The following is a 72,089-nucleotide window of genomic DNA, read 5'->3' as shown; positions in this document are numbered from 1 at the left end:
AGCTGCAGTGATGGTGCAGAAAAACGGAAAACACAGAAATGCTGATCAATTAGAGCAGAGTGGGCTTCTTTGGAAAGGGAGAACTTAAAGAGACAGGCACTAAAACAGGCCGATTCAGAGAGAGGGTGAACAAAGAGACTTTCAGACAGACAATAGAGCCCGACTGATATGGGATTTTTGAGACCGATGCTGATACTGATTTTAGAGAGAGAAATTCATCAATAAACGATATGCTGGCTGATATAGTCATTTTTTGAGTTGGAATGAAAAAATACCTTTTTATGTGGATTTTGCACAGATTTTTCACCACTTTGCAAAAGTACCCAAAGAGCTACTTTATCAAACTTAACATTGTTATACAGTATTCAACATTATTCAATGTATTACATTGTCAGCCAATTGTATAAATTTAAAGAAATAGCTAGATAAACATAATTATTGTTAAATTTGAGTTAATTGCGGACTATTTAAAAAAAAAAGAAAAGAATATAATAAATAATATCTTACACTATTTCTAATTCGGGCCTTTGATAGGCCAATATAATATGTCATATGTGTTGATATATGTGCTGGGCTCTAACAGATGGTATGAGCTATTTTTGAACATTACATGTTCTAGTAGAAACATATAAGTATAAACCTGGAAATAAATATAATATGTCCCATTTAATTGTCCCATAAAAATGTGCAATTGTTAAGGGAAGACTGATCCAAGATGTTTTTTATCTGGTTTATTATTAAATGAATTCTAGTGATTCTAACATAACATAAACATGGATCTCCATCCTGTCACTTACATTTCGTGTAGCAGTCTGTCCCCACTTCTGGAGCCCATCCTTCTCAGGTTCTCTGTGTCCTGTGCACAGCACTTTAAATGACTACAGGTCAGGGGTTTTTTTTAGATGCAAGCCTACTGTACGTACAGAGAACTGTACCTGCACCTGTGAAGAAAATCCTCCCCAGAAATAAAGTATGTTCCTTTCTCTTACTATTTTTGCCTGGAACATCTGTGACACTTAGTCTCTATTGAGACGCTTTCTGTGAGTTTGTATTATAACTTGCCTAAGTGTGGATGCCTTGCCCACTGTGTTTTTTTTACCAAAATAGAACAATGCATAACTAAAGTAGGACGTTGACGCAGGATATGAATAATGAGATTAAAAGCAAAGAGGAAAAGGCGAATTTGACACATAAGTCCACATTTAAAAGGGTCAGAAACAAAGCAACGCATCACTGATTACATCACCAGGAGGCACTGTACGTCTGCAGATTAAACTACAGGCGTAAACACATCTGGATTCACCAAACTGCCAATTTACCATAAATAGAACTCCTGCCATTCCGAACTTCAAACCCTTTCATTGTGCCAACACAAAAAAATCCAGTTTGATGCTTTTGAACAAATTTCAGACATACAAATGTGTTAAAAGAGTGAGAAAGAGAATTTGTACATTTTGCATATACTTTATGGTCTAGAAAGAGTGTGTTCCATGTTCTCTCCACTTCTGCTTTGTCCTGCAGGGCAACAGCCAGATAATCTCCAGAGTGGGTGACTGACTGAATGCTGCTATTTTAGCTGTGCACTGTCTGTGTCTGTGAGTCACTCTGCGGGGTCAGAGCAGAAGAAGGAGAGGGGTTATTACAGAGATGACAAAAGTAAAGCAGCACTGCTTTTGCTCTTTTTGAGTAAAAAAATAATATAACAGTGTGTCACCCTTCAAAGCTGAATATGGACAGAACATGCAGATGGCATAAGAGGGGACCCTGATATTACTCTGATCTTGTTTTCTTACAACTATGGATATAATCTACAAATGCAGAAATCTCTGCAGATATCTTTTTGTACTGTACATCAAGATTTTTGTATAATTTACTAATATCCATACAATTCTAGAAGATTTAAGAATTTTATATTCTCAAATATTAGGTAAAATCATCTGATATTGTTTGTTTTATATTTCACAATTGTATTAGAAAGTAGCTTTATATCTGCACTGTTTTTTCTGCTCAGCTAGTGAAAACAGTGAACTGTTGAATATTAATTTCCTGAGAGTGATTAAGCATGCGAGGCAAACTGTGTATGTAGGCCAGTCGCAGTGCTCAGCAACATCCATTAGACTCTCATTAAAACACATGAAGAGAACAAGCAGCAGACATAATGAGATAGTGACTGGTGATGTGTTGATATACAGTACATGTTCCCCAGCTGAATCAGGCTGATCAACAAACATCTCTCAGTTGATGGTCAGAACAGCTGTCACTGTTTGGCCCGCTCAGGTTCTAGATCACTGGAGCGAGTAAAACATTTTGGAACAAGAGCTGCAGAGGATGTAAACCAGCCAGAGGAGTCAGGTTTTGCACACGGGAGTATTGTGGTGTCACAAATGCAACACTGTTTTGTCCTCACATGAAACCACCCTCACTGTCACTTCACTACTCTCTTTTGGAAAGCTAATAAACAGATCCATTTACAGTTCAATAGAGGAGGGGGTGAGACAGGGAGGAGGAGATGGATGGTGAGGGTCGAGCTGCACAGCTGCACTCACAAAAGACAGAGAAATAGCAAAGAGCAGACAGAGAAATAGCCTGCACAATGTTTCCCCCTCATGGACATAAACAACATGTTTTTCTACGTAGTCAACATTTACTTGATGAATAGAAAAAAGGCCTGAAGCAGTTCCTTTGAAAAATAAATCAAACACAAAGTGCATGTTTCCTCTGTGTCTTCCTGCTGTGCAGCATTATACAGCTTGTCCATAATAACAACTATATAGTCATGGCCTGGATACAAAGTAGTATACATAGTTCAGAATATAATGATGTGTCCCATTAGTCATTATTACATTAATATTTGGAAAATAACAGCAGCTCGACCTGATTTCTCTGAGACAACACAATGGATATGACTTGATTCTTAAAGGAACACTCCACCGTTTTTTCATATTAAAACATGTTATTCGATCAAGTAAGACGAGTTGATACAGACCTCTTGCGTCTCAATGCGTGCACTCAATCGCCCTGGCGCAGTAATATCATCACTCCTGAGGGGAGAAGATTTTTCAGGAGTGATGATATTACTGCGCCGAGTCGAAGTGCTCCCAAGTGCTATTCCGCCATACATTATAGTTCTCCTTTTTATCCGCTTCGAAAAGCGCCACGTTTTATTTTGTGTCGCCATACTTGATCGTTTAACAACTCGTGTAGCTGTATTTAAATAGGGAAAACGTGGAGGAGTTTGGTCACTTCTAACTGTCCATCTGTTTGGATCCTACTGAATTAACTGGGCTAAGCTAAGTGCTAGCCAAGTGGCACCACGCACCAGGGCGATTGAGTGCACGCATTGAGACGCAAGAGGTCTGTATCAACTCGTCTTACTTGACCGAATAACATGTTTTAATATGAAAAAACGGTGGAGTGTTCCTTTAATATCAATAAACTTAAGAGGATGCGTGAAAACTTATTTGCAGAAATTATTATATTGAGTGTTTTTTAAAGACAATGGAAAGGGTTTTCTATTCACTCTTAAAGGTTGTCTTTGGTACTTCTTAACTCAGACCCAAAGTTTATAAATTTTTGCCCCCAAGTGACAAATAGGAACAACAACATTTTTTTAATTGTTCCAGTATTTAGAGAGAGTGCTGCAACCTTTGTTGGATATGGAGAAGGTTAAGGCTGTGGCTAATGATAGTTGTATTACAATATACACTGCTGGACCGGGATGGACCTGCTCCTCCACTTGGTAAATGGACCTGCACTTATTTAGGGCTTTCCTAGTCGTTTTGCCACCACTCAAAGCGCTTTACACTATAGACTGCGCTCATTCACTCATCTTCATACACATTCATACTGGTGGCAGAGGCTACCTTAAATGGGAATTCATTCACACACAGATGAACGCAGCATTGGGAGCAACTTGGGGTTCAGTATCTTGCCCAAGGATACTTGGGACATGTAGACATGTAGGTTGCCATGGTTGAACTACCAAACTTTCGATCACTGGGCGACCACTCTACCAACTGAGCCACAGCTGCCCCGGATCAGGGGCATTGTTTTTTAGCAAAAGCCATGGCATGGCAATGTGACATGATGTCAAAGACTTGTTATGCTACTTAAAGTGGTTTTATCAGACAATAGCTCCACCAGAACCATGAACAGAGAGCAAAAGCCTATCATTAGTCATATTTTTAACTTCACAGAAAATAAAGAAATGTGTTGAATTACATGCTAATTTCTAGAGGGTAAAAGAAGAGTGTTCAAAACACAGCTTGCACAATGATGCCAAAGTGCCTAAGAACGGTTTCCTAAAGAATAATGTTGTTCCAAGACTGGAGAAATCTGGATCAAGAGGAGGTATGTTTTAGCTAAAGCTGTTGTAGTACATGACATCATCATTACCATCAAAAGTCATTTATTTCTACACTTATAACCAACTGATCAGTGGCAAAACAAGAGGAGTGGTACATCCTGGACTGGATGGATCACAGGGCTGACACAGACAACCATTCAACCATTCAGAAGAGCCCCAAGATGGATTTGAATGAGAAAACCCTCTTGCTATGAGGCGACAGAGCTAACCTCTGCACCACTAGTGTTGATGAATCTCAAAATTACAATTACATGTTGATCCTCAAAATGTGGCACTTTAGTATCTATGTTATATAAATGTATTTAATTCTATTGGTGAATAGCAGGTAACAAATTAGTATAGTAGTTAATATTGTTGAAGATTGTTGTGGGTCTTCTGTTAGATACATTTATGTCATGGTGTTATGCTGACATCTAGTGGACAGAATTGGAATAAAAAATTTAAAATGATTCAAGGTCTGAAAGGTCATTTGTATGTTACTTTGAGTAAGATAATTCATTCATTCAAAGTGGTTACTGTGTTCTATTGTTAATTTATTATGTTCATGTATGTTTGATTTACAAATGAGAAATGGCCTCTGTGTCACGGTCCATTTCCTGTCACGCTGAGCATTTGGTCACTGCAGAGGCAGAATAAGGTGCTGTAATGGCATCAATGACAACCCACCCACTGAGGAACTTATTAAGGGAAGCGACAGCTCAACACATTACAACACACAACACATTTATGACACATGACTATTTGCACTAAGATGAAATTACATAACTCTGCCAAACAAACCAACCTCCTGGCAACAGGATGCAAAATGAGTCATAGAAATCATGGAGGGGTGACAAGGTAGTCCGGACTTTCTTTCCATGACCCTGTGCTTGCCTGAAGACTTGATGTTGATCAATTCAGTATCATCTGACTTCTTAAAGTTCACTTTTATCAGAAGAATTAATTTTCATTTGACATAATTTCTCAATTCTTACTTTGACACTTTGGTTTAATATTTTGCTTTATCTGTTACTTTCCACAGCTTAAAAAAATGCCATTTAAACAAAATGTATTAATGGCTCAGAAACTTGCTTGCTCATGTTTAACTCATCTCCCTGGCCCAGTTTAACCCAGGAGTCTGGTATTTCACTCCTCACGTCACGGGGAAGGTGGGTAATGGATGCTAAAGATAGATCTGAGCGTGACACATGAGGGTTTCCCTGACAGCTGAGAAACTTCCTGCAGGTCAGCTGATGTGTGTTATGGCAACCTAGAAGTAAACTTTATTGCACCCTGCTCAAACGTTACATCACATTTTGAAGCTGACATATCTTATATACTGATCTTTGTAATACCTTAAAAGGGGAGGTATCACCATCAGGACCCTGAATCATATTTGAAACTGAATGTATCTGAACAAAACCTTGGGGATAGCCATTTACTGTATATACCCAAATAGGACTGGCCTCTGAGTGTATGAATGAATGTTAAATGTCACATGAACCTAAGTGTAGCCTGAGTTCCTAGTGGATCTTTTTTAGAGATTCAAAAATCAAGAGCAGGGGTTGCCTATGCACTTTTACTTAATTAATTCCTTGCTATGCATGTCTAAAAATGTATCCTATTGCCTAATTTTAGTATAATGTTTTTCTTATCATATACTTCACATGATACATGATACCTTATTATTATTATTATTAGTGGTAGAAGTAGTAGTAGTAATAGTAGCATTAGTATTATAGTTATTATTATTATCATCATCATTATTATTATTACTGTCTTCTTCTACTTTTTTTATCACAGAAACTTTCATCAAACATCATAATATTTAGCTCAATTAGGACACTTGCGGGTGTATTTTTGTCATTCATAACTTTTATAATTTCAGAAATACTCTTCGTATTTTTCCTCCATTTAAATGAATGGGGAATGTGACAAAAATTTAACTTTTTTGACATGTTTTTCTTGTTTTAATTACAAATTCATGTTTAAGCTAGAACTCCATTCTAACCTTAAAATGTTCCCAATCTTTCTGACATTTTGCATGCAATTCAACCTTCAAATCCCAATAAAACTTTCATAAATATTTGACCTTATTTGAAGCTAAGTTAAAAAAAAAAAAAAATCATTTTCACATTGCCGTGAATTGCACAGAATGTTCAGAGCTAGAGTGAATGGCATCACAGCTAGAATGGAGAGGAGCATTTAAATTTCTTGAAAAAAAAAAAGTTAGGAGCATTGGTGCTTGTCATAGACAGGTTACTATAGAAATTTTTTGCCCTCAGCCCATCAGTATGACAGAGGGTGTAGTACCATGTACAGTCTGTAAAGCCCTTTGAGGCAAATCTGTTATTTTTTATTCTGGGCCATATAAATGAAATTGACTTGACTTGACTTGTGACAGGAATTCCAAGGAGCTCCCCCAAGGACACTAATGTTAACTGAGAGCAAAACATTCTGGATTTTTTTTTTTTTTTAAGTTTTCCTTACTGCTTGTATGTTTTTTTAAAGGTGCTATACAAATAATGTTAAAACATTAAAAATTAATTTTTATTGTTATTATTATTATATACAGAATGACACCAAGAAGAAATGATGACTGCAGGAGTGGAAGGGTTTTTAATGCTATGTTTTTAAAGCCACTGTGTGTAAGGTTTAACACTCTGGCGCCCCCAGGTGATATTTTGAATATGAGACGCTGTGGTCATGCACGCTGTGTGTTGTGCAAGTCTAAAAAATATGACATATGGACTACACTATTTTTCACTGGGGCTGGCTCATTTACAAAATATGTCATATTCACAAACAAATTAACTTGAAGCATCTTTAAAGAAAATCGAAAGATTTTTAATGCTTTGTATGTGTATGTACTTTTGTAGTGGAAATACCCTGCTTTTTAAAAGGTAATCAATAAACTTGTTGAGATGTAGTATTTTCACTTCAGACCTCAGACCTTGATTTGCACATACTCTGCACTTTGCACACACACACACACCCACCCACCCACACACACCCACACACACACACACACACACACACACACAATCACACACACACACAATCAATGCACTGGCCGTTAGGGTCTTTTGCAGCTGAATGGTATGTCCTTTACAGAAGGTAAGTGCTTTACATGCTGCCTCAAAGAGTTTTGTGCCACCAACAAAAAGTTTGGATGGTCTATTCAAACACGAGCTCCCACACACTCTCAGTTTGTGTATGTGTGTGTACACATGCACAAACTCACACAACTTCATAAGCAGACACACATGTGCAGACGGACACACACATACAACTCCCTCACACTGAAAGCCTATGTTTCTCTCCTCAGAGGGGCAATAAATACTTTGTAGCTGTGCCAACAGACAGCCCCTCTTTCGGAGTGTCAGCCAGGCTCTGAAACAAACCATTAAACAATGACTTGTTCGAAAACATCAGGTTAACAAGTTATCAAAAATATTCCCCAAAACTAAATCTATATACATATTTTATTTACAGTCCTCAATATTAACTTAGTTGTTAGAGTTGTAGCACCTTTATTAACAATGAGGCAATAGTTATATAGAATTTTGATTTTTGACCCTTGAGCCTCCTTATTGACATTTTTCGACTTTTTAATTTTTCAATAACTTTCGCAGTTTTTTTGTTGTTGTTGTTGTTGTTTTTTTTGTTGTTTTTTTCAAATTATGGATTTTTAACCTCAGCTGCTATAACAAGTCTATAGTAAAGCCTGTACCCCAAAACAAGACACATAGAGCTCCAGGGAGTTGAGGTCACGCTATCATCTGAAATCAAAAGAAGGCCATATTGGCAGCAAATGATGACCAGCAGCTAGTTTCTGCACCGGCTGTTTTTAAACAGTACAGCGTGAGTATGGTAGATAGCTGTTGTGTGTCGGGGTGCCAGGACAATCAGGGACAAGTGATATGGAAAGGAAATGGAATTTTATCAGATTCCAAAAGATCCTGAAAGATGGAAAAATGGATTACTGCAGGAAAACGAGTTGTAAACTAACAGGAAACCCTAACCAGTGTAACACGTTGGAGTAATCAGATTACTTTTTTGTTGCAACAAGTGCATTATTTTTTCTTATCAAGTAATCAGTTAGTCATTACTTTGTTAAGGCCGTTTTCATTAATTTGGTTAGGTTTGTAGTTCATATACATGCGCTGGGATAGATGGAATGCTTCTCCTCACTCACTGCGGTGGTGGCAGCTGCTGGCTGTTCAGCTTGCGACTATGCTTCCTTCGGACAGCCACCCAGCCGCTGCACTAGGTCGGCCCGCACGCATTTCTAATTCAGTAAGTCTCGCCTGCAACACAACTAATGCGCTACACTTATTACATGTAACATTATTAGCAAAGGAGGCCAAAAGCTAGATGTTTAACACTCCAGTCCAGAAGAAATGAGTTATTGCTAGCTGCTGAGCTAAGTAGCTAACAGAACTGAATAACATAAACAGATGAGATTAGCATTAAAGTCGATACAAGAAGAAGAGAGATATAAAAGCTTAACCAAAATTAGCTTCAATAAAGCAGACAATCACACTATAATGTGTAACTTTAATAGAATTAACTTTATTTAGCAATGTGCACTTTACATTATGGCAGATAGGAAACATTGTATGTTGGGGTCATGGTTTGTATGATCAATATATAAATAAATACATGAAAGTGAAAATGTAAAAATTATGCGTTCCATGTTTTTTGGGTAGAGTTGGTGGTTAGAGTATTTCTATATAATAGAAGCACACAAAATGGCATATTTAAAAAGCATTTAAATAGTTAACATTGAAAGTACTTTATTCCTTACTTTCAATAAAGACTTACTAATTAAAGTAACTACAGCTACTTACTATTTTGTGGGAGTAACTTAATAAAGTTACTAGTTACCCTTAAAAGTAACTTTCCCCAACACTAGTCCAGACCACCACCCATTGCACTATCAAGAGAATTGCTGTATATCATAAATATCTAATGTATAATTGCATGTATTAGGTGGTGCCTTTGGAGATTCATTCAGACAATAATGATTTTGGCAAATGACAGCTTAAAAGCTTTTTTTTTTTTTTTTAATTCCACCTTATATACTGTTATTGTCCATTTTTGTATAATGCAAAAAACAAACAGACAGGATATTATGTTTAATTAATTGTGTTATTGACTTAAAAAATTGCAGCTAATAGTGCAAACTGGCTTTTCTCCTCACATAAAGGTGCGTTCTTTTTCATATAGCCTGGGCACGATCCGGCCAGTATAAGTAATAATGAGCGGCAAGGGGGACTTTTTTTCAGTACTGATTGCTATCCTATTGTTAGACTCGCACATTTTAGTTTGTATAGATCAACAGATCAACTGTCGAATCAACATTCAACATTCAAATGATGATATTCAAAATGTTCTTCATGGTCAATGGTATCAAGTGAAATAACTCAACCGCTTTTTTTTTAATGTACCACACTAAGGACGTAAAAAAAATCTATTTTGTTACAACAATTGACGATACCACAAGCCCGCTGACAAGGGATTTCACATCCTGCCTCGACAGCTTTGGAATACAACAATTCATTAGCTTTCCTACTCACACCAAAGGCCACATCCTGGATCTCATCTGCTGCTCTGGTATAACCCTAGCCTGGCTAACACCAGACAAATCTCAAATGAGATTTGGTCTGGAAACCAACCGTTCATTTCTCCAAAGAGGAGGTGTGGTTTACGATCCTCCGGAGCCGTTTATTGGGCGCTTAGAATGTTTATCAAAAGCGTCTGTAGGTAGCTCTTAGCCAATCAGATCAGTTATACCAGATGACGTATGTAGAGCAACAGACATGGATGTTTGTTGTGTGTGTGTCTGTGAGAGGGTGTTGCTTGCTGCGTTGCTTCTCCAGTTCTCGCTTTCTGCAAGATTATTTATTTTCACACTTTATTCCCCCTCATGTCATTCAGCCACACACATCCACTGATTTTATGGGCAAAAAACAAGCTGCTGCGGGTCTCTGGGGGCTCCACTGTCCCCCGGCTCGTAGCCAGATTACCGGCGAGACCGCGGCTCGTAGCGCCGCTAGCGCCGCTAATCACCAGCACTACCGGTGATCTCGATACGAACCGGGGGACAGCGAGGCCGCCGAGAGACCTTTCATCTTTCAACTTTCGCTCTTAACTATTTAAAACACCATCTACAGCTAAAGAGAGTTTCGCGTCTGCAGCAGCCATGTTGGATCCGTAAGAAAACTACAAGCTTCCAAGTGCCAAGTAGTATGCATCATTGTCTTGCCGTCCCTCCCCGCTCTGTGATTGGATCCCTAAAACAGGGCTAAGAAACCTTCCTGGTTGCCAGACCGCCTGGAGGTTCGAAATTAAATTCGAGCGCGCAAGGCAGTATGGGTATACCCAGGCTAGTATAACCCCTCTTCACTGTGTTCCATCTGATCTGTCCATTTCTGATCATAAGTGCCCACTTAACATCCAGAACCAACCCACCTCGTTCCATCTGCTTCCGTAACATCAAGAACAGTGATTTACTCTCACGAATAAACTGGACAACCTCCAACATACAGATAACTTTTCCACTCCCGATGAATTGGTTTCCGTCTACAATAACGGACTCTGGTCTTACAATTCATAAAAATCTGTACCACGATCACATCCAGCTTTACAAAGATGCTCTCACCACTGCCAAATCTACCTACTTTGCCAAGCTCATTACCAGCTATAGTATATTTTCCACCGTCAACAGCATCCTGCAAAGACCTGATTTTCTGCCACCTCACATGTACTCTACTGTCTACTGTTACGCCCTCATGACCTTTTTTAATGCAAAAATCGCTAATATTCATCACCAGTTGACCTCCACAAAACTTTCAGCAGCCAATGTACTCTATCCAGCCTCCCACCCTCACCCCTTCTCTCCTTTTTCCAGTTTTCGACTCCCAACTGTTGCTGATATTTCTAGAATAATTCAAAAGTCAAAATCATCCACCTGTCTGCTTGACCCACTACCTACCAACCTTGTTAAAGCCTGTTTACCTTCTCTGTCCTCCTTAATAACTTTGATCATCCAGTTCTCTCTCACCTCCGGTCTTGTTCCAGCATCTCTCAAAACAGCTGCAATAACCCCCATTCTCAAAAAGCCTGGAGCTGATCACAATAATCTTGACAATCTCCGACCCATGTCAAACCTATCATTTCTCTCTAAAACACTGGAAAGAGTAGTTGCAGCTCAGGTTCACTCTCACCTCTCTAACAATAATCTCTTTGAAGTATTTCAGTCTGGTTTTCGTCCCCTCACAGCACTGAGACAGCCATGGTTAAAGTCATCAATGATCTTCTTAAGGCAGCTGATTCTGGACTATTAACCATTCTCATCCTCCTTGAACTCACTGCAGCTTTCGACACCAGCTCTCACACCACCCTTCTTGACAGACTTGCTTCAAATGGTTTCACTGGCACCTCCCTCTCCTGGTTCAATTCATATCTCTCTGGTTGCACTCAGTTTGTTCAACTCAAAAATTTCTGATCACAGCTCACCCCAGTTACTACCGGCATTCCTCAGGGCTCTGTCTTGGGCCCCCTCCTCTTCATTGTATACCTCCTCCCTCTCGGTCACATCTTCAGAAAATTCGGCATTCATTTCCATTGCTACACTGATGACACCCAGCTCTATCTCTCCTCCAAGCCCAACTCAGTCCTTCCTCCCTCATCCCTCTCCGACTGCCTCGCTGAAGTTAAATCCTGGTTCACTCATAACTTTCTCCAACTCAATAGCAATAAAACTGAAGTTCTCCTTGTTGGCTCTAAATCTACTCTGGCCAAGTCTGACCACCTCACATTAACAATTGACAACTCCATAGTCCCTCCCTCCCCCCAAGTAAAGAGCCTGTGTGTCATCCTGGACAGCACTCTTTCATTTGAATCTCTATCAGCCTATTTCCACCTGTGTAACATCAACCTCCGTCAATCTCTTACACCTCACAGTACCACCATCCTTGTTAATGCCCTGGTTACCTCCCATATAGATTTCTGCAATTCCCTCCTTTCTGGTCTACCTCTCAAGCTTCATAAACTCCAGAATGGTCCAGAATTTAGCTGCCCAGATCATTACCAGAACCCCCTCTCAGAAATCACATCACCCTTGTCCTTCAACAACTGCACTGGCTACCTGTTAAGTACCGTATTGATTTCAAGATACTTCTTCTTACTTTCAAAGCTCTTCATCACCTTGCACCTCCGTACCTTTCTGATCTCCTTCACGCCTACACACCCTACAGGACCCTCCGATCGTCCTCCTCCATGCTCCTCACTACTCCTCCTGTCCGCCTCTCTTCAATGGGGTCCAGAGCTTTTAGTCGTGCAGCCCCCCGTCTCTGGAACTCTCTCCCACAAACCATCCACGACATTACCTCTCTCTCCACCTTTAAATCACAGCTCAAGACTCACTTGTTTAGATTAGCCTTTTCTGTTTGACCTTGCCATCCTAATTTTTGCTCTGTTTGTTGTTTTTATGTACTTGTTTGTTTTTATATAGCTGATTGTGTTTTGTTTTTATGTTTATTTGCTCGTTTTTTTTTTACCTTGTGTGACCTGAAAGGCGCCCATAAATAAAATGTTTTATTATTATTATTATTATTATTATTAGTAACCTATTTCATCATTGAAGTAAACATTGGGCACAAAAGACAAAAAGAATAGCCACTACCCGTTAACTTGTCTATTTATTTGTATCTGAGACCCTAATCCTTCATTGTTTTCCAGTTAAAATGTTCTAACAGAAATTATGCCAGAGAAATACTGTTGATCCTGCTTTTGATCAAAACTGAAAAACTCATTGTGATCAATTTTCGATTTAGAATTGAAATCTTGACACTTCTATTAGCAACACTCTCACAGTAATTGGAAGAAAATGAAAACCTTTTTACTGCTGAGCTTATTTGTCACTAAACATTACAATCCAGATACACACACACACAAACACACACACACACACACACACACACACACACACACACACAAACACACACACAAACACACACACTCTCACACACACACAGAAGACACTCACAAAGAGGGAAGTGAACGCTTGCTGAAAGCTAAATTGAAACATCTTGCAGTCATGATGCCATGACTCGCCATTGTTTCCGGGCCCAAAGAGTTGTAGCAGGAGAATAGGAGAAGCGAGAGGAGAAGCGAGAGGAGATGAAGGAACAAGAGGAGAAAGGAGGACCTTGCCACCCATTGGCAGGAGAAAGCGAGAGGAGACTGATATTAGGCGGTCTGTTTTGAAAACTGGTGGACACCCCTTTGCATACACACTCTCTCTCTCTGCCTCATTCTCTCTTGCTCGCTCACCCTCCTTACCAACCCCACCCAGCCTCTCTCTCTCTCTCTCTCTCTCTCTCTCTCTCTCTCTCTTTCCCCCTCCTCCTTCCTCCTGCATCCCCCCTCCCTGGGAAAACAGGGACAACAAATTAGCCTTCTTTTCTCGGCAAGGCCTGGGGAGGAGGACACTTGGACAGCCCTCAGAGTGTCCGCCTGGAGTTCCCATGGACCCCTCTTGCCCCTTCCCCTTTCAGCCGGCGAGGAAGCAGTCATTGTGCCAGCACCTGTCTCTGAGGAAATTGGTAAAAGTGATGGCTTTGTTAGCCGTCTCCATGACAACCAGGAGAAAAGAGCGGGGCCAGCGAGCAGGGATTGGGGTAGAGTTTGGGGGGGTGAGGCGAGAAAGAGTGGGAGAGGGAGGGAGTTAAGGGGTTCGACAATGGAGTAGCAGTTGCATCGCTTTGGCTTTGCCAGAGATCTACGTGAGGGTGCTGTGACTTGCTGTGTGTTTGTGTATTTGGGGGGTATTGTGTGTGTGTGTAAATGCAGGACTTGTAAGTAGCAACCAGTGTAGGAATGCCTACCGACCATCTCTCTCTTTCTCCCTCTCCCTCATCCCTGTGGGTGACACTGTGACATCCACCAGTGAAGCAAGGCGCGAGTGTGAATGGGTTGAAAGCAACAAGGTCACTCACATCATGTCCAGAGAATATCTCCCCCTCGGAGCGGACACCACACACTTTTAATAATTAAGCTGCAAGTTTCCCTCGGTGCAGCCCAGCACAAACATTACAATTAAATGTGACATACAGAATCATGTTTGATTCATGGCAGTTTGGGGCAGTCCATTAGTCGTGTGTTTTGCAAGACTCCTAAAAAGTCACAGAAAGATTTTGTTCTTTTATATTTGTCTAAACCGGAGGAAGAAGTATTCAGGTCCTTTACTGCAGTAAAATAACTTATACCACACTGTGAATGAAAATATTCCACCACAAGTAACAGTCGCAAATTCAAAACCTTTAACCTTTATTAAGTTTGTAGGTATTATGACCGAAATATAGTTAAAATATTAAAAGTAAAAGTACACATTGTGCAGTAAAATGTCAATTTTACTGTTATATATAGTTTTTAATAAATATTGCTGCTGAATTAATGTGAATGCTGAATTTGATTGCTGTATATGTTTCAGGGTGTGCTAATTTAAAAAAAAAATGTATATACCATTGGGTTCTTTAATCTACAGCAATGCATCTTATTCTATAAAATCACATGTTTTTAGCGTCACTGTCCTATGAGAACCACGTATTTCTAAAAGGTAAACTTTGCACAATGTCAGAAAAACAGCTCCGTCTTCATCTTTGTATTGATGAACATTTAAAGAGTTTATTTAGCTTAAGAATTGTTAGGGGATAAAAAAAAATGTAGTCTGAAAAGAAAAAGTAAGCAAGGTAATCTGAAGTTATAATCTCAATCTCAATTAGAATGAACTCTGAAATGTAGTGGAGTAGAAGTATAAGTTGCAAAAATGTAAATACTCCAGTAAAGTACAAGTATCTTGAATTTGTGCACTTTACTGTACACGGTACTAAGTGCAATGCTTGTATTAATGTACTTAGTTATATTTCACCACTGCCTGTCTCTGTAGTTTATCAGATCTTCAAACAGTGCTTAATGAACTGAGAGAGATGCTTGCAGACATTACCATAATTTTCTTGTGGAGCTGCACCATTGTTTCAGCTAACTTAAAGTTATTTTATTCATTCAGAGTACAATTACAATAATGTACTGCAGTGCTTGCAAGATGGCTATAATGCCATGACAGAAAATGATTTGCTATAAAGGATCAGGGTGAGACAGATACAGTTATAAAGCATCAAGTTTTTCTCTTTTTTCCCTTTTGGTCATTCAAGCACTTAAGTTATGTGACGATGGAGTTTTAACATCACTTTGCCCCATTCATTGACACATCTGTTTTTGGTCATGTACCGTCAAGTTAACTGCAAAACTTCCACCAGACCAGCAGATGGTGCTCATCCACTGACTCTTGCACGAGGAAAATATCTCCAGAGGCCAGTTTTATGTGCACATTTTAAACAGCCTGACCTAATGACTCACCCTTTAATTCATTATGTTGATGAAAAATATGTATACAAATTGAATTAATTGAGTTAAATTGAATTAAAAGAGTACTCACTCTTCAATTCAAGTTCAATGCAGGCAAAATATATACAAGGTAATACTGTAATAATGATATTTTGAGTTTCTCAATGGTGGACTCTAAACACGATCCCTCCATCCTTATCATACACTTTAATCAGACTTACTACATCGTGCTTAGCATATAGTTGCATTCACTTAAATTCTAAAGCATAGTTTATTCCTTTAAAACACACTGACATGGCCAAATAAATATATTTTAATGTTTTCATTTAATTTTGCCTTTTAGACCACATAGAAGGCTTGTGCGTCAGTGACCACATTTAAAGATATGATTGATGACCCCTCTTCTGTTCAAAAAGGCTTCATATCAAGATGAGAGAAGAAACAACTATATTAGTGGTCAAGCCCAGGAAACTGCTGTCACTCATATAACCACAATGGTGATTTGGCATCCCCCACATGAATGAAGGTCTGAGGCTGATTTACAAGTGTCTCATATAGCTAATATCCAGCGGAGGCAGTGATACTTTAGATCTCTGATGGTGGGTATAAGAGAAGATGAGTAAGAGCACAGTAAGAAGAGTGCCGTTTTTTTATGATCATGTCACAGTGATAAAATTAAACTTTGAGGCCATGAATGACAGCATCCACTGTGATTCTATAGAGACAACATGCATTTGTTTTAGTCTTTTTCTAGTCAATCATAGTGTAATTATAGTATTAACATTGATAGGCATGTATGACCTCTGCTTCCCTCACACTTAGTTGAGTATGGCCTTATGCCAAATATTGGCATTCAGTAGTTACTGTGAATACTGGTGAGTTTTCTTCTGGTAATGTTTTGAGTACTGCACTGAAAATGCAGAGGGCTGAGTGTGACATATTTTATATATGGGCCTACATTTTTAACTGGTTAACACAATTCATTTCAGGGATCACAAGACAATTATTGGAGTAAGGAAAATGTGATAGTCTGGCGACCTGTCTAGGGTGTACCCCGCCTCTCACCCAATGTCACCTGGGATTGGCTCCAGCCCCCCGCGACACAAGTGCGGATAGGATAATGAATGAATGAATGAATGTTATAATCCAGCATAAACGATGAAAAGATCTCCCTACACAATGGTTCCTTAAATTGACAAAAAGAAAAAGAAAAGGCCCTTACCTGTGAGTATGGGCCACAGATAGACATTGCTTCATATTGAGAGGTCAGAATAAAAGTATTAAAACAGTGACAGTAAAACAGTAACTCAGTTGTGATGAGGAACAAGCAAACCCGGCTACTTCACATACTTAATAACAATAAATGTTTCTACTAGTAAACTGCAACATTCTTCTCATACCTGTCACTTCATCGCGTACAGTATGCGTACAGCATCTTGTTTTTTATGTGGTGCAACATTTCCATTTCATCTCCTCCAGAGCAGAAAATAAAAATTGATGTGTAGCATTGAAAATAATTGGCCTTGTGTAATACTACTCGTGTCCTACTGCTCTCTGAATATGATTGTCATTCCAAACAGCATCTGTGAATATTGCCATATGGGAACAAAGTGAGTGCGGTGGGTTTACGAACGCCTCTAAAAGTGTCTTCGCTGCTGTCCAGGGGCTGTGATTTATCTCCTCTCCGATGTGAGGCTGCACTACCTTTACTGAAACACAATACTCTCAACATCTGAAGCAGACGTGTATATCTGTGTGTATGTGTGTGGGTGCACGCAATCTTCTTTTTGATACAGAAACCCTTGAAATGATACTCAGCCTCCTACTCAAAATATATGTCACAAATACAAGAAGTCATAGATGTTGTTCTTTCCTCCCTCTGTTTCTCACTGTCTTTACTATAGACATGTACTCAAACGGCTTGTGTGTTAGATATGGGTGTGGGCTGATAACTTTAGAGACCTTGAAAGTTAACTACTTGGGCTCCACCCTGAAGCATGTGGTTCAACTTTTTTTTTATCCAAGTTTCTAAAGTTTAATAAGAAAATATTGTGACTCTGCCTCCAGACCACAAGTAACCGGAACAAAACCTTATACTGTTACTATTTTTTTTCTATGTAAGGGCTCATCTTGCATTCATTTTGTGACAGAAAAACCAGACAAACTACTTTCTGATTGGGAAAATTAATGTCAACGCCATCACAAGTCGAAACAACAACTTGGAAAGTACACAATTTGCCAAGTTTACATCATATTCTGCAAAAAAATGGCAGGCTAAGATAAATGTTGGAGCGATGATAAGAAACTTTTTATCAATTCATAAATTTTCATATCAAATTAAAAACATAAACATTTCTTACGCTCGTTTTAAGTTATCTTCATTGCAGCCATAGACTGTATATAAATAAAGGATGGAGTCACTATGACGTCACCTATTGGTCAGTTTGAAGCATCGAGTTTGGAGGTACAGCCGTCGCCATCTTGCTTTACATCCGTTGCCATCTTTGTTTTTTGAAACCGGAAGAGACCCTATTTGGACTGGGGAGGAGTGAGGGGTGGATCTATTGGTTGATCTTGAAACTAGTGATTGAGACCGTAATCTTGCCACAAGCATCTTTACTAAGGTAATAAATCAAGTGAGAAGTAGCCTCATTTTTTATTGAGAACCGGACTTTTTGAAGAATGCAGGCTGAAGGCACTTCCGCATTTTCTTTACTGCTCAGACTGGGTTACCGGATGTTTGTTTTGTAAACAATGGTCCCACCTAGAGTAAAGAAAATAATAACCACACACTCTTGTTCAAATATGGTCTCCAATAAACTAAGATGGTGACAGCCAAAATACCAACTGGATGACGCTACAGTGGCTACATCCATTTCTTCGTCTATGAGCAGCCTACAGCCGACAACGATTGGAATGTCATTAGTCTTTAAAGTATTTGGTCATGAACTTGAGTACTGGAAAAATCTAAATGTCAACCAAATGATGGCATGAGAGGAAAAAAGTTTGTGGATCAACTAAGTCATTTATCGCTGACAAATAACAGACATTGACATTAAAAGAGGTAATGTTTTCAAAAAACAGGAAGGATTTAGAAACACACATCTTTTAGCCACAAATAACTAAGAGGTGAAAGAGCGGACACACGGGTTTACAATCCTCTATTGGCATAGTATGTGAACGATTGCTGGAAAAAAATAAAATAAAATACTATTAAGTTAGCCAAAGTTAATGAAGTTTAAACACACATAAAGTTTAACTCATAGCATAAAACAGTATACTCTGAGTAAGAAGTTGATTCATTACCAGTGATACCACTAGTGCCTAGCAGTATCATTTGTATCATCATTTCAGTGTCCTTAACAGTCGTGTGTGGTCATGTGTATGTGTTAGTGTGTCCAAATGTAAGTGTGTGTGTGCTGCTCCATTTACTTGTATAATGGCCTCTAAATGCAAACAACTGTTTCCATGTATTTTATAGTGCCTGGCGTTACAGTCCTTTTGGGAAATAACACAGAGATTTGTAAAATGCTGGAAATGCATTGTGTGCTATTTGTTAGTGAATGGCTGGACTGTTATTGGGGCTGGGTTATTGTTGTTTTTACAGCAACAGTCTGTTTTATATGCCAATAAAAAACATGGCCAATGTCTAATTCTTTTGGTTCATACTTATATACAGCCATACATGGTGTAGATATATTTATCATATTTATTTATTTATTCAGTTAATTACAGCACAAATGATCATAATTGATGGAACCAATGTGCTATGCCTCAAAATCACCAGTATTTCTTACTGAAAGTAACAATCTCAGTTTTCCAAAATGTGGGGCATCTATGTGTATTTGTTCAAATGTCATCGCCCTTATTCATGGCACATATTTAACAAGATACTACAAAAATACAGCAAAAGATACTGTAAACACTGTTGCAGGTTTATTTGATATTTTTTATGCAATCAGATGTAATATTCTTGTATATGTGACTAATGTTGTGATGTTCTTTAAGAACTTGGCACCTGTGTACCAGCATTTCAAATATTTCTGATGTTTGACTATTAGGCAGACTTAAAGCAATTTCACATAGTTATCAGAAGCTCTTTAACAACTTTAGATTTAGGATTGTCAAAAGTATCGATACTCAAAAAAGTATCAATACTAAAACCTTGTATCTGGATACAATACTAATTTTCAAAAGTATCGAGTATCTGAAGCTTGTTATCATAGTTGCAGTTTCTTTTTGCACAACTGTTTTTTATTCTAAATATTTAACCTGTGGTTATGTTATGTTATGTTGCATTTTTCTTGCACATAAAAATATTTCTGTTAAATTTTGGGGTTTCGAATATTTTCCTGAGTATCGATATCGAGTTGAAAATTTTAGTATTGTGACAACCTTAATTAGATTAAAAACATTGTATTATTTATGAAAATATTGTTACACTTAAAGTGTGGTGCCTTTTTTGTATCTTTGTGTATGTGAATTTGTGTTTCTCACCATTTCGTGCCCCCTCCAACAGTTTTCTTCTTTGCTGACTTTTATTTTTTGCTGTAAAAATCTTCATCACAACTTTTTTTACTTTATTCATGAACAGTGCTCCACAAAACTTGCTTGCGTTACCTGCCCTCAGCATTTGTTTCTGTACACAGCATAATGTTGCAGTGTTTCCAAACAACTTGGATCCAGTAAATTACCTTTTTCTCTTTCTTTCAAAAGATTTTAGAAGCAAGCATGGGTGTTCTTCTCCCCCCCCCCTATCTCTCTCTCTCTCTCTCTCTCTCTCACACACACACACACACACTCTCTCTCTCTCTCTGTCTCTCTCTCTCTCACACACACACACACACACACACACACACACACACACAGCTCACACGCCAGCAGACAAACACCTTAACCTCAAACCTCATGCTAGGTGCAGACAGGACCACACATACTGTCTCACACACAAAATGTTTGGAATGCCATAAACATTTATTTCGGTTGAAAAGAAGATTTTTTTTCGTGTGTATGTGTGTGCATGCGCATATATGTCTGTGTGTGTGTGTATATGTGTGCACTCTGACTGTTTTTGCTGAAAGAGAAGAAAAGTTTAACTGCACATGTAGGCCACCAGATAGAAAGAGATCAAACATGACCAAATATTTTGGGTGTGTTGTCCATAAAATGGGACAGGTTTATACATAAAAAGAGCTAAACCCTTTGCTGAGTCATTGCTTATCCATGAACCAGTTCAAAAGGGGAGAAGTGATTTTGCAAATCGTCCTGAATTTGTGCTTTTAGTCTCTTTTTAGGAGTTTATTATTACAGAAGAGAAAAATAATTTATACTACAATGGTCCTTTTTTCGTCCTTTCCTTTTTTTTGTAATACTGCTAAACTCATAACCACCCCTCGTTTGTTGCTTTTTTTATTCTTATGAAAAATATAATTTTATAAATGTATCATGTTTTTGTACACGATTGTCTTGCAATAGAATTGCAACAATATGTATCTATAATGTCAATTTTTTATTTGATCGTAATAAATAAAAGTATGACCCCTTCCTGTGTGCAGTTAGATTTAATTTGATGAATCCACTGAACAAAAGCTTTATAACACATAATAATACTGCTCTGAACGGTGCAGCACTGTCCTGTACATGCTTTGTTTCATGTTTTTATTTAAAATAAAGTCAAAGTCCGTCTCTGTGTGTATGTGTCTGTCTATTTCTGTGTCTGTCTGTGTCCAAATTCTGTCTTACAGACTGTCCACTAACTGGGAGGTCCTTTGACCACGTAGGGCAAACATGAAGACACACACACACACACACACACTGACGACAGGGAAGCTGCTGTTGGAAATGTGTGGTCAAGCCACAGTGGGATTCCTTTCTCTTACTGATATCTTTACTTCATTTCTTTCTTCATCTTGAATTGTTCCCTATGTTCCTTATTCTTATTTGTTATCTCATCTGCAAACTTTTTTATATTAGTTATCAGCTAACGCTTGTGCTAGCAAGCTAGCTTGGCGAGCATTTTCAGAGTTGGCTCCTCACTTCAAAATGAATAGCCAACTCCTTAGATTGTCTCTTAGTATAATCAAATGCTGAACAAGACATTTCTACGTGACCAAAACTTTAAAATAATGGAGCTGAAAACACACACATTCTAGGACGAAATCACCCTGGAAGCCACTTCTTAATTACAAGGAATCTCCGCTCTAAATCATTACTGATATATCGTCTATTTTAATCTAAATGGGGCAATATTTTACAAAATGAAAATCATGCTATAGTGGAGACAATTTAAAACCTGACATTGAGACCATAAACCCATTGGGAAAATGTTTAATGTGGTAATAAATTAAGTAAGAAATAGGTTCATTTTCTCATAGACTTCTATACAATTGGACTTCTTTTTGCAGTCGTCGCTCCCTGCTGCTATTAGAAAGAATTGAGCCTAATTATAAGTTGTCACCATCTATATTTAGAAAGAAAAAGCACCAATTTATTGTTTTTCAGCACATTGTCACACAGGAGCCAGCACTCACTCTATTCAAAACACCTGCAGTACATGTGCAGACCTCAAATATTAGACTAACCCAACTCTTCTTGAAAAACAAAAGCACCATATCATATTCAAGCCAATATCATATAGACAGGTTACAGGAATAAATGGCAGTGAGACAGACCAGACTTGCAACTAATGCCAGTAAATGGAGTGGAAGTTAAGTTAAAAGAGAACACACAGTCAGAGAGTCAGCAGGACACACAGCAAGAAAGACAAGCAGCGTACAGAGAAAAGTGGCAGCGCCTTGCGGCAGGGAGTTGCCCAGCTTTTCCCACTCTGGCTCTTCAAAAACCCAGCCCAGATATTTCCTGGTTCTGACACCAGCTTGGCTCTCAGATCTCTCCTTCATGTGGAGAGAAACAAGAGAAGAATTAATCCAACTGTGTTGAAGTGAAAAAAGAATGAATTTCAAGGTCTAGTGACGCAGACTGTTGAAGTTTTGGAAGAAAGAAAATGCATTTATTTGTGAAAAGTCCTTGGAAAACATGCTTCATATCACAGTTGTTTGGGTCGATGACACTTAACGTTTTGCAGCTGGTTTCCAGAAGTGACGATGACCCATTCAGTTTAGTGGGATTCGCTTCAATAGGACTATGACCCGTATCTTGTTGAAAACTTGCACAACAAAAGGCTGAGTCCTAGTAAACAAAGAAGGAAAATACCTTAACTGTAATTAAAAGCATGTGCATGTATGAGAAAATCAACTGATTTTTATGGTAAATCAGTGAAGGAAAAAATAAATAATGTCTGAAAATGCATCTCTTTATACAGTAAAAGAATATCCGACGCATTGGTAAGCAGCGGTGCAGTGAGACATCTTTATCTGTGGCTTGTGTGTGTGTGTGTGTGTGTGTGTGTGTGTGTGTGTGTGTGTGTTAATCTCTGACATTGGGTGAACGGGCCTGTTTTGGTTTCCACGGCAGCAGTAAAGGCCCTTCAGTGCACTGGCCCTGGAAGTGGCGCAAACACAAACCACACTATGCCTGTCTGTGTGCGCGCGTGCATTCGTGTATGTGTGAGACCACATTTGAGTGTGTGTGTGTGTGTGTGTGTGTGTGTGTGTGTGTGTGTGTGTGTGTGTGTGTGTGTGCTGCTGTGCCCACCTCTAAACTCGGAGGGAGGCTTCACACACACGCATACACGCCCATGCATGCACGCTCACACACAATCTCGCCGTGGCTGTGCTCTCTCTCTCTCTGGGTGGTCCGTGCTGCAAATGTTTATGATCTAAACCAAGCTAATCCAACTGGCTTGTTTCAGTGAATTGAGAATGATTTACAAGACGCAGCAACTGGGCCAAGGAGGGAGGAGGAAATCAGAGGAAATCTTAGGGCTCCATTTCAAGTCACTGCGACTAGACCTGCACACTTGTCTCTGTGTCTGCTCTCATGCCTATCTCCATCTGTTCCTGTCTCAGATCTGTGGTATTCTGTGTTTGTGTCTTTTTCATTTGCCCCCCACTCATCGCCTAGATGGATGTCTTTATTTGACAAATTAGCCCGGCTTTGACGATATGCAAAATATAAGGGATCAGTGGATTTTCAATTGCCTGTGAAGCCTCTCACCCTCATTTGTTTTTTCTTCTTTTATAATTTCCCACAGAAAAGGGAGAAAGAAAATCTTGATAACAATCTGTCCCTGTGTTTCGCACACACTTCCCTTCTTATAAGGAACATGCCACATGCAGAACAAGAAGATGTAAGGGCATTGTCTTTGTAGAGACAAACAACATGTCATCTTTTATATCTTTCATGTTTTTTCACCCTGTCGTGTGAGCTTTCAGTGACACCAGTGAACTGCAGCCCAGTTCTCCGGTTTAGTTATGTGTAATGTCTTGCACACATTAGTGCTCTGTGGTAAACCAGTCAAGCAGTAATCTCTGTGAGTGTCAGTGGTTTGTGTTGACTTTTATTGGAGCTTCGTTTTTTTGGTGGTTTTTTTTGCCAGATCCCCTTTTTATGAAGAGAGGGGGATGCCACCTGCACACTGACAACACCTTATAAACTGGTGGGTAAAGAGGAGAAACAGGAAAACATAGGACAGCATATGTGACTTCATCTGGTTTTTGGTTTGAAGTGTGCTTTTTTGTCTAAAATGCTATTAGTAGCAACTTTCTAGCTCATTTCTCACAGTACTGTAGTTGAATTGGGAGATTACTATTTTTTAACATTTTTTAACATTTTTTAACCAAATTAAATAGTTGAATTCCCATTATTGCACATAGGGAATATTATTACATTTTAATAGGCTATACATTTATATTGCACATGAGTAAATTGTCAGTTTTGGTATGTGGGAGTACTTTTTGAAAACAGTGAGAGATTTTTTTTTTCCCAGGGTAATTTTTCAGAAATTTAAATTATAACTACATTGTTTTGGATGGTTTCAAAAGTAATGATGGCATTTTTTTGTCGTTGTATTATATTTTTCTTCCTCCAGTGTATGTTGTTTATACACAGCAGTCTATGATTTACTGCTAATTGTATAATTATGGCACTGACTTTACAACATTCATATATGACTGTCAAGTTGAGCATGATCTGTTCAATGTATGACTGAACTCTTACAGGGTCACATCATCAGCAGTTCATAAAAAAATACCAAATTTGGGGGAAATGTGAGCATGAACCCTCTTTGTCTGTCTGTCTGTCTGTCTGTCTAGGTTTCTTCATGTCTGTTTCTTTCCCCTTCTTTCTTTTCCTTCGATCACTCCACTCACAGCTGTTTCCCTCCTTCTCACCTCTGACTCCTTTCTCCTCATTACTTAAAGACCCCTTTTCCAGAAACCTGTCTTGTCAACGTATTTTCACTTCCTCTCTCTTTTTTTCCTCCAGCATTTCAAACCCCACCAGGCTTCCTCCTTCCATTATTATCTTATTTCATTATTCTGGCATTCAGGCAACAACAGACAGACAAGCTTGTTTGTCTCTTTCCCTCTTTTTTCTTTCTCCTCCTTCCCCCCTTGCTCTCGCTCTTCTGGTTTTTGCGCAAGCAGCAACGAGCAGTCAAGCTCATCTCCTGGCCAGAGCAAACAAAACCAAAGCCACATTCCCCGAGCTCAATTTGCTGTTACGTCTCAGCTCTGTGAATTGGAAGTTTTCAAGCTTGAAGTCTGGAGGAGTAGCTGGGTGGCTTCTGGCTGCTAATCGGCTCACACCACTTTGTGTGTGTGTGAACACGAGGAATAACCTCTACTGTGGTCAAGAGGACTAAAAAAAAGCATGTGCATTTAAAGCTTTTTATTTGTATTACAGTAGTATTTCAGTTGCAGATAGCAACTGAAAAGACATGCATAAAAATGGGGCATATGAAAATGCATGTTAAAATGAAGTTATAGCTCATGACAGGCCGTGATATGTTGTAATTATATCACAGCTGCGGAGGGCCGGAGACCTCATCAGCTCTGATATAATCACAACATATCACAGCCTGAAGTCAGCTATTGCTTTGCCAAGTATGGCAATATGAAAATTATAGACTGGAAGTACTGGATTTGAGTAAAATTTCAAGGTGTTTGTAATTTACTTGACTTTTTGTACTTTTTTCTTACTTTTTACTCCACTACATTTAGCTTACAGCTTTAGTTACTATTCAGATCAAGATTTAACATGAAAAAATACGATCAATTTAAAATGACAATACATGTTTATAAATTAACCCACATAATAGTATATAAGTAGTTAAAATGAACCCTCTCTGTGTTGTAGGTGAGTAAGTTGTCAGTACAATACAGCAAGTACAATTTTGAGATAGGCTTTTTACATCTCATACTCCTACTCCACTACATTTCAGGGGCAAGTATTGCACTTTTTAGTTCACTCCATTTATTTAATTGAGTTGTTATTATTCAGATTAAGATTTTATTTACAAACCATATGGACTTCTTTGTAGCAGTTTATAAAACAGTATAGCCTATATTAGATTAAATTAGGAATTGGCTCCACCTTGACCAGCTCCTTACAAAAAAGTAGTGCTTACATATTTACACATCATTAATAATATTCCAATAATATTCCCATCATATATCACGGACAGCGGTCGTTCTGCCTCATAAATGCTTTTACTTTTGATACTAAAGTATGTTTTGTTACTAAAACTTTATTGCTACTTTTACTCAAGCAATTATTTGAATATTTCTTCCACTGTAAAATACATGTTTTTACTACTGTGGAAAACAAGGTTGTAGGTTGTATTGTAAAATGCAAATAATATGCTTAGATTCAAACACAAACCTCTGGCTGCAGCTCTGCTTCCTCTCGGATAGGAACCAATTTTCAAAGGAAGTAGTTTCCTACACGGACGTATTTCACTGAAAGCACACAGGTGTCATCATACGATGCTAGCTGTTAGCTTATTTTACGTAAGCTCTGCCAAATAATTTAAGAGTTATTTAACTTCTACAACCGACGCTTATCCGAGTGGGTATTTTCTTTTCAAAGGGCGTGTCCAGCTGGTTGTGAGCTCTCTGTGAAGTAGCGGTATCGTTCGCTGCTCTGTGGTAATAGTTAGCAAAGTGCTAACAACAGTGACAGTAGCCAACTTTACATGCGTCTACAGCTGCTGTCATTTCAAGAGGCAGCGCAACATCAGGGATCACTGACAGGTACGTTTAGACTCATTTTTCAACATTTAAACGAGTCAGCATGTCAATTTCACCTTCTTGTTAACGTCATGTTGTAGACAATATCATGCCAGTGTGCTGCTAATTATATCAGAGCAGAGTGAGCCGTGGTTGCTGTGTTGATGATCACAGTATAACATACACTGTCGTCAATTTTTGTTAATATCAGCACTCAAACTTTATGAAAATGCGTTCTTATGACCACATGCTGTGTTGGAAACTGGTACACAACTGGCTGGAACTACGCACACAGAAATTAAATATGGCATATTTTATTATGAGAGTGTATCTCTTATAGGGATGGGTGAAAAGGCAAACATCTTCTATCCTGATCATGTCATGTCTTGATAAAGATCCATATCACAATGTTTTTTTTTTGTTTTCTGGTAATTCAGTAAAGTCTATTATTATTATCATTATTATTATTATTATTATTATTGTAAGAAAATATGTATACACCAGAGCATCACAATAGTATGTTTTGTGCTACTGTATCATTTAAAAAATACTATCAATTTTTATTTAATAGCTTATATGCAAAGATGTTTAGCAGACACATGAAGATCCCACTAAAATCGAAGTTAGATCTTAGAAGATAAAGATTTTATGCAGAAGTTGGTGTGTTCTTTATACCGGACAGCTCTCTGTTAAAATATATAAATAAAAATCACAATACGCCTTACTTGCAGTATTTTATAACATGGTCTGGGTTGAATACTCAATTTTGATTGGCTTCAGGGTGTCTATTCATTCCTGACAATGGACACTTACTGAGTGGTTTTAGTTAAACCGTATGGAGTAGTGAACAATGTTTTCATTGCATGAGAACCTTATGAAATGTTAATGGTTGTCCCAGGTCTTAGTTCAACACTGAGGTGTTACCAGGAGTACCATGGCATGTAAAGAACTTTGGATTTTGAACACATGAAATATATTAATATTCTTATTATTAATTACATTTTTTTTTTTTTTTTGGCAAGTGACAATGGTGTCCTGATAATGGAAACCTTGTTGGGCATTACCCTTATGTAATATATTTCATGTTGAATTGTAACCCCTGGATCATGATACTTATTGTATCACCAAAGTCTTACCAAAACACACAGCCATAAAGTCTTTATGAATTAACCAAAGGTAAAGCATATTTTCTGTATTTTATGTTAATACCAAAGCAACGCCTCTACAGTTTGCTCCAGCTCCATGCGCAAGGATCAGCAACCACATTGCACCATCTTCGGTGTTAAGTATTGATTTGGCTTTAGTGTTGAGTCACAAAAAATGAGTTAGGGTTAGGTCACTTTACTACCACCGTGTGTATCAACTGGCTACCTTTATCTTCAGAGCTGCCTCATCAAAGTCTCAAAATGCCACCTCGAGCATCAACTACACTAAACTATACACACATTCACAAACTTTATACAAATTATGCAACCTTGAATCTCTATATTATACATATCAACAACATACAACCATCTACATGTCTATGGATTTTTATCTGAGTTGTGGAATGTTTTCAGTTAAATTTAAATATGGCGTTGTGTTAATCTGTCTATTTGTCCTCTTATAGCCATCTCCAGGAGACGTCATGGAGCTCCAGGCTGTGTTGATGGCGGCTGGTGGGGGTTCTCGTATGACTGATCTGACATACAACACCCCCAAACCAATGCTGCCTGTCGGCAACAAGCCCCTCATGTGGTACCCACTGAACCTGCTGGAGAGGGTGGGCTTTGAAGGTGGGAGCTCAGATTACTTCTTCTACTACTGCAACACCTACAACTAATACCCCTGTTACTGCTTCACCTGCCTTAACCCATTGAAGCCTGGAAAGCGTTTACCTCGTTTTGTAGTATTTGTATAAGCTCTCAAATACTTTTTGAATTTCATTTCTATCTGCTACAGAGGCTGAAAAATCTATTATTTAGTAGTAGCGTTGACACTTCTGTTGAATTTCCAGAAAAACTTCAGGTTTTAGGGGCTTATTTTAAAATCGGCCAGAGGTTTTACAGGAAGTTTTAGGCGTCAATGGGTTAATTACTGCTACCACTACAACAGAATAATATTATATTTTATATTTGTCTTGGCGTATCTACAGTTGCATCTCAATAAATTAAAATATCATAGAAAGGTTTAGTAATTCAATTCAAAAAGTGGAAATAACACATTATATGGATCAATTACACACAGAATGAAACATTTAATGTCTTAATTTATTTAATTTCTTCCAATTAAAATTATTATGGCTTACATTTAATGAAGACATAAACTTCAGTTCAAAATAATTTTGATATTACAAAAGACCAATTTTAAAAAGTATGTTTAATATGAAAATGTTGGCCTTTGAAAAGTATGTCCATCTATATGCACTCAATACTTGGTTGGAGCTAATATATTGAGATGCACCTGTAAGGATACTACATGAGACACAATGCTGACTAGTTTGTCCTCTTCTCAGGAGTGTGTGGACATGTTCAGACTGTGCTTGATTGACACCTCCTTCACTTTCCTTTTAGTTTTTTGCACCCTTTAGTTCGGGACATCTTTAGTGGCCTGCCCTGTAAACACCAGTCTGGGTGTGCATTGTGTTAATAAATAAAAATTATAAATAAATAAGGTCTTTCTCTCCCATGCTTACATTTCAACATCTTTATGGAATTTGTGCAGAATTTTTATTTCATCCTACACATGGTTAGCAAGATAGAATACGGCTAAAAGATTTTAGAAATGCAACTCCTCTGTTAGCCAGGTCTGATACTATTACATTTCCTCGTGAGCGATTCACATAATTGGATTTGATGGTTGTGGCCTCACGTGAGCTGTAAGCCCTCCAAGCAGACTGTGTCAGTGACAGGGATGGAAAGTGTTACAGGAGAGCACTGGCATTCTTGGTTGGTTTCCACATAAAATGTAAAGAAGCAGAATTAAAGCCAGTACTTCTGGTGTAAGTTTATGTGGCCCTCTTGGAAAACCTGGAACAAAAAGTGTGCAAACTTCATTTTAGCATTAATGTGGAAAGAGGAACTTTAGCAGAAAACATCACCTCCAGTTTACACACAACACAAAGACTGTAACTGTTTTTAATTTTTAACATGTGCATTGTATCTGTAAACTTACCGGTTGAATTGATCACTTACATTTTTACATTTTTGCAGACAGCTAATGTTACGAAGATACCTAAAGGTATAATATGTAACACAAGTTGTGTACATATATGTTCATTATCCAAAATATTTACAACCATCTCTAATCTAATGCCAGGTTAGCAAGTTACATTACATAAGTTAAACATGAAAAATACATAGAAATTGACTTTCAAATTGGCTATTAAAAACAAAACAAAACAAAATATGGACTTAATTGACTTAATTGAAAAATGTCCAAATTGGAGTTCTGTATTGCATTCACGGCCATTGGTAGCTTTACTGTTTAATTCTGAGAAAAAAGGTGAGTGGTGGCCCCCAGCAGCGTTGCTTCTTTTCACTGATTAAAACAAGTTTACAACTGTGCTGCTTTTTCACTAGCTTGTCATCACATCATCAGCTATTGTCAGGTGTGCATTTCCTGTCTAGATTTACAGCCCAGGTTTCTGCTTCTTGTGCTGCAGCATGCAGTAGGTCCAGAAACTTGGGGCTTATAAAGGGATTTGTTGCAGTATGCTATTCTTGCCAGTAAACAGGGCTGTTTGTTATAAAAGCCTGCAGGTCCTCGCTAGCCTAAATAAAACTAGCTTTCTATACATAATCATCCTGTGTGGCCAGCAGTTTACTGTGCGCAGCCAGCTAGCCAAAGCCCTGCAATTTGATTTTACTAGGCTGACACAGCTAGAGTGAACAAATGCCCGGTAGAAAACATTTTATGCAGACAAGGCTAATTAAACCAGACGGACTCTGCACTGTTCTAGATTCATAAAGTGGTCTGCTAATGTTATTACCAACTTTATTTTAAAAAAAGGGAGCAGTGGACTAATCCTGATTTAGAAATCTTATGGTGACTATTCTTTGGTTTCTTTGCAAATATGCCAGAGATGCATACAAATGGAGGTCAAGGAAGGTTATAAGAACCATAACCAGAATCATAACCATCACAAAAATGTGTGATGTAGACGAAGATCTTTACTTTTCAGTGAGAAAATGGTGATTTTAGAAAAAAATGTTACAAAGCTTATGAGCAAGAAGGAAACATTTAACTTAAAAGACACTCGCGGAGAACTACAGCTGTGAACTATCATTTCATTCTTGCAGCTATTAACTAAAAATTTTTTTCTGTGAACTGTGTTTTCAGAGGTAATTGTGATAACTACCAAAGATGTCCAGAAGATGATGATGAGCCCGGACCCTAAAATGAAGCTGGATGTGAAGATGAAACTGGATGTGGTTTGCATCCAGGAAGATGGAGACATGGGCACCGCGGACGCTCTCAGACACATCCAGCAGAAGATCAAGGTGTGTGTTTTTTTGTGTCTGTACACACAGGAGACAGTGTGACCATTAGCTGTTTAGGGGTGTAGCAAATGTCCTGCCAGTCAAATTCAGTCAAACCCTACTGCCCCAGTTTTGTGAAGTTTAAATGAGTTCAGAATAATACAAAAACAAACTTCTTCTACCACTTACCTCGGCTAATGCACCCATTTTCATCAAGTTTAATATGACCTTTATACTGTGTGTGGTGAATCAAAGCAATAACAGAAAACAGGCTTTTTTTGATTAATGAAAAGAGTGCCAGTTCTTTAAAGGATTAAAGTGTTCCAGTGTTGCTAATTAATTATTTTTTACTCATTATAACCCTTATTTGCGCAAGATAACATAGTTAAGTTGTTTATAATGAACAACTACTGAGTATTGCTTTATTATGTGGTGGAAGAGGAGAGCCCACACTAAATTAAACACTTGCCAATACCAATAGTCAGTGTTCCATAAGCCAGGGAGGGATTTTTTTTTCTTGTGTTAAATGAGAGTGGTTGGAGGAAGAGAAGAAAAATGACAAAGATTGAGGGGGAGGTTTAGGTGGGCGTTGTGTGTACTGCTAGGTGACCACTGATCCGTGCCTTTCCCTCCCCCGAGTGGTCAAGGCTGCTGAAGGGCCTCATTTCACCTTTTTAAAATACACACAAACATGCACAGGCACAACATTTACACATACCGACATGGCATCCATGACCCCCAACCCCAATTTCCAGACCCCCCTCTGCATCCTGCCTGCTGATCCCTCCATCCCTCCCTTCATCCCATTCTCTCTAACAGATGAGGTCATGGTTAAGACTCAAACTCCCTGTGCTGCCAGTTTACCCAGTGCACCATTTATTCTCATCCTGTAGTCATGCACATCTGTGCAACATTTGTGTTTGGGTATGTTCGGGTATATGTCGTCTCTCTTTATATGCCATGGTTCTGACTGACCTCCTGAGAGCGAAAGCAATTGCTCTTGTTTATTGTTTGACTATCAATGATTGCTTGGGTTTGGATTAGTCAAGTTGAATTTACTGAGATCTGTACTTTATAGTATAAATACTTTATACTGCTTCCTGCCCCCCCCCAGTCTTGGGGTGGGCGGAAATATTCATGCTCTGAAGAATCACAATTCTTTTCCTCTACAATACTGAATTAATTTACTAATACCATAAAAGTAGTGTCCATGAAGTAAACCACATTGTGTGTACTCATGATGTCTGTCTTTTTCGTTTCGTCAATGTGTACAAGTGATGCTATCTAGAAGGAAAAATTAATTAAAGCTGTCCAATCTTCATATCACGCAAGTCAAGTTTTTGGATACTTTTTGATTTAATAATCTTCTGAGGACTGAGCTTTTAGTTTAAGGGGCATTTTCAAACTAGTAGTTCAGTTCACTATACAGTAAAACAGTAAAAGATGAATGAACTATATTTATATACCTCATATCTTACCTATGGGTTCCTCTTATCGATGCTGGCATGTTTTTCCCCACAGTTGCACATTGTGAAACAGTGATGTCAAACTCGTGCAGCTATGTCGCTGAACACTTGCAACAAAAAGGAGTCATCATGGCAGAAAAAAGAAGAAAGTGCAACTTGAAAGATAGCAACACCGCCGTTTGTAATGTCGGTAAAAAAATAAATAATGATTTCAAGTAAGGGTAGAAATGCCAGAACATATTTCCATGCAATTTGAGCATGATGTCGATGAATGCTGTATCTTTGCACACTGTTTCCTATACCTAATAATTCAATCTTCTTACATTTTGAATTTCGCTTAAAGATGAATTTTGAATTATAATCCCCATTAACGACAGTCTCACTTGAAAAATCTCTGAAATGTGCTTCAAGATGCCTTCCCCATTTAAAAATGTGCCACATCAAACGTGCATTTGAAGACATAAGTGTCCTGCCACGGCAGCTCATTACATTCTTCACAGCAGAATCAGTCGGCTTTGCTTTTGAAAACAGATTTATCAGAGACTTAAAATGCCGAAATTTGTTGTGACAAGTGGATTTAATGTTTTTTCCTTTGGCAATTGAATGGGCCTGTACATATTCTTTATAATTCTCTTCGCTCAAGAGATTTTTGATAGATGCATGGTGTAACCACACACACACTTTAAACAGGGCTAGCTCCAGCATGCTCCCATTGAGAATAGTCGAGTCCCTAATCCTTTGAGCAGCCAGCTAGATTAGAGGCATTGAGTTACACACTCACACACTGGAGGGTGATGAGTGAGTAACTGTAACCATGGCCTGCCAAATCCCAGCACAGAGATCACTCAAACTGTCAAACTGATGCATGAGTACAGTATAGACACACAGCCTCACTCATCTCTTTACACAAACACCCTCCCATGAGGGGATTTGGTGTAACCTATCAAACAGAATGCTTACAGGAATCAGTGGTCATTCTTCTTCATTATTGAAAAGAGAGATTACAAGCAGCATATTTTATTTTGTTCACTCTTCAAACAGTGAGGTAACACAAAAGTGGAGGGATGTGCCTGATTATTACTTTGGTCTTTCACAACAAGCCAAACTAGTGAAAGGAGTACTTTACATGTACTTTTTGCTTTGTGTGCTTAAAGCCTCTTTGACGTTTCGATTATCATTCAGGCTTAATCACCTGGCAGTGTGAGTGGATGCAGGCTTAAAGAACTATATATACATAAGTTTTTCTGATACAAAGGTTCACCTTTGCTCTACATATGTTAGTCAGCTTGTAAGACTCAAGACAAAAGGTGAAGAGAGAGAGGAGAGTGAGAGATTGAACTGAGGAACACCGCAAACGTACTTGGACAAGACTTGTTTTCTTTTTATTTATTTCTATTTTTTAACCCTCTTGCTCTCCATCTGCATCTCCATCCACACTTTTCTTCCTTCTTGTGACACACAATAATTTATATTTCCTGCTAAGAATATTATGTTAAGGGCAGTTCATGTTCTGGCACAAATTAGACCAATGGTGGTAGAAATTACCATGTTTGATCTTGCTGAAGATATATGAGAAAGTTGTAGGATTTGGATTGGCGCCATCTTGGAACATGGTATCCAGTTCTCATGGTATATATATGAGTACATCCCATAGACTATATATAAAGATGGAAACATCTCGATCAATCCCTGGTGGGAGGCTGTAGAGCTAACTAAACTAAAGAAAATCAAAGTACTTGTCAAGTTAATTTTTCCCAAAGATGTTTTTTGTAACTTCTAGTGTTCATTTTTATGATAATTTGTTTTTGTTTTCATTTTAATTAGTTATTTGATGCTATATAAAGAGGTGTGACATCATGATTGACAGTTGTGAATGACTCACAATTGGTGAGGTGTTTTTTTTGAGAATCGATACAGTATTACATCAACAACAATAACAAAAAACGATACTTAAGTGAATCGATATTTTCTTACACCCCAATTCAGATGACAGACCTTTATCAGTCAGCTCAAGAACAAAAAGAGTACAATCACTAATAATACATTATACATGGAAACTTTTTATGTAAAGTGGGTCAATATTGTGTAAGCAGTAGCTTTGGACCACTGGGAGAACTGTGTTTCTTCGTGTGTGTGTGTGTGTGTATTTGTGTGCGTCAGTGTGTGTGGTCCTGACCTGTCCAGAGATCCTGACTGTTGAAAGGCCAAAGTGTCTCTGTCTCTCCAGCTGACTCCACTCTGCTGTCGCCTGAGTGTGTGCGCCTGTGCGTGGGGATTGTGCTGGCACATGTTTCTGTGTGCGAGCGTGCATACTTGTGTGTTCTGTTTCTGAACATGTGTGTGATCTTGCCTGTGTGTGTGTGTGTGTGTGTGTGTTAGAGCGAGGAGAGAGTTAAAAGGTCTCTGAGTTTCAGTGTCAGTAGATCTCCTGCAGACACCTCCAGCTTTGCCGTTGCAGCTTCCTGTCGCCAGGTCCAGACCAGGTTATGCTGGGAGTTACCTCTGGGTCAACTACATGACCCCTGACCTCGCTGATATCAGCCCTCGCCACACACACACTGACGCACAAACTCTATGCAGCTCTTCACCATTTAACCACAGTGCTCATTACTTACGATCAAGTGAATTCTTCAGTCCTTTGTGGTTTCCACACACGTAATCCTCATTTTCAAGTGTTTCGAATCAAGTGGTAAATGCAGTGTAACAGCAGGTTACTCCTCTCCAGTTTCATTGTTTGCAATTAAGAATATAGAAGACAGAAACAAGGTGTGTACTGGACTGCTGCTTCTTTGGTATCTGAAAATGCCAATATATATAACATGCATCCGTTTACATAAACTATATACTAATGTGTTTCAGTGAATGCAGTACATTATGTTTTGCCAGTATTTTATTGATTGTTTTGCCTCCTATTAGATAATCGAGTTGGCAGGTTACTTCCAAACGGCCATCCCTATCACGTTAACGATCAATTAATCGATTAAACGCTATGTTTTTATACATACTCCTTAATTGAAAAAACATGCATACATAGGCAAAATAAAAGATATATATACAGTACTGTGCTCAAGTGAGGTGATCCTGCTAAGATAATGTCAAGGAGATTAACACCCCCGAAGAGTTATGAGGTTAGTTTTCACAGTAATCTTGCATATTTAAGTGTGTTTTGTGTTTAAGTAAGTTTTGTATTAAATTAAACTCATTTATGTATTCATGCTAGCAAGGTTTGATACAGTAAGCTAGTTTTGCTCAAATTAATACTCTTGTATTTCTATGTGTTTTATAATTGTTATTGCAACTTTCAGTTTGCAAACTGTAGCTTTATCCAACTTAATTCTCAGCTCATTGGCTTATTCACGTACGGCCGCAGAACTGAACGCTTGGTCGTGTTTCAGTTCAGGGAGTACTGATACGCAGTCAGAGATAAAATAAAAAAATATGCAGATTGATTAAAAATTCCACGTGATTGACCAAATTGTTTACGACCATTAATCGATCAGCGATTAATTATTCTCATCCCTACCTACGATCATTGCTTTTCTCTTCAGTCTTTCCTGCATCCCTCCATCCATCGATGTGTTTTTATACTTGCAATGTTCCTTTCTTTTTTCTTTTTTTGTTTGACATTTTTTCTCCCTTATTTAACGCTGCCGCTCCCCCCCTCTCTCACGCTTTCCTTCCCTTGGTCACAGACAGAGAAAAGATGTCTCTGTCATTAAGGCGGCTGGTACTAATGGTGGGATTAGTTCTAACGCTGACAGCCTTCATCACTGGACAGACACATGCGATACCGCACACGGACACACAAATGTGGGCGCACCCACATGTAAACACACATACACACATGCAGACATGTAACGTCCATGGAGGCCAGTTAATAGGATTGATGTCTGTTTTGTGCGCTCTGTTGTTGGTGGTAGAGTAAGTGATATGTCTGTGGAATTCACAAGCTGTGTATTGACACACAGTTTAAAACCTAGATTGGTTTACATATTATTACATAGCAGGAATAGTGAAAATAGTTTGAAATGCTAAAATATATTCTTCCTCTGTCCCTCGTTATTTTAAATGAAAGTGTTTTTTGTCACTTTAGTTTTGGAAAGCAAGCAAGCAATTCCTTTGTGTCTTTTTGATGTTAAAGTGAAGCTGTTTTTGGATCAGTTCATAGGAAGGTGCTTAAAGCCAGCCAGCCTCGCTAGTTGTTCTTGGTAGAAAAGAAAGGTAGGAAGTTATTTATGTGATATTGTGTATTTCTCTGCCAGCAGGATGATAGTAAAATGAACCAGTCCTGGATACAAACATATTTGGATATTTGCAAAGTTAGATTGATTTATTTCACCCACATAGTTTTTTCAGATTTGGTGATTGGGCACACAGGCTGAAAAGTAAACATGTCAGATATGTCATCTGTCAAGCATTTAAATGGTCCTTAACACAATAAATGGAAAATTGCAGAGTGCAGAAGAGTTGGACACAATTTCAAATGCTTTTAGCAAACCGGGGTTTGCAGTTTGTTTCCACACATTGTTGTATCGTATACATACCATAATGAGAAACTGCATTTCTCTTGAAATTAATGTAAACTTTTACTTGACAAATAAAGCTTTATTTGTTAATGTAAGGCAACACATGTGGTCTTATAATATATCATCTAAGCGAGTTTTCTGTTGTTGGGAAGTTTATGTTTTAATGTCACAACTTTTCATTTAAGTTTTTTAGATTTATTACCGACTGTCATCAGAGTTTAAGTCCCTTTAACGCAGGCCCTACAAGTTTGTATGTGTGTGTGTGGGTTTGGCCTGTATACAAGCCATGCTAAACTGGAAGAGCTCACAGTTGACCAAGAACATTTATTTTTTTCATTCATTCTCTCTCTCTCTCTCTCTCTCTCTCTCTCTCTCTCTCTCTCTCTCTCTCTCTCTCTCTCTCTCTCTCTCTCTCTCTCTCTCTCTCTCTCTCTCTCTCTCTCTCTCTCTCTCTCTCTCTCTCTCTCTTGTCATGTCTGTCTCAAAATCCTGCACAGAGAGCCAAATTCTGTTGTGAATATTGAAAATAGCACAGTCCAAGCTCTCATGTCCCGAGGTGTTTATGTGGAGCGTTGTCGCCACATATATTTATGTGTAGTCTACATGCATGCCGAGATGACTGTCGTGAGTGAGCAAACCTCACTTTATAAACATGACTCGCCCTTCAAATTACATTTCGTACATTTCTGTGTTTTGATGGGCTTTTGTGTGTGTGCATGCGCAGGGGTGACTTTGGAAATGTCTCTCAAAATCATAACAGGTGGGAACATTTTGTTCCTAAATAGAGTACAAGTCAGAAACAAGCCAGAAAGATCCAGTATGTTGTGGTTATTTTGTCATATCTTACTGTTGCACAGTGAAATGAATAGACCGGTTTGAATGTAGGTCTCACTTTTCTCTCTTTGTCTTTCCAACCTCCCTTTCCAGACGGACATCCTGGTGGTGAGCTGTGACCTGATAACAGACGTGGCGCTTCACGAGGTGGTTGATCTGTTCAGAGCCCACAATGCAACACTGTCCATGCTAATGAGCAAAGCCCATGAATTCACAGAGACAGTCCCAGGCCAGAAGGGCAAGAAAAAGACAGGTAACAGGAAAACCTAATCACTGGTCCTGTTACTGTAGGCATAATGTGCATTACATATAATATATTAATTTTTAGTGGAGCTTTTAATGATTTTTATTGTGTTATGAAGATAAGGATATTGAAGAAAGGAAACAGGCTTTGTCATAACTTTAATAAGTGTGTCTTCTTGTGTCAACATTAAATATTGTGTGTTTTTCCCAGCTGAGCAGAGAGACTTTGTTGGAGTGGATCAGTCAGGGAAGAGGCTGCTGTTCATGGCCAATGAAGCAGATCTGGAGGACGGGCTATCAATAAGGAAGTCTATCATGAGGAAGTGAGTAATTTTAAAAAGCCTGGAGAATGGGTTCATTCAAATAACAAAAACAAATTTTGTCTCTTTTGTCTAATGGTTTATACTGTATGCGGCTAGATAGGTTTGAACAGCTCAGAATCAAAATATTGTCACTTTCAGATCCAAAAAAATAAGATGTTGACTGCCAAACTGGAGGCTTCAATATGTATTCAATATGGTAGTCCACAAACAAATAGGGGACGCCTTAGTGGTTCAGTCTATGACCTCAATATTGCTGGAAGAAAATGGTTTTGGAATTAGGTGAACAGACCCTTTACTGATCACTGTTGGTGGTTTGACTGATGGCAAAATATGTTTGTAGTTTCTAGTTAGGTTTAGAGAGCAGATGTTTCAGTTTCTAATCTAATAAAGAGTCGGTGTGTTTTAGGTTGAAGTTTCTGTGGTGGGTGTGTGGGATTTTTGTTACAGGAAGAGTACCGAAGGTAGGTTTTCGTTTCTGACTCCTAAAATGCATGTATGTGTGAGAGCGGGTGTTTTGGGAGCTCGTAAATACTTCATGGAGCCAAAGCCACTGTAAATTCTGACCAATAAGAGGGGGGCCAGAGCAGCTGCTTGCATACTTCCCTGCACAGAGAAATCTTCAGCCACACACACACACACATATATATAAATACACACATTCTGTCTTTTTTACACACACTCAAATGCTTATATGAACACACACAGAAACGTGTAACATGACCTCGAGGTGGACATTGATGGAGAGAAAACACTCGCGTTGTCATCAGTGTTTTGGAAACACGAGTCCACAGCTAAACATTTATAGCATACATAGAAGGACTTATAACGTGTATATCACCTCTGATCAGTTAAACACACACATGTCACACAACCACCCGAAACAAATTTAAAAATCTCTCTGCATACAGTATTTATCGCCCGAGGTAATACCAGAATACATTCCAGAGTTCTGGATTTTTATTGCCCACCACTGGGTAGTTTTACAAGATCTGACTGTTTTGCCCATCAGTACCATCCAGTCAAAGGTCCTTATAAAAACACATAAAATCATTATGAAAACAAGCATCAGAGCGGCCGAGAAAGCTTGGATCACATTTTTGAGAAGCATATCTTAACTAAAGATACTGGACTGGTTGTTTCTTTGCATCTGTTGGCAATGATGGCACAATACAGAGCGGCAAAAAATTGGCACATCATACACACACTACAGGTGGCTTCCTTCGTGATTCGTGTTCTGCGTTGGTTCATTTTCGATTTCCAAAGGGTTTTATCGAAGGCAGTAGACCAAAGAGCAGAAATTATCTGTGATTGTGTAGCATCAATGTCTATCAATGTCCGTATATTAGCTGCCGTTTTTGCCATTAGAATTTGAAAAGTACTTCAACAGAAGGTTCCACATCGGCTGCAGCCGTCTTGGTTGCTTTGAAAATACCCAACTGATTTTACAACTGTGCCTGGCGCAAGCAAAAAATTATGCCATCACGTGTTTTGCATAAAGCATGAAGGCTCCGCAAATTGTCAGTCATCCTTTGAAACACACCCATATTAGATGAATGGTTGTGATTGGCCCAACCCAGCCAGGTTTGCTAGAAATCCAGAGCATATAAAACACGAGCTTGCAGATTTGTCTGGTTCCCAGGCAAGCTTACTGTGTCATTCATGAAACAGTTGTGCTCACCAGTTTCATCTTAGCTTGGTTGTTTGCACACAAAAAGAATTCTTGCCTCAAATTTCTCTTCATTCTTTTTTCTCCTTTTCTGTTATTGTGTGCCTCCGTCCATAAAACCCATTCTTTATTCCTTTTTAGAGACTCTTCACAGTACCTGCCAATCCAATGTACAATTAAAAAAATGTTTTGTTTTTTTCTCGATTAAAAACTTTTGTTATTTTCCCCCCTTTCACTTCATCTTCATCTATCACTCCCTTATTGTGAGCATCCTTCGATAAGGTTACGATTCCCTTATTAGTCCCACAGCGGGGAAATTCAACCTCTGCATTTAACCCATTTTTTTGATACACCAGTGAACACACCATACTTAGGAGCAGTGGGCAGCACATTTCTGCGCGCCCAGGGAGCTGTGTGGGGGGGCTTGGTGCCTTGCTGAAGTGCACTTCAGTCATTGACCCGTCCATCCTGGGATTCGAACCAGCAACCCTCCAGTTACAAGATTCCTAAACTCTAGGCCATGGACTGCCCATATGCCCATTTTTTTATTCTTCTGATCCTACAACCTCCATCCTGTGTGTTTTTTTTCTCCTCTCATTTCTTTACGGTTTCCACATGGTTGAGGTGTGTTAGCTCAAAACATTCTGCACATGTGCAAAAGCTTGACCTGGAAATCGCTTAAATGGTGTGAAAGAACTCCAGCAGAGCTTCCCCTCGTACATTACAGCTCTGCCTGTTAGGGACTCTTGGCTGACTGCTTGTTAATGGGCAATTCAAAATCAAAATGGTTCTGATCACAAGAAAGATTCAAGCAAAACTTTTGAGGTTGGTCGTGTCATAATTTACTGTCGGTGTAAACTATATCCATACCTTACCAATGCTTCTGCATTATATGCCTTTACTAACATGGTAACGTAGTTCAAAACAAACAAGGAGGGAAGATTAAAAAAAAAAAGCTAACATCACATTTTCAAGAAGCATATCTTAACTGCACTAACCTTTTAAGATATTGGAACAAGAGTTGGTTTGCATCTGTTACAAATGATGGCCCAAGGCAGATGGGCAAAAACCCACCCAGTCAACACAAACACCACACGCTATACCTTCCAAAAATTAAATAACTACCATTTCTGTTCAACTAATGGGCAGGATGACATAAATGCATGCTATTATAGACTGGAAGACATAAAGGCGCAAGTTAGTAAATATTATCTTTTGTGCATCTGCTTTATTTGTTTTATGGATATTGGTTGCTAATTATGGTATTTTGAAAATGTCAGAACCGCTGAATCATTTGGCAGTCTTGAAAGCCAAAATTGAAATGTGCTGGCAAACTAGTCAGCCTGGTTTTAATTTTCCTTTTTTTAAGCTTTTCCTCGACGTTTTTGATATTAGTTCAGTTAGTTAATGTAACTGTTTTGATGACCAATTAAACATCATTCATTAAACAAAGACGGTCAACACATGCTGGTTACACAGCATTTGCTGATTTTCTCTGCTTTGTCATCATCATTTTAAATTGAATATGTTTGTGTTTCTGCTTTGACCTGACAAATGCACTACCAACACCCGAGGCATTTCTATGAGAAGAAACATGGAACTTCATAAGGGATGCCAACTCAAAAAAAGAAATTCCATATTAAATACAAAATGTGCTGCAAATGAAAAAACGTGCTACAGAAAGACAAAACAGACCTGAACAGCAAATACGCTGCAAATACAGAGATGATGCTAAGTCAAAAACGCACCAACTCTGAAAACAAATGCAACAGAAAAAACGCTTTGTGGAACAACTTGATTTTCGACCCGATGGCAAGAGAAAGACCAGACAGCATCTATTATATTGATGCATTAAATACATTTATGGTCTATCGTAGCATGTTTCTCCTCATGGAAATGTTTTGGGCCATTGTAGTGCATTGGCCCTTGTCTGCTACTGTAGGAAACTACTTTCTGACATTTAATAGACTAAATCGGATGTGTCTCACTTTCCAAATGTGCTGGTCTGTTGTCAGGAGTAAACTTGCTATACCAGCAGGGCCAATTGCACTTTAGGGTTATAACACAGGTTCTGATATGTGAGTTAGCTCAATTAAGGAAGCTTCTATGAGACTTGCATGGTATTAAGGGAATCACACACATTTTATTTTGGAAGCAATAGTGGAAACCTGACTAATGAGGGTATTAACAGTCATTCTGCTATGTCTGAGTCATCATCCGCTGTGGGGTTTTAGTTGTAACTAAATAAGACATTATGCTGTGTGTGTTTGAGAGCAAGAGAGATGTGACTCCTCTCTCCCACTGAGGACTTTAGTGGTACTTTAGTAGTCCGTCATTAATCCAAGGGTTGAGTCATCCTTGCCTGCAGAGGCACTAAATTCCTGCTTCCCTCGACACCAAGCTCTACAGCACTCGCAGCAACCAGAAATCACATGATGCTGCTGTGAGGTAAAGCAACATGTTTACCCTTGTTTGGGAAATGCAAGATTTTTGTTGCAGTTGAATTCTGCCAAATGTGGAAACTAGTAAAAATGTCATCTGGCCAGTGCTAAAGTTTTGAAGCGGATGGACTATTACCCCTTAAAAAATGGAAAAAATGTTTTAGGTTCCAAGTAGGCGAAGTAAATACTTTCCTGGTTTTAAAATTCCATTTGATCTATTTTATTCTACGATTGATAAGGAGTGTCTGGATTTTGGGTTTGAAGAAAAACAAAATATTTGTTTATAATCTGGGTAATGCCATTATAAAGGGTGACACGTTGCATTTTAAATTGTGCTCAATTTATAATGGTTTAGCCTAACAAAAAAAGTTTATGCCAAATAAATATTTCTGTGATATAAAAGGATATATCAAAAGGAACAGTAAAATTTAGGCAAGGCAAGGCAAGTTTATTTATGTACAATTCAGGCCAATCCTGTTGTTTTCCTGACCTTGAATCATGAGTCTTTGTGCTCCCATGTCGAGGTCATAGTATTTTCGAGAAAATTGGGTCTTTTTTTGGCACATCTGTCATTTATCACCTATATTTAGGTATTGAATGGGTAATTTGACAGACTTAGATCATGTCTAATCACCATACCCTATGAGGTACCTTCCACTTTGTCCAAACCATATCCTACATCGGAGGAGTGCAGCACCTATACTTTGATACGCCCTCATTGTCCTCATGCATGTGACCCAGCAATTTTCACACTGCTATAAATGGAGCCCTTTGACATCATAAGAACAGGTTGTGGCATCATGTCAAATCAAACTGTTTTTGCTATTGGTTTGAATTTCTTTTTCTGCATCAGAAGAAAAACAGACCTTGCATGAAATAAACTGTATAAAACATGGGCGTAGTCTCTGTGATGTCACCCATAGGTTTCTGAAGAGCCACTTTGAAGCTCCATGTGGTAGTTCTGCCTGACTCCTCTTAATTCCTGACTAATCCAAAAATGGTGAAAGAGGTACAGCGTGGGTGAGCTGAGGCCACACCTTTAATTAGGCATAACTTTAAGACATAATATCATTTAAATTAATGAGTTGTATAAAAATTAGCTCCCCTCACAGTTATCATGAACAGGATAAATAGCTAAAGAGACCAAAACCATTTAGGGCTGCTTAATTTTTTAACATTCAGTAGTAAAAGTAGCACTAGACCTTACTCTGCTGTAAAACTTGTTTTTGTGATTAAAGAAAAGCCTTGAGTCGTGCACTTCCTTTATACCTGTTCTTCACCTTGTTGCCCTGCACTTTTAAGAGCACCTGTTCCTACTCTCTTTCTCTGAGGGTCTCTCTTCTGCCCACCCGCAGGTGCCAAACAGTGATGTCACAGAAAAAATAATAATAAATTCCACTTCAAGCACTCACACGGGCACACACCTGGGGAATGTTGTATGAATAAATACATCGGGCAAACACCCACAGAGCATGTCTGTGTGTGCACGCACATGTGTTTTTATGCTTTTTAATAAAACAGCTTAACACAGATGGACACACACAGTTTAATTTATGGCTTTCAGCATCTGGTTGTAAAATATGTGTGACCAAGCAATCCTCCTGAGTCACTCTAGTTATACTGCAAGCCTGGTGAAGAGAGAGAGTTGAAAATTGTAGAAAAGAGTTTTTGAAGAAAGAGAAAGGAAGTAAATGAGCAGAGGAGAGGAAGAGAAAGAAAAGTCAGTACACTATGTGGCATTATTCATTTTCTATTCAATCCCAAACCATTTTCAATACCTTTTCCGGGATCAATGCATATATTTTACTTATTCATTACTCATTTAACATTATCAGTATATTAAGATAACTTTTTTACTGAATATTAGTTGTTTTAGAGACGTAGCAAATAATTTAAATATACCACAAATTGTGATTAGATCGTCAACATATAGTCCAATACCACTGACACTGCTGGTCCCATTACTGGTACTACAATTATTGACAAATAGCTAATTTGGTAAACCAGTGCTGCTGACTCTGATTAAAAAAATAAATAAATAAATAAACCAGTAACAACAATGAGAGGAACTATTTGCTTTCAAGTGCTCAACAATATGTATATTAAAATGCCATTTCCTATTTGTAATGTTAATGAAAGTTACAGTTGTGTTTCCAAACTATGATTTAAAATAAATAAATTAACCACTGGACCGATCAGGCATAATTGCATTCTTTTGCAATGTGTTTATCGAGCAAGTTGACACTGTAATGACGATTAAAAAGTCATCAATTGTGCAGCCCTAGTTTATATTAATTTGAGTATGAAATTAGAAATTGGCATGCTCAGATCTGAAAATCACAGTGAACAGTGAACATCAGGTCTGCTTTTCATTTTGTCAGCGTTACGTTATTGTTGTGCGGTAATGAGACACAGACTTTTCAAATCAATCTGCTTTTACAACTTTAAAAATGTAAATCACTGCAGCATGCTTTGAAAAATGGTTAGCAGTAATGGAAGGTATATGTGATTTGTAGTAAATGGGCTAAAGCATGTAAAGGCACTGGTATGATCCTTTAGGAACAATGCACCCCGCAGTTTTTATTATGTAATGATTGAAAGTGCAGAGGAAGAGGAGGATAGGTCGTCAGAGGGGATGAAGGGCTAAGCATGGATTTGTTTATTGAAACCTGGAGGATGAAATGGTTTTCTTTGGCTCTCGCTTCGTAAATGTCACATGTTCAAACTGTGTGTGCGTGTGTGAATGAGTGAATGCATGAGTGGGTGAGTGTGTGCATGTGGCCCCCCGGTCAACATAAACCTGTCTCACTGGCAGCTGTCTCATGGCTGCAGCTCTGTGGGCCAACATCTACGGTAGCTGACAAAGGACAATAGACAGATGTCACTGTTCTCTGACTTTTATGTGAGCCCGTGGCTGCGTCTGGCTTTCATCAAATGTTACTGTCCTATGTGCAGAGCAGAGGTACATTTAAAAGGCTTTCAGTAAATGAGAAGCAAACATAAAACATAAAAACAGCAGGTGATAAAAAAAATCAAAGCAAATTGTCCTCTAAGTAGCAGCCAGGATTGGACTGGTTGTCATGAAATTGGTACAAGCATACAGTGCAGTGGGACTCCACAGACGCATATTCTAGATGACATTTTTGATGTGTTCTTTCAGACTGTGTGTAAAATTTCAGACAATTCTTTTTTGGTGTTGTGTGAGTTTTTGTAAAGCAACGCAACCTGGTGAATTGTTTGAAAGGTCAAATTTGCTATAATTTTCCTCTCTTAACTTTGTGTCTTTTATCTGCAGACATCCCAGGATGCACATCAAGACAGGCCTCGTGGACGCTCACCTCTACTGTCTGAAAAAAGCAGTGGTGGACTTTCTTGCTGACAACAAGTGAGTTCTCCACAAATTTCTACTAATGCAGGAATTAACATATAAGTAGAAACTTTGCTACACAACCTTGTATTTGAGAATGACAAGTTTATATCCGCAGTTTAGGTATGGAGTGTATGCATCCACTTGGACATGAACACACACGGTCAAACAGACATTCACATTCGCTACTTAATCTGTAGCAAGTGTTCAACATGGTTACATGGTGTGTAAGGCTTTGAAAGGTCCTGTTAGCAGGGTATTCTAGCGAGGTGTTAATTTGTTTTACTATGTGCCACTGAGGCAGGCTGTTAGGCCTTTAGCCTCTGAAGTGAAGCAGTGTCACAGGGAACTCTCTGTAGCTGCCCGGGAAATACATGCATGTAACGGCTCTATATCTAAAGAATAGGAGCTCCTATTACTACTACTATCCTAATACAGTTAAAAATGCAGTTAAAATGAAGACAAACAAACAATTAAAGCCAACAACATTGGTCTAAATTAAAAGCAGTTCTGAAGAAGTGAGTTTTGAGTAGTTTTTTGAAAATGGATGGATCTCATGGTTCAAAAACAGATCTGACCAGGTCGTCCTTGGTCTCCCCGCTAGACGATGTATGACTTACCTCATCTCCTCCTGACCATTAATAATATGAAATGTTTGGCAAACTGTGCACACTTGAAGAGGAGATATGGGGTAGCGCATTAAAAGACTGCTGACAAAAACATCAAGCGCATTTGATAACGACGGGACTAGATCCAGATGCATTCCAGACAAGGTTGCGAGCTAAGGAATAGCACGGCGCCAAGCTTCTCAACACAGGGTGGTGATGAGACTTTGGCAACATTTGTATTCTGAACAGTTTTTGGAAATGATCCCATTGTAAAGTGGACCCTTTGCTTAAGATCAGATTGTGGAAATCTGTCATTGCCCAGTTTGAAATTTGAACAATTTTAGATGGAGTGTCTACTTTTAGTTAACACATAAATAAATCTAAAGCCAGGCCAACAAACACAAATCCAGTAACTGCCCTCCTGCTGAATATTCTGGTTCAAGGCGAGAGGAACTCCTGAACATAGTAATTTGCCATAGAGATGTAGATATAAATCTTACGTCATTACATCCCTAATGCACCCTCTGCCGCCGCCATATATCATCTCTCTTGTTAGATGACTCATTTCTTTCTTCTGCCCTTTTCTTGGACTTTCTTTTAACAGTTCCTCTCTCTCTCTTCCTTTCTCCTCCATGCTCTTTCTCTGTCTCTTGCTAAAGGAGGGAAATGGACAGAGTAACTGTTGTTTTTCTCCTGTCATTCAGATGGAAATTCTAATCTCCCTTTAAAAGAAAGTAAGAGAGGGCAAGTGAAAAATGGGGGGGGGGGGGGGGGGACACTGAGCACAGTCCAGTCCAAAGAGAAGGAAAAAGAAATGAAGACAGGGAAGTTACCTCCGGGTTTACATAGAGAGAGACTTCAAGTCATCATAAGAAGCTAAGGTGCTAATTCTCATTACCTGCTCCTTTTTATAACATGTACATTTAATAACAATAACTGCATGAGATAAATCATTCACCAAATTTGTTTTCAGTGCTGTTTTGAATTGGTAAGTATGCAAAAAAACCAAAATTTTAACCAGTTTATGTGTTCAATTGTTTGTTTCTTTAGTAAGTAACCATGTATAATTTGGGTCATTTTCAGCAAGTAGGTCACTATGAAATTAACCCTGACAGGGTGATGCAAGAGCTCTTAAATCACCCTTTATAATACAAAGTCTGATGTGGTTCTATTACCTTCTTAAATATTATTTTAACAATTAATAAGCGCCTGAACTTGAACTGCGTTTGCTTAACACGTGAATCTATTTATTCATTTTAGATTTTCTTTTTCTTCAAATTAGTGTCACTTTCTGGCACAACCTTGGCCTTTTCCTCTCTGTTGATACAGACTCAGATGTTTAGCACAAATGCCAGGAAAGCAAGACGAGTGGAATCATTGCAAGGTCACAGCAAATGTGTTAACCATCTCAGCTGTCTTTGCTTCGTTTTAGATGCACAGCACCTAAAGGATATAGGAAGTCGCTCCCTCACACACTCATTACCTCACTCGACATTTAGTATTTCACTCGCAGTTGTGCTTTTTTCACCAAGTGATGATATGAAAGCTTACTGTTCTCTAACGACCGCACATCAAACTAGAATCACTGACTTTTGGCTTTCATGTTATACTGATGACTTTGTAGGATGCTTTACATCATGTTATAATCTTGTTTAATGTTTAATGTTTCCTGCTCTTGTGTCGTAGGTCCATCTCTTCAATCCGTGGTGAGTTGATACCGTATTTGGTGCGGAAGCAGTTTTCCAAAACAACCAACAGTCCGAAAATGAAAGATGATGAGGATCAGAACCAGAAAATGAATGACGGCTCTACAAACAATGGTCAGTGTTTGCACTGATACATCACAACTTTATACATTAAAATCAGATGGAAAAGCCCTTTAAATGACCGCAGCAGTGTAATCTGTTTTAGAATAGCTCTGGATCCTAATGAGGTTGACCAAAAAGGACAGACCCAACAAAAACAGTGTGTATGCATCATTTTCCCTCCTAACTCTGCTCCTGTTTCTCTTTAATGTCCAGAGCTCCTCATCTCGTCACGAGACGAGTCTCTCCTCCAGCTGGCCCAGGAGCGCTCCTGTTGGAACGACCACCGCGGGGACATGAGCGAAGCTTACCATGGGGGAAAGCTCCGCTGCTATGTTCACATTATCGACCAGGGCCTCTGCTACCGCGTCAACACTTTAGCTGCTTATATAGAAGCAAATCGGCTGGTGAGTCAAACATCGGCCTGCTCCTTTGAGGGTTTCTGATGTAGGGGAACCAGGCTCATTTCAAGTATGAAAGCCTGGAGCTCCAAAGACAATGAATTGGGAAAGATGTTAAAGATAACACTGAGAGCACCTGAGTTCTGAGTATATGGGTGGATTTTCTGTTTCAGAACTGAGAACACAACAATAGATTGAAGCTTAGGTAATAAAAAAAAAAAAAAACACATTCTATGGGCACATAAAATCAGTCTCCATTCATTGAGTACCTTTACATGACACTTGAAAAAAACAAATTATTCCCTTAATCTGATGGGCAATGACCCCGGAACAAAAACATCCAAGAAAGCTGGTCGCAGTGGCCGGTCGCATTAGCCGTTCATTAGCTGGTCGCAGTAGTGATGGCACAAAGTGTCAAACTGAGTTCAACCGGAAAGGGGGCGATATTAACCAGCTGAAATGACGCATATCGCCACCCAGTGTTGAGGAGGAAGACACGTTCCCGTCAGTTATTTGATTTTCTCAGTTGCATGTAAACTGGGACAAGGACAGAAGTCCGATTAGACGGCAAAATTGATTTTTAAGCATAGCCTGATTAAATTGTGTATGTAAGAGTGTCTATGGAGATGCTCCAGACTTTATACTTTATGCATACATCTATTTTCACTTCGTCTTGTCACTGTTTTCATATTGCACTTAATATCACTTCTATTTTGCCAATTTTGATGCTGTGTACTAGGCCCAATGACCCAAATCCACCAGATGGATCATTAAAAGTTATTATTATTTTAATCTCATCTCTCCCTGTCTTCTGTGTTCTTCCTTTTAGGCTCCAAAGCTGTTTGAGGAGCCAGCAGTTCACCCGTCTGCTGTCATTTCTGAGAAATGTCAGGTAATTATAATGTAGTAGAAGAACCATTAGTCATTCCACAAGTCAGATTCATATTTGTTTATATTTTTATTATCTTAAATTTCCCTCATAATGATTGTCCTGTATCACAACTCACTCACTGGAATATCTAATTTGCACTTTAACATAATTTGAGGGGCATGTGTATGTATTTATGTCTAAGTAGTATTGACGTTGTGCTCTGCCCTCAGATGGGATCAGACAGTATCATCGGAGCACAGTGCCAGGTTGCAGACAAGACTTCCATAAAGAGGTCCACCATCGGAAACTCCACCACTGTAAAAGAGAAGGTCAAAGTCACCAACTCTATCATCATGCACGGGGTTACCATCGAGGAGGGGTAAGAACACACACATCTGTACACACTCACTTGCATGCACTCGTTGGTAACGTACTTTGAAGTGCTTTCACGAACACATTAATTTAGCCTGAGAAAGAATTTCACCTGCAAGGCATGTTTATGAAACGCTTTGATACTCACTTCAGCTTTTGTTTGGTGTTCAGTTAGTGCATGCATGCATTGTTTCTGACAAAGCACTGGAATTTAGTAAATAAAGATTTCAAAATAAGATGAGTAATTTCAATGATGCCTGGAAAAACTTGTGCTTGCACTATCCCAAAAACGACTTCACTTTTTCCCTTTATCTTTCAACACATACGAAAGCAGCGGTGTGCCTGTTTCTCAATTCATTGCTTATCTTTCCATTGAATTTTTTACAGGTGTGTGTGTCTGTGTGTCTGTGTGTGTGTGGGGGGGGGGCAGATGCTTGTGGATGTGTGTGTCCGTTGATGGGAGGTGTAACAGGTTTTGTTTTCCGTGCTCTGTGGGGTCAAACAGGGAACGCTGAGTTAACAATGCATCTATTGGTGTGCAACCAGCCAGAGACCAGTTCCAAACAAACACAAAGCTGTTGAACTGAAACACAGAAGATTCATATATTTCATTTAGCCACTAATTTACTCGCCAATACTAAAGTCCCCACTGGTTATGGAATTTGTGGAACACCATGGGGGCTTGAAAGGTGTTTTCCAGACAACAAAGGTCTAGGCTTTTTGATAAATATCTTATAGGAAATGAGTAGCATTTAAATGATTAATTGATCAATTTTACCAATATAACCAAATGTCAAATAATAATCAAATGCCAGAAAATTTGTCCATTATTCATTTTTAGGTTCACCCCTTAACATACAGTTTAGTTCCCCCCCCTCTTTTTTCTATTTATATTAGCTGTAAGGTTGGCTGTATGGTATTTATAGCGAAATATTTAAAGATGTTTTTATGTCTGCTCCGTTCCATCAAAGGGAAAAGTTGTGGTAGTAGTTAACATTTTGTATCCATTTCCCTAAAAGTGAGCCCAATATATTTGGTATCCTACAAAACTCTGGGTCCTTTACACATATTCACATTTGTGAAGGCTGGTTCACCAGTGGGTTGGTGAGGTTCAATGGGATACAGAGCATTTGCTTATTATACACGATCTGCTACAAAGTTGGAATAATTTTGTTTTCAGACACAATCCTCTGTTAGTTGCGGTTTCATTTTCATTGTGATCTGTTTGGAAGAGATTGATTAATAAAGTTTTGAGAAGATATACACTTTATATGTCAAGAATAAATCACATTGTAACAATAATTTCATGGAAAGAGGTAAAAAAAAAAACGTTATTCCAACTTTATGAGAAACAGTGTATCTTAACAAATCTAAAGGTTTGTTTCCGAGTAATGTTTTTAGAATTACATATATAGTTTTTGTGCAGTTTGTTTGTTTATGTAGTGACAGGATAACTGGCCCGAGGAAGCCGTGCAGGATATACAGTATGAGATGGCCAAGCAGCCCTAGTCAGAGTAGTAATGCATCATGATCAATCACCATATTGCACATCACTATTGTCAAATGTAACAAATAGTTAAAGTGGTCTAAATTGACAGCTTTGTTGCAACAAAAGAGGACTTGTACAGAGAGTGAGAGCCAGTAGCCACTGTAGAATTAGCATGTAGATTGATCTGCTCAGTCTCTCTGCCAGAAACCCAGAAAGAGACTCGTCTTGGCCTCAAGTCTAGATTTTAATGCACTCATTCACAGGCTCCTTTTCTTTTATCTCAATTTCTTACTCCTCCCTCTCTTTTCTCTCCATCAAGGCCTCCACGCCATCTCTCTCCTCTTTCTGTCTCTCTCCATCTCTTCTTAAGTCTTTCAGGGACCCCAGTCAGCCAGCATGGGGACCCTCATCATGCCCATGTAGGTGCACGCACAAAGGCATGAAAGAGCGAGGGAGACGGGAGAAGGGAAGAAAGAAGCAAGGGGAAAGCAAGCTAGCACGCAAGAAAGAAATTGCAATTCTTTCTTTTCTTTTTTTTTTAAGGACATAAGAAGGAAGGAGAAAGAAGGAAAGAAAGAGCCAGTGTGAGGGGATTAGCAGACCCCGGCCATGTCGCAGAAACCCCTCACATTTCTGGTTTCTTTGTTTGGAGCTGACCAGAACTTGTTGACAAAGCGCTGCGTGTTTGGGAAGGGGGATAGTAAGGGTCAACTTTACAGGGGGGTTGGCACAGGAGGTGGGGGTTGACGTGTGTGTGTGTGTGTGTGTGTGTGTGTGTGTGTGTGTGTGTGTGTGTGTGTGTGTGAGAGGGAGGATGGGGGGGTCATGGCAAGGAGGAGCCCTGGTGTTAGTAATTAGTGGTGTTTCAGCTCCGAAGCTTCTTTGGTGGTCTCTCTCTCTCTCTCTCTCTCTCTCTCTCTCTCTCTCTCTCTCTCTCTCTCTCTCTCTCTCTCTCTCTCTCTCTCTCTCTCTCTCTCTCTCTCTCTCTCTCTCTCTCTCTCTCTCTCTCTAATGTTACAAAACTCTGAATCTTGTAATCTCCCATCACCAACTACCACCGCCACCTCCTAGGTAGTCACTTACACACACACACACACACACACACATCCACACACTCCTTTCTCCCTCTCTCTCCAGGCCTAACCACCTGAATAGAATGGGCCAATACAAACCTGTCTGTGTGTGAGGTGCAGAGGGCCAAGTGTGTGTGCGTCACTGCCTGGGCAAGACCAACATGTGTTCTCCACCGGGCTCCCCAAGCTACTGAAGCACACATTCTCTAATCCACGCACTTACACACACACACACGCCCTCCACGGTTAGCTGACACAGGACACACAAGACTGTCTGTGTCTCCCCTCCAAGATTTTTATGGTGATGGTTTGGCTGAATCCAAGCATGCACGGTGGGTTGGCACTGCCAGCTCAGGTGGGACTGCAACACAGGGCCAACAATGTCTTAACGCACACACACATGCACACAGCGTGGGGTGCTGTTGTTCTTTAATATATATGCTAATTTGATGTCGTTATGTTCAGTTGATTGGATATGTTTGAGTCTTTGGAGCAGGTGGGAGGAACAGGCTGAATGTTCCTACTGTCACTTTGACCTCCAGGATGTTGCTCACGCCACAACTGTGCGAGAAGCTTAACGGCCAGACGTAGAAGTCTGTGGCTCTACTGCACAGCTCCCAGTATGAATAACTGTGTGTACGTGCCCATGTGTGCGTGTCCACATAAGGCACTCGGAAGAAAACAGAACGTGAACCATAAACATGTTTGAATCTCCAGCGGGCCCAGAACAGCAAACAGCAGTCGGAAAATCATGTTGTAACACAACCAAAGCTTTCCCAGCAAAATATGAATCTTTATTTACCAAAGAGTTTGTAAACGCAGTTTTGAATCAGTTGGTACCAGAAAATGTGCCACTGGCTCACCACTTTCCCGTATGTAGTAATTCAAGGTGTAGATATGTTGTTGAGTGGCTGCGAATGTTTTCTAATTAATTCATCTGTTGATCTGCTGATCTTTCCTAAGTACAAATGTCAAAATGGATCAAATTTGACTAAATAGGGAGTTTTTCTTATCATACTATATCTAGTCTTTCTGCATTTCAGACTACTGTTTTTGGCAATGTAGTCTATTATATTTTAGGAAATAAGACAGTAATCCTATGTGCCCACAGACTTAATATAGTATGATAAAGTTAAATTGTTGTACCTCCGAAACTACAAGGAGCACAATCAAGTATTTCGTCATTATGAATGCATAATCACAGATATGCACACATACCCACTGTTTAAAAAAAATTCATGTGGCGAAAAATGTGATACACACGAGTTAACCATTCACTTTGACGTTTAATAAACGCGTGATTTTTATTTTATTTTTTTTATGTTACTGAAAATTGTAGAATGTCCATACCAGATTTTAAGACTTTGGACCAATTAAATCAGCCAAATCAGCAAATGTGGCTGCATTTTTCCAGATCATACTGAATTTAAACTTAGACTTATTTTTTTTATTCTTTTATTCTTCTTTATTATTTTATTTTTACATTGTTTGATTTGAATTCCTAAAGAGGTTAAAGTATTTATTGTTCCATGTGGAAGACAAAGTGAGAAAACTAAGTAAATAAGCATGTAACAGAAATAAATGTCTATTACTTTTATTATCTCAAACCTCGATGGCAGTGCCGACAGATATTAGGCACCAGTGCTGTAGAAAGTTTAGGAAACACATGATTAATGTAATTTTTGTGTGTTGTTTCTAGGTGTAATATCCAGGGTAGCGTGATCTGCAGTAATGCTGTCATCGGCCGGGGAGCAGACCTCAAGTACTGTCTGGTGGGAAATGGACAACGGATCGAACCAGAGGGTGAGAAAAAATGGCCTCTAAACATTTAATTTCTACTTTTCCTTCAATTTTCTGGTTGTGCTTTGTGTTTAATTCCTCTCACAGTAAACAGTGCCTTGCTCAACAACCTCTCAATACCCAGAGAAGCTGAAAGTAAATTTTAGCATTTAAATGAAGCTGAACAAACAGTAGTTGACCATTTTGCGTCCCCAAATTAAATCAACTGGACACTGAAAGAAAGGACAGAATAAACAAAGTAACAGAAACACCTCAGATTATAACACCATTCAGTGAAACAACTTTACAGATAAACACTCGCTGTTAAAGCCCCCCGGTCCTTCTCCTCGGCTGACTCAGATAAGGTGTTAATGTATGTGTGTGGTATCTGCCTGTAAGTGCCAAGTGTTCAAGCCAACTAGGAAAGTTTCTTAATTCTGAAGTCTGTGTGATAGAGAGATTTGTCAGAGATTTTTTTTTATTTCCTTAATCCTCTTGTCCCCAAAGCTAGCCTTGTTGTGTGTGTCTGTGTGTGTGCATGTGTGTGTGTCTGTGTGTTTGTGTCACATTGATGGAGAGGTTAGAGAGCAGGGCCAGAACAGGACCACCCGGAATTCAACAGCAGCAGCCTCCAGCCACATCCAACACACACACACGCACATATAGAGAAAGAGAGAGAGAGCTCAGCTACCAGACTGAGCAGCCTAATTGAGTGAACAACAGGGTGCTCTAAGTAACAACAGTGTGATTTTGAGCTAAACTCGCCTGAAAAATGTTTGAGACTTTTTGGAGCATCCAGTGAGAGATCACTGCAATAAAACTGATCTTGCTGAAGCTTTTTTTTTGACAAATGTTTTCCCATTGGCCAGCAACGACCTGCTAACATTATGTTATTAAACACTGGAAAGTTGGACCCTGGTTGCATAATTGTTTCGCATGCACTGTATAGCCAAAGTTCAGTCACACGATTGTAAATTTCCAGCCTCTGTGTCTCTGATGGACAGAGTCTCTCAATGTCTCTGACACACATGTCTACACATTTTTGTTTTTTATTGTATTTTTTATAAGGGATCTGCTTTACACAGTCAAGTGAAGTTATTTAAAGCAACATCAAGGGAGTTTCAGTTTGTGTTGATTTTGGCGGCCCCTGTGGACAAATATGGTAGTGCTTCCATCAGCACCAGCCCTCTATTGTAAAGGTCTTTATCTGGCTAGCATGTGCATTTGTTTTTGGAGTAAGTAAAAAAAAAGAAAATAACCGGCTTTTTCTTATGCTTCTTTTTCATATTTAACACACATCTGTTTTCATGATACATAGTGATGTTGTAATGTATCCGTTTGTGGCTATGTACGATTAATAACTGTAATATGGACATGGTGAAACAAAGTTTACAAAGCCTCAAACTCAACCTTTTCCTGTGAAAATGTAAACTTTGGTTCTTCTGTTCTGCATGCTATGAAAATAGTTTTGTCAGATTTTGTGAGGAAACTGACCCGGTGACAGGCACTAAGAACAACTTCATAGAAATAGCTGGTGGTCCTGTTTGCTTATGTCGGCAATATAGAGGCATCAGTAATAAACTGAGACTGTTTCATAACCAGTTAAAACTCCTTGTAGTTGATTTAAATATTCCAAAACCGCAAGTTCTTCCTCAAAGGGCTTACAGCAGTTAGTTGTAATTCTTAATATGGATACATATTGAGTTACATGGAATGAGCCTTGAGCAGTTTTTGGTAAGTATCCCCTGCTTATTTATTGATCAAGCAGCCCCAGTTAGGTCAGATCCATCTATGTAATACTTTATAATGATAACCTTGCTCTCCTGTTTACTTTATATTGCATTGTAAGAAAGCGCTAAATTGTCTCTCAGCACTAATCTAGCTCGTTGACCGTAGGCTGCGAAAGACATTACACACCCACATACTGCTCTGAAGCTGTTAGCAGCTAAGGACCACCCTGCTAGTTTACACACACACACACACACACACGCACACACGCAGTGATACAGGTCTGTCAGGTGTTGATATTTTAAAGATACATACTTCTCCTCTGGGTGCTTTGATAAATACACACATATGAATCTATTAAAACAGTGCACATAGTTTGTATATAAATGCATAAATACACTCCCTGCTTCTTCTCAGTGTCTCTTGAAGATGGCACTATGCTTTTATATAATGCATGCTGATTACATTCAACTATATTTGATCAGATTTTGTACTTACAACATGGCTTTTTGTCTTTATTTGTTGCTTCGGGTCAGAGTTGGAGCTCTATATTATCATTGACCCAGCAGGAGAAATATGTAAATATATAGTCTTAATACATTTGAACAGGAGACAGGTTGCTAATGAATCAACAGCCCCAAATTGAGTAACCTTTCCTCCCTTTCCTGCTGTCCCATGCTCCATTTGTCCTCCCCTCCACACAGCGGAGGACAAACTCGTTCTGAGCAGCAGATTCCTTCACACTAAAACCCGTCTGTGTGGATGGAACATTACTCTCTGCCACCGTTTGCTTTGGATCGGTACCGATACTCGGGGATGGAGGGAGGAGCAGGCTGCTCTCCTCATGCTGAACTAGCTCTGGGATGAGATAGATAGCGAGAAAATGCTGGCAGACTCAGTTTCAAGCATCATCTATTTCTTTTCGCGAGGTTGAGGTAGCGGTCAGGGTGACCTAAGTCTTGCCACATGGAAGATTCTGGGACTGATGAATGAATTACAGCACCATAGATACACATACGTCTGAGTGTTGTAGCCCGTTAACTGCGTAATATATATGTCAGCCAGCCATTGTCTTCCATTGATTTCAGTACGGTATCAAAATTAATAGGCTGAAATTTCTTGATGGGTATCCCATTAGAGTAAAATAAACTGTATAAAAGAAGTGGATGTAGCCATTGTGACATCATTTATTGGTTTGTGGACTATGGTTTTTGAAGGCTCAAGTTTGCCATTTTTGTCGCCATATTGTTATTTTGGAGCCATAAGTGACCATTTTTGGACGAGAGGTTGGAGCTGGGGATGAGGACTCTTAAGTAATGAGCTAGACCTTTGCATATTATGTTCATCCCTCTGACGAAGATGGGTTTACATTGGAAAGCTCGGTGTGTCTCGTGCTGGGTTTTCTAATGTAAACCAGTGTATCTCAAACCTCATTATTTCATAAGTTGGGAGTCAAAATGGGCTGGGAGAAACGTCCAAACTTTAGATTACAGTATAGAACACAAGAATTGCCCGAGATTTTCACACAACAATACATGCCTTTGATATAATATTCTCGTGTGAATTTATAAATGTCTCTCTCTCTTCTTCAGCTGAGAGGACTAACGAGGTCATCGTTGGAACGGACCAGCTAATGGAGATCTAGCTCCTGCCAGGATCGACCGGCATCACCTCATTAACCAGTCAGAGAGCAGCAAGACACAGAGGACAACTAATTCATCAGCTGACTGACTAATCAGAAGCCTGGATGCTGCTCGGAGGCTTTTCTCATAGGCTTTTTTGTACATTGTGTCCAAATAAAGACATGCTTAAACCCATGACTCAACGTGTTGATGTTTTTTGGTTTTGGTCGTCTTTTAGGTATTAAATTAATAGGCCTTCATCGCTATAAAAATAAAAAAAGAGATGTTAAGTCACACACTGAAAGAAATCAATGATGTCATGTGTTTGACAAAGATGGCTTGACTGTCAGGTCTAGGTAGATCTTTGTAATTATTTTGCCACACTAGTTATTATCAGACATTTACTGTCTCCTATAATGTCAGGACTCAATTACTCAATTTGCCCTGTTCGAGAGGGAGGAGACTCGCACACGTTTCAATGTGCATGGGTGTTAACGTGCACACTGTGCAGCTGTGAAGACCAGAGATGGAGAGGAAAAAAGCAGTGGGAGGGGTGACCACAATGGCGTGGGGGTTAAGTTTATTTGTACACAAAAATGGTGTATGTGTAGGCCCCGGACCACCCAGCTTGATCCTGTATCAGTTAACACCGACACCCCGCCCTCACGCACACTCGCACAAACATGGCAGAGGAGGAAACTGACTCGCGCCTGACACTTTTCTTTCTTTTTTCTCCTCTTCTTTCCCTCTCTGCTCCCTTTGCTGTCACAAGATTTATTGCATTCCTTCAGCAGAGCATTTCTTAAATTACAGGTTTGAAGTTCCTTAGTCACGAAGGAAGAAGATGAGGACAGGGATGTCTGAGGGGGTGCTCAGTGTACGTGTGTGTGTGTGTGTGTGTGTGATTTACAGTCCTCTGTTTCCTATTGTGTCTGTGGCCTTGCAGGAATCATTTAGACTGTCTCTTGTGGCCTGATTTTGTGTGAGTGTGTGTGTGTGTGTGTGTGTGTGTGTGTGAGAGAGATTATGATGTCTTGTCTTCTATCTTTACTGTTTATATTAGAAGTGCTTGTTAGCCAGTCAGTTAGATGGACATGTTTTTACAATTATTCCTTAAATAATGACATTTAATGTGGCTTTCATCTGTACCACATAATGTTTATATTCATGACCAGTATACCCTACTAAAATGTTTTCATCTCAAGTCCCAAACACTGTTAAAAGTACAAATGTGTTGTCGATAACTCCTGAGTTACACTGGATTTTACTTGACATAAAAGATTCTCGAAAAAGAAATCTGTAGCTTTCTGCACATTTTAACCCTTAAAGGTACAATCTCAAATATCTCTCTTTTGTTCTCTTTGGCGATAAACTGTGCAGGTGTGTCTTTTGGTTCTCACTTCCCAGAAATCCAAACAGTATTGCCTATGTGATGTCAGTCAGCTGGCAGTTGACACCTGGGCCATGCTAACCTGACACTGCCAGATGGTTCGTGACACAGAATCCCGCGAGAATCCAGCTGCCGTGCAAGATAAGGGTTATGCCTGCTTAAAGTCCTCAGTTTTTTCTTTGTTCATCTATAGTAACTAAATTCCCAACACTAGCAGAATAATTCAGTCGCAAGTGAGTTGGAGAGCTATTTTCTTGTGTTAGCTCTGCCTGTTGGTGCAAACTGGTTGATCACTAACTGCTGGGTGATGTAAAATGGTAAATAACTGTGCCCTGCTTGTGATTTTTTTTATTTTTATCACAGACATCCAGTTCAAAATACTGTAAATGCAGAAGGCTTTCATCAGCACGCCATGAGCTAAATCGCCTCATTTAGAAGTAGTCTGTGACTTCATAGACATGTATATAACTGAAAAAAAAAATCAAGATTATTACTTTAAAGAGTATGTACTGTATTTTTACCATTTAGAAAAATTAAGTTTTTGTTTAGAAAATAATTAAACTAACCGATTAAGTTTTTACCTTATTCAGGATTCTGTGCAACATTATTCATTAAATCATTCTTTGTGTGTCGTTGATGAACACTTATTTCCCACAATGCAATGCACAAAGGAAAAGCTGATCACAACTGGAAAAAGTTAGATTGTGTATGGTGGGACAGCAACCTCAACAATCGAAAGTTCCTTGGAAAACAAAAACCCTAATGAAGGAATTTTGTTTCTCTTTATCAAGTTCAATTGGTGTTTTGTTTGTTTTTTTACATATTTTTTGTGATCTAACGACCTAAACAGTGTATGTACAGAATGGTAAATTTGAGCTAGGATTTGTAGATGTGCAAAATGTGGAGTCAGATTTCATCTGACTGTTTATTAATTTACCAGAATACATTTCTTAATTGTGAATTCTAGACTGAAAAGATGAACTGCTAAATAAACAAAGTATTCTTAATGAGGCCCCACCACTGAATTGTCTTCCCACTGTATTTACTCTATATGTGAGTTCGGCTCACAGACTGAGATACTTTTACATACGTTCTTCAGTAATTTCCGATGCCCCTTGTCTTACCTGTGTCCATCTTCCTACTGCATTGTTTTCCATTTCATTCAATACAAGATATCTTATTTTTCTTCCTTGCATTATCAGTTATTCCCTTCTGTATAGCATATTTGCCAGTATTAAAGCCAGTGTTCTTTTTTTTTTGTTAGTATTTTGCAACCTAGTGAAGTCACTTTGCACTGATGGCTTGAGAGACTAGATGTGAAAGACCACATTTGCCACCTAAGTTTTGAGCTAACACTCGTGAAAACCACAGTAAAGGTTCACTTTGGTCCGTGCTTCTTTGTCTTGGCTGTGTTAACCTTTTTAGCGGTCTCACACTCTGACCTCTCTCTTCAACCACATGATGAGATCTGGCAGCCGGGTGTGTTTGGGTAGAGATTTGTATATTTACTCAGAGACCCCGGAGTCCCCTCAATACAACGGCATCATGGCTGAGCCCACCTTCCAGCACATACATGTGTTTGTATGTGCACACATGTGTGCAGGCTTACCTGTGTGTGAGCATTGTTAATCTTCTGTCACACAAACTAATCAATGCTGTCTCACACCCTTTTGAGTGCACGGATGCATGTGTGCACACATGCATACACAAATGTGCATGTTTGCTTTGTAGATCTGGAGATCAGATGTCGAGCCACGGATCATATATCAGGTCGTGCATCGGTCTTTGGTTTTGTAGCTTTGTGGAATTTTCTGACATTTCTGCAGAAGATTTTCATCTAATTATGCATCCCAAACAAATACATCATAATACCAAAGAGAAGTGATCTGGAAAATAAAACATTTTCATGCACATATTATATCAGTTACTCTTTTTGCTGGCAGCACATTTCCCCACAAGATTGAAGCCATAGCAAGGATGAAATCTAGCGTATTAATAAATGAAGATGTTCTTGCACATCTGCAGTGACATTTAAAAAATTGGCTGCTTTTATTTTGTGGCAAAATATGAGCTGTTTCTGTTGCACTTCACGTCTAAGCACAGTGTGATGTTTCTTGTTTCTGCGTGCCGAGTGAATCATGAAGACATCACTTCTTTAGGACATTAATGTCATAGAAGTTGACAGAAGTCTGGAGATTATAAGTTTTGTTCACATCACTTTTTTTTCACCAGTCTGGGAAGAGACCCAAAGCAAGTTGGGGAAAATTCCAATGGGCGTCAACTTTTTGTGCTTGTGTCACACATCTACCTCCAAAACACCGTTTTCTCAGTAAATCCAGCTGGTTGCTTAGTAGTAAAGGCTCAGTTTTCCTAAATCAAGTTAAGCATGTTTCCTAACTGATCACAAGTGGTGTCTGGCCACGCCCTAAATCCAATTGAGACCATAATCTCATTAGGAAAATGTCTACTGAGGTAATAAATCAAGTGAGAAGTAGGGGCATTTTCTAATAGACTTCTATGCAGGCAGTCATTCACTGCTGACCATTAGAAAGAATGCAGATTTAAAGCACTTTTCAGACCCAGAACCTGTGTCCACTTCTTTTATACAGTCTGTGGGGCATCGCTGTGTGATGCGGGCCTCTGACACCACCTAGTACAATGGAGGAGAAGGCAATTTTGTTGTCCAAAGATCTAAAAGTCTGGCAATAGTTTTCATTGGAACAACTCTCTACTGAGGAAGAAGCTGTGATGACAACTATCCAAAGTAAAGTCTGCAGATTATCTAGAGAAAGTTAGATAAAGTTGGGAATGAAGTGTTGACCTTCATTAACTTTGATTTATGAAGTGAGTCATGGACTAAAAACAACCAAATAACAACATTTAGGAGCAAAAAAATGTGCAACCATAACTTTATCCAGTGTTTTTTTTTCCTTTTCAAGTGTAGAAAACAAGCAAGTTTATCTACTAAAGTAGTGACCTACTGGTGGGTCAGTTGTAACAAACTCAACCTTTGCAGCCAAACATTGGGCCTTAGGCAGCAATATTCTCTTAGATGTCTCTTGTGTTTTCTCTTACTTTTCTGAAAACGAGTGAGCACTTTAAAGATGTAAAGTAGAAACAAAATGGACGTTACAAAGGAGATGTGTTGGGTTTATTGCTCACAACCTTTAAACGAAACATTGATAGTTTGTTTTCAGTATTCACGTGACTGCAAAGTGCAAAGGAAATGGATCAGGTGAACCATGAAATATGATAATTTTTTTTCCAGTTATTCTGACACCACATTAATGCAGCACGAATGCTCATTATGTTAACAGATATAAATATAAATATAGATAAAATATTTTGTTTATCCACCCTGTGATTCAGATCAGGCCCGGGGTGGGTAATCGGGAGAATCGGGAGAGTTCCCGGTGGGCCGCTTCACTTTTGGGCCGGCCGATAATTTATTTATTTATTTATTCGACATTATTCACGTTAGTCCATCTCCTCTTAAAGTACGCTAAACACGTTTTGCATTCTGACACCGCAGCCTCAGCATGGGTTGTACCATGTGAGGGAGTTCTCCCCTCCCAAATAAAGTTGGTTGGGTCCATAGCCGTCTTTCCAAAAAAGTTTTCTCAGGTAGGCCACCGATAGCTGGGCCAGCCCTATCTCAACTATACACGTCGGGGAGGATGGACGGGAGGAAGAGGCCAGGAGGGGCTGAAAAAGCCAGGTTGAAGAAAAGAAAGGCATTGGAGGAGGATGCTGCCAAATGTGCCAAGCTTACACATTTATTTCTTTGTAGCTTCTGAGCAGCAGATAAGCCAGTCTCCTGCTGAAAATGATGAGCCCGAAATTTGCAATGAGGAGGCCATGACTACAGGGACAGGTAGAGAAGATAACAGAGTAAACAATATGAATTAAAATTATTTAATGTAAGAAAGAGCAGTATATGACAGTCCATGATGAACCAATATGCATTATATATTTTATGCTTTTGTTAATTTATCAACCTACTGTATCCTTGTGGAATAGTGAAATATTTTTTGTTAACTTCTCAGCTTAAGTGGATTATTATTTAACCTTTACATTATCTGTTGAACCATGGTATTAATAAAAAAAACTACAGGATAGTAAGAGCTGAACTGTTGCTTCATTTGTCCAATTTCCACTACCATGGAAAAAGTGGGCCGGTCTTGGGCCTGAAATTCCCGGGCTGAAAAGTGGCCCCACTCCGGCCCTGATTCCGATCTAACACTCAATGGGTTCTTGCTTGGCCCATGTCACACACCCTTCCACTAAGTTTCATGCAAAATCAGGCCAGACACTGAAAACACAAGCTCCTAGGTAATAAACTGAAATGTATCTCTTTCCATGAAATAATTGTGACAGTGTGATTTATTCTTGACAGATAAAGTGTGTATCTTCTCAATTATTATTATTATTATTATTAATTTATCTATTCCAAACATATCACAATGAAAATGAAATCACAATTAACAGAGGATTAATTAGTGTCTGAAAACAAAATTATTTCAACTTTATGGGCAACCGTGTATGACACATGCTAATATATAATATATAATCACTCAAATGTTATTGTATGATATCCATGTGGGCTTTTTTTATATGTCCCTTAAAATTTTAAATGTGTGTTTTCTTGCATTGGAAACATAAAAGCAAAGGAAAAAAATAAGAAAACATCAGTGAATCCCAGATATCACGCGCGCAAGCAATACAAAAGGCCAAAAGTTTGGAAGCAAGATCAGATTTGTATTTTAAAAAAAGGTCACAGGTTCATTGCTATATTTTCCACCAAAATAAATGTTTAACATTTATTCAGAAACGGTGAGGTAACTTCAATGTATACCTATGGGTTAACTGAGGAAAATGTCTGTTCATAGATTTTATATTTCTATAACAATGTTGAAAGCTTAAAAAAAAGGAGAAACAATATTGGGAAAATGTATGTGCTTAAGAGCTTAAAAATGGATATGTTGCGCACTTGTGTCTGTAACTTCCTCTGTGAGGAGGAGAAACAGAAAATAAAGAGCCATAGTTCTAGGTAGATAGATTGGATGGACGGTGGAGACAAATGTGCGATACATAGACATACCCAGATGCACAGAGAGGTGGGGTGGAGTCTGAGCTCCGGGTTGGGGGGTTGGCTGAGTAGCTGGGTGGCTTCATGGCTTGAGGGCTGATCGTGGGTGAGCGAGAGAGAGACAGACACAGAGAGAGAGAGAGAGAGAGAGCAGGCCACCCAAGTGGCAGTCAGTCAGAAACCTGTGTGTGTTTGCTGCTGACCCCTACACATTAGCACAACACTTCCTCAATTTGTCTTCTGTGTTCTCCGGCCACAAATGAATTTCCTCCCTCCCTTTTTTTTCCACAGACTACCTTTCAAGATGCCACCCCCCACACCCACACCCACACCCACCACCATCACCAAACACACACACATAGAGACACACCAACACATCTCTAAACATCTGAATACATAGACACACACAAACAGTCTTTTTACAAGCTTCAGATACAACAGTTGCTTATGTTGCTTAGCCAACGCTAACAAAGACAAAATCCCATGTATGGGATAACAACCTCGGTGACATGCCTCACACACACTCACACACTAAGCCAGATATCCCTGTCTGTCACCGTGGAGGCCCCCAGCTAATTAACTAAACATTGACTGGGTGGTTGATTGGGATCACATCTTAAATTGCTTTTGCAGTAAAATCACAGGAAGAAGTAAAAAGACTGACCCTCTTTACACCCTCGGGTGACCTTTTCTCTCCTAATCTTATTAGTTACATTGTTTATAACATCCACAGCTGTAACTGCAAACAGATTGGCTTTTCCAAGCCATTGAAAATAAACATTTTTTTCTGCCTCAAATGTTCAATTATGTTTCCTTTTTTGCATTGTAATTTTACGACAATCACTCCCCCCTAAAATGACTTTAATCTGTTCAATTTCACACCAAGGCTACAAATAATGAGCTAAATAGATTCAGGACATTTTTTAAATTGAGTGATTCCTGAAGTGAGGTTTTGTATTATGAGTATAAAGAAATAAAATGGTTGAAGAAAGTTCCTGTATGATGATATTCTGTGCATAAAAATGCAGCTTTATGTTGTTTCAAAGCATTTGGTTCTGAGTTTTTCTGATCAGCTTTCTCATTGTTTGTAACCAATCACAATAGTGCAAAGTTTTTTTTGAAAAGCTTTACCCGCTATGTTTGCTCACATATACTTATATATGCACCCACACACACATACAGAGTGTGTGAGGTTCTTTTAAAGCTACAGGTCTGAGTTTGCATTACCACCTGCTAGCTGCATCTGACAATACCTCTGTTACAACCGCACAAACAAAGACTTAAAGAAAAGTGTGTTTCTCTGTCTCTCTGTGTTTTGTGTGTTTTTCCCCCAGAAAGGCAACCATTCATTACGATGACAAAGGGGTAAAGAAATGCATTATCATAATTAATCTTGTGTGAGACTGTGGGTGGCAGCTCTCGACTCTGCTCTGAGACTGACAGAAGTGCTCAATGCAGAAAGTGTCTCCCTGCTACCGGGCAACTTTTGCCTTTTCACTGATATCTGAAAGAAACATGTAATTACAGACTAGTAAAGTTGGAAAAACCTTGCTTGGGATTTCCCAACAAAACTTTAAATCAAACACCAAGTTTTATGACTGAAAAAGCTTTTAGTTCATCCAGATTCCAGTGTATTTTTTTCCCATCATCAAATCAACTCTTTGTATATTTTTCCAACAGCTTTATTTGTCCAGTCGGCCAGCCCGTAGCCAAATATTCTGTTTGGTTATCATGAAAATGATTTGTTCATTTGGATTAGACTTGACCCGAAGTGTGTTTGTGATTTGTTCCCTTTCTTGTTATATTTTCTTTCTTTTTAAAGAGATGTGATGCTTTTTAGTTTGATGCTTTAAAGTGGTTTGCATAATGGAATGATTGTAATTTGCCCCCACACATAGATAAGTACACACAGGGGGTAATGAGAGGGTAGAAAAATGATTATGATCATACCACCTCAATCGTCCTCAGATTTTTCAGTGATTGTATAATGTGAATAAGGTCTTTATCTTTATTCCAGACCTGGAATGAACCATGTATTTACTTATTTTAAATGTAAAAGCTTTATAACCGTGTGTAGATCTCTTTCGTCACATCTGACTGTTTTGGTTATTGAGGCGTAGTTTCTAAAGTCTGCTTGTTGTTTGATGCTGTAATATATTTAGACAGTCTTTAAAATATACTTGAAAAATATACTATGTTTCTATGTGTGAAAGCTGTTTGGGTCAGGTACTATCTTTGGTATTATATAACACTGTTTAAAGAAACACAATGGCCTAAAGAGGAAAGCAGAAGACTTTAAAAGACTTCTGATAGTATGTACTTTTAAAGGTGTAATATTAATATGTAATATTTCTTCATTCAGATGTCCTAAAAGATATGTTGTTGAGATGTGGACTTACATTATGTTTCCAAAAATTTTCAAATCCAGAGAATTCTGTAATTTTGTTTAAGGTAGTGGTGCGTTTCATTTGGTCACCATATCCCTTTTACCCCCTTTACTAGTTTTCTTCAACTCTGCTTCCTGCATGTTTTAGGTATCTTCCTATCGAACGATCTCCTCTTTATCGAGCCCTTGACGAGCTTCAGCTGCTTGATAAGCAGCAGATCATTTTGTGTGAGTAGGGAGATACCTAAAACCACAAGCTGTTCTAACTTCCAGGAAAGCACCAGATGATGAGTGAGTAACTGTAAATCATACAATATCACAGCGTTATGCTCAATAACAGTAATACAGCATTTTTTTCTGCCACAATGCATCAATTTTCTTTCAGGGGCCACCATGCTAATGCATACAAATGGATGTCATATTAGTAGTCATGCATATGTTATAGATATTCCCATTTCCGGTTATTCCATATTAAATCTTCTTGTTTGACATCTTGTTTCCAATTAATGTCATACAATAGCCTACATGCCTCTTTATGAAGAATTGTTGTGTGGAGTGGCATCCCATAATATCTTTTATGGTTGCATTTTTACCTCTCGTCCAATGTGTGTCCAAATAGAGATTTCTTTCAGTGTTGCTCCAATAGTATACTCTTATTTTATCGCTTTTTAACTTCTTTCTCTCTCACTCTACTCACTTGTGACCTCGTGGCTGAAATGTAACTAAGTACATTTACTCCTGTACTGTACTGAAGAACACATTTTGTAATACTTCTACTTTTCTACGTTACCATTTTATACCACTTCATACTTCTACTCCACTACAGCCTGGAGACAGATATTGTACTTTTTACACAGCTACTTTTTGTCAATAACTTTAGTTACTTTGCTAATTTAGATTATGAATACAACATACAGTCATGGAAAAAAATATCAGAGCATTGTTTTCTTCAATTTCTTGTTCAATTTCTTGTTCCTTGTTCTGATACCTAGCCATTTTCCATGGTTTTATTTATAATAATAAAATCATTATCAAGAAAACCATGTAAAATGGCTAGGTATCAGCTCTTAAATTAAACTCCAATGAGCTATTTTTGTTGTTATCATTATATTTGTCCAAAGAAATTTACCTTTAGTTGTACCAGGCATTAAATGAACAAGAAATTGAAGAAAACAAGGGTGGTCTAATATTTATACTACATATACTATAGTAATACTATATATATAAATGAATAATTATTATCTTATGATATATTATTAAAGATCAAACTACCCAGCAATATATAATGTTTTTGGTGTTTTAAACAGGAAGATGTATTGTTTCCCTGCCACTAGGGGCAAATATATATTGTTCTGAAATGGGTCCTTCTGCATTATGATTAGTTTTGGTACTTTTAGTTTATTTTGATGCTTATAGTTTTGAAGTTCTTCATAGCCTGAGTAAAATTTTAAATTCAGCGTGTTTCTTGCAACAGAGTTTCTACACTGTAATGTTGCTATATTTACACTTAACTAAAATATCTGAGTACTTGTGTTCATCTTTACCTTCTCCTTATGAGAGAAAAGAAGTAAAACAGTGGTGAGCAGTCCCACAGCCTCTCTCTTTGATAAATAAACACTCTCTGGGCCTGAACCCTGGGCGTCTCTGCTGTTGTGCGACGGCTGAGTGCCAGAGCGGTTCCGTAGCTCTGCCTATAGCACATACAGAACCCCGGACGGACAGCCAGCCATGCATGCATGGATGAACGGATGGATGGATGGAGTCACTGGGGAGACATGAAATGGAGGAATGGAGATGGAGGGGGGGAGCAGGAGTAGAGAAGCAGATGAAACAGGAGGTAAAGATGAAGGTGTTGAGAATAAAATAAGAAATAAAGGTGTAGAGGAGATAAAAATGGAAAGAGGGAGGGAGAGGGACCATGTGGGACACAGGACATGGAGAAGGGAAGGAGGGAGAGCGGGCTTGGGTGGTTTGTGTTTGGAGGCCGGGGCGGTGTGATGGCAGATATCTGCACAGCGCATGGTCATCTCAGATGGTTTATTTATCCAAGGCCTCCAGACCAGGCCTCGGACCTCCCTGAGTTTGTTAGGCTTGAAGGGGCCCCCTACTACACAACCCAATTCCTCACATTCCACATTAGCTCCCATTTCCAGCTGCCTGTTTCCCTCTACCACTCAACCCGACCCAACCCAGTCCAGCCAAACTATACCCATTTCCAGCAGAGCAGAAGAAACAGGCCAACCAGTGCCACTCTAGAGACGTGAGCGGGTTACGAGAACGTACGGTCGCCTCCATTTGGACAGATGGATTAGTAAGTATATGTGTAGGTGTATCATTTGGCGTGGTAAATGAAAAGTTAACAAAAGTATCTGTGATCCTAATGTCCACGTCAATAGATCCAGTCAGTGAATACATCCTGTTTTATTAAGATGTAACAAGACATCTGAAATCGGTAGAAATGTTTAACTCCAATATTACTATTTTAGACATTTAAGGCCTCTACAACTGAATTGTTGTTACTTTTTTTTCTTTAAAAACTAGCGTAGAAATATAATGTTTCTTGTCCACATGTATTTTTTTTTACCCCAAAGAAGACAACCTTCTGAAATAAAAACTTCAAAGACATTGTAATAGATAATGAGATAATGATGAAAGAGAGTTGCACAGCCTCCATTTAATGGCCCAAGTTGTGTGAAAAATGTAATAATTTAGGCACACTGATGACTTTTGAAGTAAACACAAACAAAACAATTTAGAGCTTTATCATAATTTATATGGAAAAAGTATTTAGAGCCCTCAATTATATAAAAGTACAGATAAAACAATAGCATACAAGTAAAAGTCCTGTGTGTCCTCCTCCAAAATCTTATTCAAGTAAAATATACATTAGTATTATCAGCAAAATATTGACCTACTTAAAGTACTGAGCCCTGATGTTTCCTATCATTAGATTGTTAATACTGATACATTAATGTGTAAGTAAAACTATGTTGTAGTTGTTTAAGGAAGAGCTTATTTAATCAGTGTAGTCGATGACAATGCATTGTATTATATCAGCTACTCAAAATACATTTTATATAAGCATCACATTGTATAAAATGTGTGACACAAACACACACACACACACACACACACACACACATATATAAATATATATATATATATATATATATATATATAGAAGGTTTGTGCATTTGATTTTGAACACATTTTATTTTGGATTGTTTCTCAGACAACAAAAGAACATTTGAAGCTGTCACATTGGGCTCTGGAAACTTGTGAGGGACATTTTATTGTACTGAAATTTTAAACGAATCAAAAACACGTTATTTAAATATTATTTGATAATGAAAATAATCTTTAGTCGCAGACCTAGATATAAAAAAATCATAATAATCATATTGGAGAAAGCATAATAATACAACAGTGTAACAACAGTACACAGCAAATACAAATACATGGTGCAACAAACAAAAATAACTATTCGGGGCCATGTGAGACATCATTAACATCTGAGAGAGGCAACATCTAAAAACCTGCATGGCATTATTGTAGTGTTTCCAGATATATAATCCTCGACTTCCTTACTTCCGGAAGCCCTGGGTCATATAGATACAGGCCTGTGATGCTGATCCCAGGGTCCCTGTGACAGTAGGGGCCATGTAAACAGTGATGATGGACGTAATGGCTCAACGGCAAATTGCGACATCAGTTGAATGTGTACCTACTGTAGCTGTCACAAACAGAATGAGTGTATAGCACTGACACCTACATTCAAATTGCTTTACTTGAGCTTCAAATTGTTTTACAGTCACCCAAAGGGCCTCAAATTAGCACCAGACACCTGACAAATGTTGTACGCAGCAGCACAGGTTGCTGTGTAGGCAGAGACTGACTGCTGTGTTTCTTCTTCACCCCCATACTATCATGAGTGGGGCCAATGGGGGCTTACATTAGCCAACCACAAAGACACTCCTAACCTTTTTTTGCGTGCGTTTTGAGAAATTAGAAACAATCTGTCCTGACAACCCCCCTTTCTTGTTTCTTTCTTTTCTTTTTCTTTCATTTTCAGATGTTGTTCTTAGGTGAACTGCTCTCTGAACTCGTGAAATCATGCATGGCAAAATGTGGAAGGTTTCCAAAAGTCTCCACAGAGATAAGGGTGTCACACAGAACCCAGCAGCTCGGAGGTGTGGATGAATAAGATGCATATGTGGAGTAATTCCTGCAATCCTTTAATGGTAACTTTACAGGGACGAGAGGTTATACTTTTTAGGGTGTTAGAAGGCCTATCAACCTACTTTTAGAAGCTTTTGGCCACAAGAGTTGAGGTTACAGCTGTTAGTGCTAAAAACCTACACACACACACACACACACACACACACACACACACACACACACATCTTTTTCTTCTCACAGCTGCCTATAACAAACTGCACTGGCAGCAAAGATGTGAGAGGGTAAAAAAGTATTTTGGGGGTGTTCTGTAACAAATGGAAGGCTCCAAAACCTCATCAAACTAGTGGTGTAAGAAAATATCAATATACTTGCAATGTGTGTTTTTTGACAATCTTAGAAACATTGCATTGTTTTGTTTTTTATATCAATAGTTTGCATGCAAAGATTGTATCAGACAGAATGCACAAAAATGTGTGCACGGACTAAATGCAAATGCAGATCCCACTGCTCTGATTGCATACATTTACATTTATTTGACTCAAATTTGATGCATATGGTGTTGTTTTGAATGATAGTTTTCCTATTTTTTTATTTGAAATTGCAATACCTTACAATATCTTGATTTCTCTTGGCTTCTCTCCATGCATTTAGAAAGACAAAAAGGAAAAAAGATAAACATGTATAAAATAGTAAATTAAAAAATAACATACAAGCAGGAAAAGGCAAACAACAATAATAGCAGCTTTAAAAATACATTCCAGTGTGTGTGTGTGTGTGTGTGTGTGTGTGTAGGTTGTGAAAATAATACTATGTTCAACGCATAAGATGTATTTTTCTTTTTGCTGTATATGTTTAAAATTCTGATATTATGACAACCTTATATTTATTTACAACCCCTGTATCATTATATCATGTATGACAATGGCATATATGTATTGGCAATACATACATAGCCCTACATCAAACACAAGATGACCTAAAGTTTTGTGTTGAAAGATCTGTAATTCTCCCATACAGAAAGAAGAAAAAAAATGAATCACATGTTTACATTCTTGTCTAAAATGCTGAATTAACTTTTTCTT

General features: G+C 38.7%; 1 protein-coding gene across 1 annotated transcript; it reads left to right on the top strand.

Annotated features, from left to right (window-relative positions):
* The first annotated feature begins 26,576 nt into the window (after positions 1-26,576).
* On the top strand, positions 26,577-58,154 carry eif2b3 (eukaryotic translation initiation factor 2B, subunit 3 gamma). The gene is made up of 12 exons (XM_059345395.1): positions 26,577-26,913; positions 28,499-28,664; positions 31,210-31,370; positions 38,269-38,428; positions 38,630-38,741; positions 46,144-46,233; positions 48,510-48,643; positions 48,845-49,035; positions 49,859-49,921; positions 50,131-50,279; positions 54,534-54,637; positions 57,934-58,154. Exons 2-12 carry the CDS (start codon positions 28,517-28,519, stop codon positions 57,984-57,986), a joined length of 1,365 nt encoding a protein of 454 aa, XP_059201378.1. The 5' UTR covers positions 26,577-26,913; positions 28,499-28,516; the 3' UTR covers positions 57,987-58,154.
* Positions 58,155-72,089: the final 13,935 nt, after the last annotated feature.

Source organism: Centropristis striata, chromosome 11 (genome assembly GCF_030273125.1).
Source record: "Centropristis striata isolate RG_2023a ecotype Rhode Island chromosome 11, C.striata_1.0, whole genome shotgun sequence".
NCBI lineage: Eukaryota > Metazoa > Chordata > Actinopteri > Perciformes > Serranidae > Centropristis > Centropristis striata.
This window is presented reverse-complemented; position numbering and strand designations above follow the sequence as displayed.

What these genes read in the sequence shown, in the direction of transcription:
- eif2b3 (XM_059345395.1), top strand. Translation starts at nt 28,517, where the DNA reads ATGGAGCTCCAGGCTGTGTTGATGGCGGCTGGTGGGGGTTCTCGTATG. An exon ending in GGAGAGGGTGGGCTTTGAAG is followed by an intron (nt 28,665 to 31,209) that starts GTGGGAGCTCAG and finishes CTGTGTTTTCAG; the next exon opens with AGGTAATTGTGATAACTACC. An exon ending in ATATAGAAGCAAATCGGCTG is followed by an intron (nt 49,036 to 49,858) that starts GTGAGTCAAACA and finishes TCTTCCTTTTAG; the next exon opens with GCTCCAAAGCTGTTTGAGGA.